The following is a 69877-nucleotide window of genomic DNA, read 5'->3' on the forward strand; positions in this document are numbered from 1 at the left end:
AAAGCTTTCCTGGGGGCACTGCTGCCTCTGCTGCCCAGCAGATCTTGCTGATGTGTGCAGACTCATTCTGCCACCACAGCTTCCTCACAACTTCAGAATTTGCTCTCTCCTTATTTTTTTTTTTTTCCACTGTCAACCGGCCAAATATTTCAAACATTTTTTCCTTGAACAAATGTGTCCTTGTGGGGAAAAGTCCATTAGTAACAGAGTAGTTGCATCTTGTCAGGACCAGACTTTAATGGCTGTTTGAATTTTAACTACTATTTGCTAACTATTTCTGTTCAAGCCCACTAAGACCATCATAAAAGCCATTAAACCCCAAGTAAGTGGCCCCAGTGTAGCTGCAGGCTATAACACCGAGTCTGATCTGAATTTATCCATGCAAAGCAAAGCCTGTGACCCTCACAGAGGTTTTGGAGCTGGAAACTTTTCTGTTTTCCAGCAAGGATTGCCTAGAAGAATACAAGAACTCCTCTTTGCCCCAGGGAAGGCTGAGCAGGGTCTGCAGGTAACACGACACACTGGAATCCATTTTGCTGTTTCCAGGATGAATGAAGACACTGTCAAATATCTGGCAAAGAATTTCTCAACTAGGTGGGACAATGCAAGGCAGTGTTTGGATGAGTGGAAACCTTCCCTGTGCAGAGGGACAGAAAATACAAAGCTGAACGCTGGGAAGGGTGAGCAGGGCAGGTGAGGCAGCTCAAAATCAGCATTTTTTCATTATTTTCTCCTCATTCTGGAAGTTTCTGCCCAGGGAATGGAGGGAAGGGTCAGGAATGGAGGTGGTCAGCCATGGCCAGGCAAAAAACTCACCTACAAAAGGCCTCCTGAGCATCTTCCTGGATCAAAGGAGATGGATTTTGTGCCTCACCTCCCCAAAAATGAGAATACAGACCCTCCTTCAGCACAGCTTTACCCTCCTCTGTCCTGAGGATTACAGAGGGAATATAACCCAAGCCCTGGAGAGATTTATCCTCCACATCCTTATTTTCTGCTAATGTGTGGGGAGAAAAATCAACACTGTCAGCATTTGCACTTCCACAACAAACCCAAGCCATTTAGGGTGGTTAGAACTAATAAATCAAAGAAAAAAAGGCAAGTTAAAGGTATGACTCTTAACTGGAAGAATTTTTATCTTTAAATAGGTGTGAGGTAACAAATGAAGTAACGCAGTAGGTGCAGGAAAGGAGAAAGGTAGAACAAAGGTTAACATAATCCACATTTCCTGGTTGTTTACTTGTGGCCCAATCAAAGTCTATTGGAGGAAAGAGAAAGCCTCAGTGGGCTCTGGAATAGGCTGCTAAGACATTTGCACATCCTAAATGATCTCTGGATGGAACCAGAGCCTGGGGTGGAGAATGGAGAATTAAAAATAAGCAGTGGGAGCAGAGCACAGAGCTCACCAAGCCATTTTCCATGCAGAGCCCTTCACTCCCAAAAACAGCAACAGCAGAAAGCCCCAAACCAACCCCAGCCTCACGAGGGATGCTCAAAACAATGCCTGGCAAGGAAGGCAAGCTCTGCTCGGTGCTCCAAATGCCAGCAAAGTCCCCAGCTGGAGACACGAATCCAAAAATGCTCCCTGTGTGGATGGAGCACTGCAGGGAAGAGGGAGAGATGGATTTCCCTGGAGAGCAAAGGTGCTGCACAGGAATGTTTCACCTTGCTGGAGCAGTGAGTGCTGCTGGGGCTGCAGAGCAGAGCTGGCAGAGCAGAGCTGGGCTGTGCTGGGGCAGAGCTGGAGGTGCCCAGGAGAAATGGTATTGAGCTGGAAAAATGGGTTTTCTTGGGCTTCACGAAGAAAAACCCCAAAGATGAGATTCTCGCTGTAACATTCTGCTCAGTATCAGGAAATCACATCACACACTTGGTTAATCATGGAATCAGGGAATGGTTTGGGTTGGAAGGGAACTTTGGGATCATCCTGTTCCACCCCAGCCATGGCAGGGACACCTTCTACCATCCCAGGCTGCTCCAAGCCCTGTCCAGCCTGGCCTTGGACACTTCCAGGGATCCAGGGGCAGCACAGCTCCTCTGGGCTCCCTGTGGCTGTTGTCACTCAGGCCCAGGAACACCCTGGGAGCAGCAAATCCCAGCTGGCCAGCTGGGATTTCACAGAATCATCCTGCAGTGCCTCACTTACGAGGCTAATTTGTTTCTAAATATGTTCTTTTTTTTAAAATTTTTTTTATTAGAATCAGCTCAAGGGTTTGCCTGGTCTGGGAGCTGTTTAATGGGGATTAGCTTGAAGTGCAAATGTGTTTTCCATTTGTCTGAGAAAGGCACAAAAGGGAGCAGAGCCCTGCAGATTATTGAGAGCTTTGGGTGGTTCTGGGAGGCCAAAGGCCAAGTGACTCCAGCTTGCAGTGGAGTGTAATAATCCCCTGGAAAAGCACGGCCTGGGCTGGCTCATTGTGCAATTATGGGATGGAAACGGCAGAGTGTGTCTGACCTGGGGATTGTTGGTTAATTCAGCCCCAGCAGCAGCAGCAGCCGCCTCTGGAGCTCCCATGGGATGCTCTGCACTCCCACCCTCTGCTCCTTTGGGAGGCAATGCCCTTCACTCCCCCTGCTCCCCCAAAAAGGGTTTAATTCCAGCAAACCATGGAGTTGATTCCCTGATTCCTCATCACTCATTACTCGTCACTCACTTCACCCACCTCAGGGTGTTTAAGCAGTTCATTAGAGCCACAGAGAATTTCCATTTCAGGGCTCAAGGAGGTTACACTGCACAGAGCTTTTCTACTCCATCATGTCTGCGATGTGTGGGAAATTGAAATCCTGGTATTTATTAAATGATGTGCCAGCAGAGGAACTCACTGCCTTGTTCCATCTTATTTGATTTACTCCCTTCCACGTGGCTGCTAAACCAAACCTTTTCCTCGCCTGCAGGGCGCTGATCCCTGCTGCTGCTGAGGCACAGGAAGGATGCTGAGCAGCCCAGGGGCTCTGCCTGCAGACATTCCTGATGTCACGAAGACTCTGAGCAAGACGGAGATGAGTTTTTCCGGAGAACTTTCCCACCACGACTGAGTAACACCTCAGCATCCTGAACAATTTGGATCTGCTGGGGATGCAGCATCCCTGCAGCCCTCAGTCATCCCTTGGATGAGTTGGACAGCTAACCTGCTTTATCCACAGCATGAGGGATACAATCACATTATTCCCATTGTTCCTTCCCTCCCTCCCAGCTTTCTGCTGGCTGCATTTCTCGGGACAGCTTCGAGTGCTGCTGGTGACCTTGTGAAAAACACTGTCTTCATTATTAAAAGCAGCTCAGAAATCCCCCTGGGCACAATGAAACGCCTCACCTGCAATTCCTCGAATACTTTCCACTGCTGTTAATTCCTCTAGGTGGACGAGGCCTGCTCACTAAATAGATATCATCTGGAGGGAGCTGGACAGGACATTTTGGCACCAAATCACCTGGATATAGAACACCTAGAAGTGTTATTTGTGGGTTTATCAACACCCCGAGTGATTTCCTGGGATAGCTCCTCTGGAGGGAGCAAACCCAGCTTGGGGCAGGAAACAGAACTTCCCCAAAATTCACTGGTGTTGGAGGTCAAGCTCAACTCGGCTCGTTGCAGAGACAGATGTTGAATTCACGGGAAGAGTTGTGTTTTGGGAAAGCTGAAGAGGTTTTGGGATCTGTGGGTTTGGCCTAGCTCAGTGTTTAATCAAAAACTACATCCCTGGGCTCCCTCAGACCTCTGGGAAATGTGCACAAAATTCGATGTACGGGAGCTGCTCCATTTATTCCCACAATACAGGTGGATAATCTCCTCCAGTTCATGAGAAAACTGTTTTCCCCACACCCATTTCAGTTTTTACAGCCCTGTAGGTGTGTTTTGCTTCGATAAGGAGAACAGTTGGATTGGGATTGTGGAGACATGCTGAATTCCCAGGAAAAATGAAAATCAGGACTTTTCTGGTTTGTCAGTCATGTTCTCCACTAAAGCAGCAGTTGCTATAAATGATATGTTATAAATGTATAAATGTTATAAATGTGCTCTTCAGGCAATATTTTGTGTCACTTTTAATGGCTTTTATTAGAAATGGGATGTCAAAGTGATGTTAAATTGTGTATAAAGTGATGTTAAATGCGATGTAAAGTGATGTTGAATTTAAAAAACAGCTTCTCCAAGAAATTCTTGCAGGTTCATTCATGGCAATGGTTTGTAGTTTTGTATCCTCTTGAAGGTCTGAAAAATCCCAATGTACCCTTTTTGTGAAGCATGTGGTTACCAAGCCTGGCCTGGGGATAAACTGTGTCAGATATCCCTGAAAAATGTGGTTTTCTGTGGTCTCACCTACTGGAGTTTTCTCCTGGGAAAGGTGCCTGAACTCCTTGCACAGAACCAGGAATTTCCTAAGGAAAAAAACACCAAAAGAGGACTTGAAAGAAAAAAAGGAATTTGTCAAGCAGTGGCAGCCTGGCCACAGAGAAGTAGCTGAACTGTGCTATTTACTTGTTTAATAAAAATAAACCCTTTAGATAACAGCCAATGTACAAGATCTCGTTACTGAAAAATCTGATTATGGTGCTGTGTTGTGCCAACAGCATTTATGGGTACTTAGAAAAATGAATTTGGCTACTAAATGTTGCCTCTTCACGGCAGGTAAATATAATTTGCATTTTTATCTGTGGGTGAGCAGCAGGGCTGGCCACAGTCATGTGAAACCTGGAGCTCCAGGTCTCCTTTTCCAGCTCCCTAAGGGAAAGGAATTTACTAAAATAGAACATTGTCCACCCACTGGATATGCCAAAAATTAGGAAAAAAAATTAGAAAAATTAAAATGAAGCAGGTGAAAGGGAAAGGAAACATCTCAACAGCAGTTTGTAGAGGGGTGAGAGGATTTAGTATCCAGCAGGGAAAAATTTCTCCAACTATTTCTTGGGCTGCAAGAGAGAAATGAGGGAGGTGACATCTCTTCCAACATTTCAGATTTTACCCAAAGCATCAGAGCTGCAGAGCAAGGGGAGCTCTTGGTGGGATCAGAGCTGCTTTTGCCTTCACAACAGCTGAGGGATGAATAATTCCCTCATTTTTCAGGAGAAAGAGTGAAATCTTCCCTGCAAGGTGAGGAATCCATCGAGACAAATCCCAACGGCACATTCCAGAGCTTCTCTCCTTATTGTGCTTGGCCTGAGCTTTCCTCCAGCCAGAGCTGCCATTGGGCCAGCCCAGGACACAGCCAGCCTGCCCTGGCTAATAAAACTTTTATTGTGTTGCCTTTCAAAATAACAATTCCTGTGCTGGCTCTTTGAAAGGCAGGAAGGCAGGAAAACACAGACCTACAGCTCGTTAGGGCGACTGGAAGAGCTGCAGAGAAGGATCTGATAATGCAGAACAGTTTGGCATTCCAGTGTCATCCCATTAATTGTTCTTTTTTTTTTTTTAATTATTATGTAATGAAGAACTATCACCCCGAAACAGAGTGTTTCCATAAGAAAGCACAAAGAGTAAATTGGAAATAAAAAATCATTAAGTCTTCTTATCTGTACAGTCATGCCAATTTTTTGTTGGTTTTTTTTTCCCAATGACCTTCTAAAATTCTTTTTCCTGTCAGATGTGCTGTCTTAAATCCCAGAAACGCAGCAGGATATTTGCAATGTCCCATGGAACAGTGGGACCTGCAGGACAGTGGTGCTGTGCATCAGGAGGATCTGACAATCCTAGAGATGTTGGGACAGTGAGGGATCATATTTTCCAAGCTTATCACTTCACTTAAAAATAACAAAAAGCTGCTAAAAAGCTGCTACATATTTTTTTTTCTTCTGATCTCCTCCCTTTCTCTCACAGCCTTGAAAACCTAAAGAGAAAACTGGTAGAACCTTTCTACAGTGATGGCAAAACCCCTCTTTCATATGAAAAATAAAGGGGGTGTGGACGTCCATTTAATTTTCTCTTTTTGCAGCCAGAGTGCCATTGAGTCCCCAGGTCACTCCCCAGCTCTGCTCCCAGGCACTGGGAGCTGGAAATTGCTGGAAGCAGCAGGGCAGAGCAGTGAGAGCATTCACATTTGTGAATGGAGCTGGGAGCAATGTCCTGGTTCCAGTCAATAATGGCCCCAGTGCTCCCCTGGATTGGGGTTATTTTAACACCAATAATAAAATTGTTGGGGTGGGAATGGGAGCATTCCTGGATTTTCACAACTCACAGCTGGAAAAATGAGGGAATTTATCCATCTGCTCTGCTTTCCAGTCACTTCTCGTGGCTTTTACTGTAACTGTGCTCAGGGAGGAGGAGGAAGGAGAAACATTGGCTGTGTTTGAGTGAAGGAGGAAAAGGAGAGGGGAAAAGAGATGTAAAGGATTGGAGTGTAATTCCAGTGCTGCAGGCAGGATTGGTAACCATGTAAGAGATCTCTCTGTCCCAGTGGCTTCCAGTTATAGCCTGGAATAAAGGAATAAAGGGATAAAGGGATAAAGGAATAGGTGACAGAACCACCATGGATTATCATGTACTGTTTGCCAGTGCAAGCAATATTTCTTCATCATTCCCAAGAAAAATCACTGCTGGTGCTTGGGGCAGAAAGCTGGGAGGATGAGCAATAATCTGTAGTAAATGTGAGGGATCAGAATTATGGAATATCCTGAGCTGGAAGAGATTCCCAAGGATCATCAAATCCAACTCCTGCGCAGGACAACTCCGAGAATCCCACTTTGTTCTTGAGAGGAATATAGTGAACTAGAAAAAATTAAAAATAAAAATGTAATGTGGGTTTGAGAAATTATGGATATAACTACAGCTATGCCATTAAGGACTATCAGTAGCAGTTTCCTGAAATCAGGATTTGGGTGTGAATAAAAAACTGTTCTTTGAAACTTCCCTGCTGGAGTGTGTTTTTCTTCATTTCTGTTTTAATCTTGAGTGAGAAAGAATCACATTGGGATCTGCAGGATGGCTGAACCTACAACAGAAAAAGTGTAGATAAAGAGTATAAACAGTATAAATAAAAGTATAAATATTTTCACTTCCACAAAAATATTGAATTATTTTAGGTGTGCATTTTACCTCTCTGCAGGCAGAGGGGCTGTTGTGTCATCTGCTCCAAGATGATCTAATTTTCATTTTAATTTTTGTGATTTTGATGTCATCTCCTGCACTGGAGCACTCCAGACTTGCCTTGGCTACGACTTAGGTAATTAAGCCCTATCAGGGTTATCAATATTTTAATTATTTTATTGTCCAAAGCAGAGATGCAGCCTTGCATTCCATGTGGGACTAGAATAAGGCTCAGCATGTTCCTCCAGAACCCCAAAAATTAAACAGCCACTGACTTGCTTGGAGCTTTGAACATTTTAGATGAGCAAAAATTGAGATGGAGAATGGAGCAAAAATTCCCTCCATGTGTCAGGAAGTCCAGCAAAGTGACACAAAGTGGTGGCTGCAGGAGAAAATGCTTGAAGGGTTTATTTAGGATTTCTGTAAGGTCTCAATGCCCCTTCCCTGTTCCAAAGCAAAGCCAGGATTGGTTTTCCACCAATCCAGCTGTGAATTTCAGCCGAATTCCCTCTGGGATTCTGCAGCTCTCAGGTTCTGCCTTACACAACACCAAACCCCAGTGCAGAGCAGTTTTTCATCCCTGAAATGGAAGTTAAATAAGGTTTGCCCGGAGTAGACAAAACAAGAAGATCCCTAGACTAACTGGAAACATCGAGATTTGAAAATTACCTGATAGGAAAAGGGAGGGGAGGTGGATCAAAGACGTCCCAGGGAATGAAAAATTCCTTCACAGAGCTTCCTGTTCTCTCTGTTTTGTTAACCAAGGTAGGATTAGGTTTCAGCTGCCAAAAGAAATAACATTTGTAGATTTTTTTTGGTCTGGGGAAGTGGGATAGAAAGATTTAAGACAGCTTTTTCCGAACTATTTGCTTTTTGTCAAGCAGTCAAGTCCAGTTATTGTTATTAATTTGTATTACAGAGCTACCAAACTGGGGCTGGATTTCCAGAGTATCTGGGGCTGTGCAAATACCCAGGCAGGGCCTGCTGCCACCTCACAGAGCAGACAAAAAAGGGCTTTTTGCCCTGAGTTGTGCAGCTCTGGGGAGTTGTGCTCCTCTCTCCTGGGTCAGAGCTGGTGCTGGAGAGCTGAGCTGGTGTTAAAGGAGTCAAAACTGCATTTTTTATCTACATACAAACCCACCTTGGGGTTAGATCTATTCCACCTTGGACCAGCTCATTCATCTCTTTAGTCCTTAAGCTGGTTTGGGTTTCTCTTCTCATTTCATATCTAAACTCCTGTTTGTGCAGGGATTGCATGGACAACACCCAGGAATCCAAATGGTTTAAATTCATCTTTAAGTTCATCAATTAATTAATTAATTAATTAATCCCCAAGAGCTTCAATAAACAGCTTGAACATGATTTGAAAAGGAAACAGCAGGAGGTAAATCACTTCTGGAAGGTCACAGCACTGCAGAGCTCCTGTGTAGGGATGAGGGTTTTTTCCTTCACCCTCACCTTTTTCCAGCTGTCTGCTCTGTGACTTCAGCAGAAAATGAAATTGCACTTCTTGTGTAGGCTGGAAGTCCTTTTCGTAACCTCCTGCTAAAGACCTTTTTTATGGGAAAAAATAACAAGAATAAATAAACCAGACTCTAAGGATAAACCTGACCCTGTTTATCCCAAAGTCCCCTATCAGTGGCTAACCCCAAACCCAATGCAGCTCCGTTGGAACGATGAAGGTAAATATTGGAATATACCATTGGAATATTGGTAAATATTTGCAGTTCCATTGGAATGATGAAGGGCTTTTATCACCTGGGAGAATTCCCAGCCCTTGGAACTCCCCCTGGATGAGCAGGGTGGCTCAGCTCCTGCCCTGCTGTCCCAGCTGAGGAGCAGGCTGGCTGTCCTTCCCCAGGATGCCCCAGCAGCCCCTCTGAATTTGCTCCCAATCCCCCAGTCAATGTTTAACTGGAGTCTTTGGCGTTTCCAGCTCGTGCCTTCCTTGATGATTAACCCAAGCCCTGTTTTTCTGAGCAGCTGCAGAGCTGCTGGCAGCGAGACACCAAGGAGCCTTCAGAGAACTTCCTGGTGGCAGCCTGAGTGAAGGTAAAGCTCCTTTTGTGTCCTTTCTGCTCCTGCAGGGGCAAAGCAGCTGCACAGTGCTGGTTCTGCTCTTCTGCTGGGGCAGAACAACCTGCAAACAGGCAGGGCTGTTTCATTGTGTCTTTGGGAATTAAATCTCTGGATCCATCCAGCTGATTTCACCCTAATTTGACCCAAGCTGAAGTGTCACATCTATTATCTATAGTTTAGGTCATTTATTATCCATAGTTTAACTGTTTATCCACAGTTAAAGAGTGTGCTCAGTGAATTTATTTTTTCCCTGCTACAGCTTTCCATTGCTTTTTTCTCCACATTGACAGCCTTGTCTGTGTAACTATTCTTTCCTCTCCTAATAATTTTATATTTTCATATTTTATGCTCAAGTCCATAAAGGTCTGTGTCTTTTTCTCCCTGTGGAGAGGCAGGGCTGCATCAGGGAAAAATCCATATTTACATCAGTCCTTTCACTGAGTTCACCCAATCCAGCTGAACCTTTTGCTTTGCATTCATCCAGCACCTTTGATTTTTTTCTCTCTGCTCTTGGGTTAAGTGAATTCTAGAAGAAAACTTCTTGGTGAGGCAGAACCATCAGCACAGAAAGGGACAGGGACACTCATCTCACATTTCTTCTGTGTCAATACGGTGGCAGTATTGGTTTTTAAATCATGAGTATTTCTTTTTAAATGACAAATATTTGCTTTCAAATAATGTTGTTTGTGTGTGCTATGTGGTGGCTCAGATCTGGTCTGCAGGGGGAAGGATTCCCTTGCTCAATCTTATTTTTTTCTCATTTGTTGTAATGTAAATTTACGTAGAAAATCATAGAACTGGACTTTAGCCAAAGCAGTGCATGGAAGGAAATTGGAATGGTGATTAAGAGTGAAATTTAAACAGGTACTTCAAGACATTCAAAAGGAACTGTTCATTGTGTTGTGTAATTACATATTACACTGTTTAAGGGATCAGAGATGATAATGTCTGATAATATGGATATTATAATGGATATTTATGGATTATAAATAATAATAATGGATTATTATTATAGATATTATTATAGATAATAATGGATTATTCCAAAGCTTCCATCCCATCCAGCAAGCTTCAGTCACTTTATTCCCTCACTGAAAAACCCTGGAATGAATGGGAGTATTGGTGGTATAAATTAGTATTTACAGGAATATTGTCAGCACAGGTCCAAGTGACCCTGAAAATGTAAATCACAACAGAAAAAGTAAATGAAGAGTTGCCTGATTTCAGGAAATGGAGACCTTGGCTATGAACTGAGTGGGAAGTCAGCTGGGAAGCTTTGAACTCATTTCCACAATGGCCAAATTCAGATGCTGCAATTTACCCAAAGATTGGGAGATAAACAAGCAAAGAAAACAGAACAAACCACAAACCTGAGCTCTGAAAGAATGGGGGAATTGGCAAGGTGACAAAGAGCCTTGTCTCTGTTCAGAGGTGACCTGGGTCAGCAGAGGACGAATTTGTCATTTTTATCAGGAGTTTAATGTTTGTTAAGAGATTTCTCCATTTCCTGAGCGTTTTTTCCCCCACTCTGGCAATTCTACAAAGCATCTTTTGGACTTTAAACAGATTTGCCTGGCTTGTTCTGAGTGCCACAAAATGCAAACACAGACGATGGCATCAAAAGGGGAAGGAGAGCTTTGAAGATCAGGAACTTGTCAGGGAGCCAGGGAGCCAACGGAGCAGGGAGAACTGGAATTCCCAGGAGAGGACACTCTGCCTGCTGGGCAAAGCCAACACAGGCAGGAACTGGAGACAAGTTCATGGATTTCTCCTGGATCATCCCTTGGGCCAATCCAGCTGCCTCAACTCAGCTTCAGAGCTGAGGGGGTTAAGGAAAAAAGGGGGAAAGGAGCTTCCCAGAGGGATCTTCTGAGAAAAAGGTGGGGAAGGAGGTGGCTGGAGTCTATTTAGCCTGTGTTAAAAGCAGACAATCCAGAAGTTTAAAAGCAGAAGTTAGCTCCTAGTGCCTGAGCAAGCTCCTGGTTTTGCTGGTGTGAGAGCCAGCAATGGAATTCCCACTCCAACAGGACCTGCAACCTTGGAGTGGTTTTGGGTCATTGATTGGTTGGGGTTTAGTTGGGTTTTTGGGGTTTTTTGGGATTCCAGCCCCAAAACCATTCTGCTGGCACTAAAGGATGGGATACATTGGATTTCACCTTATTCTGCTCCAGAGACACAGGAAGAGAAAGCAGAAAAACCTCATTTTCCAGCACCACTGCCCCATCCAGGCTCAGTGCCATTATCCTGACAATAAATAGCTCAGATTTTCTCGGGGGAAAAAGGGGCAAAATAGAAATTCTTTCAATGCCTCACTCCAGCTTCTTATTCCCCACAAACTCCACAGCCCAGGACTCCTTTGTGTCCCAGAGATCAAGTGCTAAAAGGCACAGATAATAACACAACTATATCCCATGATATGATGAGCGCTTCTTTTCCGGCATCTAATGATGTTAAAATAAATGGAATTATGTTGCTTTTCCTTTTTTTTTTTAAGTCAGTAAATTCCCAAAGAGGATTTGCCCCATTTCTACAATGTGCTTAAGGACTTAGAGTGCACGATCAAATGCAGATTTATTAGGGGCATGAGGGCTGGCATGAGGCAGCCTCTGCTCCAAGCTGCTCAGGGCCTTTTTGTTCTGCTCCAGGAGGGTTTTTTCCCATCTTATTCATGGTTCCTGAGGTCAGATGTGGCCTTGAATTTTGCAGAGGGGTTTTTTGATTGCCCAGAAAAAGTGATAAACGATTCACAACAAACAGCAAGGAAAGCTGGACCTAGAAAAGGTGGATTGGTGAAAATGTCACAGCAGCATCACTAGTGGGAAGTTTTTCCTTCTTTTTGTTGAGGATATTCCCACTGAGTTCAGGGGAATTTGGATGAAATCCCAGCTCTGTGTCTCCAACTCTCCCCCTCTGCTGGCAGTGCTGTCCCTGCCGTGCAGCTCCCAAAAAATCCCTGCAGGAATCCCAGAGCTGGGAACACTCCTCGCTGGATCCAGGGGTGAAGCACTCCAGGGAACTCTGGGGTGGTGAAAAGCAGGAAAAATTAAAACTTGGGGAAGGATTGTGCAGTCTGAGCTGCGTCTGTTGGATTTTACAGCCTGGCTGATAACACCTGGGGAAGGAGACAGGGAATGTTGGAATATTCAGGAAGGGCACCTGAGGCTTTTACAACACTTCCTTTGATAACCCAAATTAGATCCCACCGCTAAGCCAACAAAGCATTTCATTGTTCTTATATTTTGAATCACAAAATAAATAAAATACGAGCTACTGATGCAGATTAGATTATTTCACATCCTTCTGAAAGCCACTGAATATCCAACACTGGTCTGTCACTGAAATATCATGTAGAGATCTTAAAAAATTAAGATTTTTAAAGTGCAGGGAGATGGGATGGTTGCAGCTGGAATGTTGAGCTGGTTGTGCACATGATGTGAGAGAGCTTTGTCTGTCCAGAACATTCTCCTGCTCCTGTTTCTCAGCCCTTCTTGTTGAAGGGTTTTTTAAAATTCTTAATCTGCTCTGCACAATTCTCTGCTTTGTTCAGCACAAAGACTTGAAAGTTGCCAAAAGTAAATGACAAACTATTGGAGGAGGAGAAATCCAGTCCTTTAGGTAAGATTTTCCACCAGTGTTTAGAAGTTCCCTCTCTCCATGGGATGAGATATAATGTCCATTCCAACCCAAACCATTCCATGATTATATGAAACAGTCTCAGCCAAAAATTGGATTACTAATGTTCAAGAGATGTGCCTTGGACAAATTAATTCTAACCTTCGTTAACCCAAATGGTAATTGTATTAAACTACCAGATTCAATCCACAGCTTGTGTGGCTGCTAGGTTTTCTTGTGATATAATTCTACGAGCAGAAGTATTTTCTGAGAAGAGGTGAAAGCACAACCAATATTTTACTGGAAATAGTTTCCAGGTAATCTTTTCTGCTAACTCAAAGAAAAACAAAAGCACCTTTTCTCTGTATTCTTTCAGTGCTGAAGAAAGGGCTTAGCAAGAGCATTCAGAGGAAGGATTTGCCAGTCGGGGCTTTGGGCAGAATTTCAAAACTCAGACACTTCCACCTTGTCTTTTGTTCGTGGCTCGAATTCCCCAAATCCTCTTAGGTTAATTTGTTTTCCAGCACAAACCCATATGAAACCTAAACCGCGAGAGGAGCATTTTCTTTTCATTTGGCTCTCCCATTGAGCACAACCCGCTCCGGACTGTCAGGTTTTGCTTCCAGCGCTGCCGGAGCTGCAGCAGTGCGGGAGCTGCCGTGGTGCTGAAGGGATAGCGCCGGACAGAGTGTGTCCTGAGTGTGTCCTGTGTGTGTCCTGAGTGTGTCCTTTGTGTGTCCTGTGTGTGTCCTGAGTGTGTCCTTTGTGTGTCCCGAGTGTGTCCTGTGTCCGTCCTGTGTCTGTCCCGTGTCTGTCCTGCATCTGTCCCGTGTTTGTCGTCTGTCTGTCCCATGTCTGTCCCTGTCTGTCCCGTGTCTGTCCCCTGTCTGTCCCGTGTCTGTCCTGCATCTGTCCCGTGTCTGTCCCGTGTCAGTCCCGTGTCTGTCCCTGTCTGTCCCGTGTCTGTCCAATGTCCTACCCACCCCCCACCCGTGCCCTCCCGACCCCAGCCCGTGCCTGCTCCGTGTCTTTCCCAGTAATTTCCCAAAAAGGCAAGCAGCTCCCAAGCACTCCAACTGCACTTCCCGGTAGAAAAGTTGTTCAAAACAATGTTCAGCCCCAAAGCTGGTTTTGCTATGGAGTTACAGAGGTTGGAATAAACCTTTGAGCTCTTTGAGCCCAAGCGTTCACCTGACATGGCCAAGTGCACTGCTCCGTGTCCCCAGTTGTCACATCCACAGGGCTTTTAAATCCCTCGGGGACGGGCAGCTGTGCCAGGGATGGGCAGCCCTTTCTGGGAAGAAATTCCCCGAATATCCGACCTGAACCTCTGCTGGCACAACCTGAGGCTGTTTCCCCTTGTCCTGTCATCGCCCTGTCAGGGAGTTGTGCAGAGCCACAAGTTCCCCTGATCCCCTTTTCTCCAGGCTGAGCTCCTTTCCCAGCTCCTGGGGCTCCAAACCCTTCCCACGGCTCTTCTCTGGGGTCACTCCAGCCCCCCAATGCCCACGGACAATGTCCACTATTCTCCATGAAACTCAATTTCTCCCTCGTGAAAAACCTAAAATTTGAAATACCAGCAGTGCTTAACGCCCCCAATACTGAACTCTTGTGCTGCTTTACCAGCACAGGGCAGAGAATTTGTCTCCAGCCTGAATTACCTCAGCTTAATGAGGTAGGACACACATTAGTCCTGCTGCTAAACTGCTGCAGGGCTGCGTTGGCTGTTGTTGAACAGCTGCTGGATTCTGCCCGAGAGGAAAATCTATTTATGGGTTGTGTTTGGGGTCGTAAAGTTTGCAACCGCGCCGGGGGAACAGCAGAGCCACGGAGCCGCTGTGAATTATTAAGAATGTTCAGTCACACAGAACAAGAATCGTAAAGCAGGGGTCAGGTGCTGGCTGTCCCCGGGCTGTGCGGGGACACGGAGCACTGGTCACCCCCAGGGCAAGGGCTGAGAGCCCATTAGCAATTGCCCTCTGGCCGGTGGAACTGGCTGCATCCAGACAGCTCAGAAATGATGTGACCCCACTGGAGAGGCTGCAAAAGGAGGTTCTGGGGGAGATCGGCAAGGAATGCAGAGCCTGGAATTACAAATGTTGGTGAAAATTCAGAGTTTTTCTTCCTCACTTCTGAAAAAAACCCCCAACTTTCTCATTCTTTGCAACACCAAGGGGTCAGCTCTGAGGTTGGGCTATTTCTATTTATCAAGCATCCCACCTGAATCCCCCTGCCGAGGGCTGAATATTTAGGATTTCCATGACAACCTCTTTCTGAGCCCCTCTTACGGCCAGACTGACGCGTGTCAACTGATCCGGGGCTGCTGAGGGTGGCGGCTGCATTTATTCAAGCAATCACATTCTCTTTTCCCAAGGCTAATGCCCATGAATACGGAGTCAGCCCGGTGAATTGCCAGGGATTCCATCCCCATGAACATGTATAATGTTCCAGCCCTGGAGAGCAGCATTTAACTGATGAGTGGGATTATATTTACACAGCAATTATAACAAAGCCAAGGCTGGCTTTCTGGGAAAGGCTATTTGCTGGAATATCCTCGCTGCCTGGTTGTCCAGGAAAGCTGGGCGAGCCAAAAAAATGAGACCAGGGTGCACTCAGCTCTTCTCAGAGTCTGCAAATAGCCCGCGAAGCCAACTCAGGAGCCACGCTGGGGTTGCCTTGGCTACAGGCATTAATTTACTCCGTTCTAACCGGGATGCTGATTGTTTCCCCGCTCAGGAATTAATAGTCAGTCCCTGCTATCCTCAGATGGCTGCTCGGGGCTGATGGAAAATGGATGAGGGCTCATTGTAAATCCCACCTGAGTCAATGGGCATCTCTGTCCCCGTTCCCTTCAGAGCTGGAATTAGCCAGCCCTGCTTCTGTGCCCTGAAATATGGATGTTTTGTCCTCAAGGCACCCCTGCAAGGCAAGGTAAAGCCGCTGGCTCAGGTCACAGGTGGAGAGCTGGGGCTGGAGATGTGACCTCAGAATCACCCAGAAGTTCTGAGCCTCGCTGTGCCTTCAGCCTGGATTTCTTTCCATGGAGAGAGGGATGTGGAGAGGGGAAAGGAGAGTGCCTGGGTTGTATCCAGCATGGAGCTGGAGCTGGAAATTGGGACACAGCTCCACACCTTGTATTTCTGTGTGCTCAGAGAGACATGCAGATGTGTTCAGGTGCCTTTTCATGGGGACTGGGTGGAACTGAGGAATGGAATGAAGTTCTGCTGATGGCTCTGGAAACAAGAGGGTGGTGAGGAACTCAAACCATCTCTGATCTTTGGCAAGGCAAGGAGAAAGGTGCAGGAGATGTCCAGGGAATTGATGACCTTGAGGGGAAGGAAAGCTGTGGTCAGAAGCCAAACCCAAATGCCACACTCATCCTTCTTCATGGACAGACAGGGAGAACCTGGAATCCTTCCATTCCCAAATTGGCAGAAGTGATTATCCTCCTCATGAACTCTAACAACAGACAGTGAGATTAGGTCCATTTTAGCTACTAGAGGAGGAAAATATCCCTGCATGGATCATCCAAGGATATCCTGTGCTAGACACAGGGAATCAGCCTGGGTGTCTTGAGCCTTTTACCACAAAACCAGTTTTTTTTTTCCTCTTAGCTCAAGCTAAGTCCTGACATGGAAATATTCTTGTTAGTTGACATTAGAATTAACTTGTTGACATCATTAGCAGAGCACATAATGGATAGCTGGGCTGCTCTGATATTTATCTTTAGGTCAACAGCTCTCGAGACTCCAGAGGCAAATTAGAAAAAAAGCATAGACTCTTTATTAGTAGAACCTAATTTAACTGTATTTAAACCTCATTAAGGAGTTCAAAAAAAAAAAAAAAAAGGACCTTTCTTAATGCACTCTTGCTTTATAAAGTATGGAATAAGAACATTAGATTGGTTTGATCCTGGTTCTTATTAGGCACCACAGTAGATGAGAATGCACAAATTCCCTCCTTGAGTTAGGACTCTTGGATGTCAAATCAAAGACCAGGTGCTCCACAACCCATTTCCTTTCCTCGGTGTTTTATGTTTCCTAGCCCTGTAATTCTCCCCAGGAAACCAGCAGAAATCCTAATTTCTTACCCCCCTCCCTGCCCGAAGTAACAGCTCTGGTGATTTAAACAATCAAGCACATGTTCTTACACTGTCTGCACCTCCTGCTCGCCAGAAATGGGGATGTGGTCAGGAAAACCATGGAGGAAAGGAAAGGAAATGACATTAACCTTTTCCATCTGATAAATAAGGGCTCCATTCAGCTGCAGTAATCCACATCCTTCCCTGGAGATCCAGTTAATGCAATACCTAAGGGCTCAGTTCGTTTCAAATTATTTCCACGCTGGCCAGCTGATTTCTTGGTGAATTATTCAGTCGCTGTGCAGCAGCACATGGAAAAGGACTGGAGCCCTCTTGTCATTCCCAACACTCTGAACAACCTCCCACATGTGCCAGAGGCTCTGTGACACCCATGTGGCTTTCCTGTGCCCCCTGACAGGGATTTTGGTGCTGATTTTCATGGGATCACCACTCTGGAAGCACTGAAGGTCCCACACCTTGTTCCTTGTGCTGCTCTTCTCTGCAGGGACTTTCCCCCTCCTCTGTTGAACATTCAGCACCTGTGGTTTATATGGAATAAAAACAGAGTTTGGACTTGGAATGGGTGGGAATTCAGAGCAGCAGCCTCAGCCAGGCTGCAAACAGGGTTCTGCTGGGGTTTGAGGGGGTGGATGTGGATCAGTGGCCACTGCAGGGTGGATTGAGTGATCCACACTGCCAGAGGATGAAAGCTGGGAATTGAAATGTGAAGGTTTTCCCCGTTTTTTCCCTTTGCAATGCACAGATGGCTGCAGTTGAATCTGCTCAGCTGGACCTGCCCAAGGAACCTGTGGGGACAAGGGATGTTTGCAGGCGTTGAGGGAGAGCTTTTCAGGGCAGGAACACACAAACACACTTGGAAATCAATGGGAAACACCAGTCTGACATGGAAAAATGAAATTTATCTCAGTTGTGCTGACCCACGACCAACTGAAAGCCATGGGAACCTCATCACTGGGATCAAGGCAATTTGGGATTAAGCTCCTACCCTGTGAGACATGTTCCTTCCACTTTGTTTTTTTCCTCCAGGGAGTGTAACTACCAGAACATAACAACCCAAAGTTGGGAGCGATTTTGCAACCTCTGTGATGCCATAACGAGCTCTGCTCCCAGGGTTCAGTATGAGGCTGTCTTGAAACTTGCTGGTTAAACAGGAAAAACGAGAAACCTGACCTCACCGGAGTGCTTAATTGGAGTGCATTTATTGACTGGTTTGAAGCTCTTACAGCAACTGTGTTTGCTGAGAGCTGAGGGCTCTTGGCTAAAAATTCACCCTCAGCCCCTGGGGTGGACACAGGACTGTCACATGTCACAGGGCTGGACTGGGATGGGCAGGAGGTGCAGCTGGAGACTGGAGATTTCTCTCTCCTTGGGATGCTGCTCAGCTTCTCTCCCTCTCCAGGACTCCCATATGGAGTCAAAATGCCAGAGGTAAAGCAAGAGCACCATGCTGAGCATGTTTTTGGGGATTTTTTGTGCCAGGGCAGGTCACCTGAATCAATAGAGAGAATAAACTCCTTGCCTAAAAGATCTTAAAGGTTCTGCAAGCTGCAAATCTTTGGAAGGATCTGGATCTCCAGCCTCTCAATGCCGAGGAGGGAGGACCGAGAAAACTCTTCCAAATTGTCACTGAAACAGAGGGAAAAACAAAAATAAAAACTCTTCCAAACCAGTGCCAAAGGAAGCTGCAGCTGGATCTCTGCTGGCAAATCCACCTTTGATCCAGCAGCGCTGACACTGAGTGCTCCTCAACTCCCATCCCCATCCATCTGCACTGGAAATTGAGACAGAACACGTCTGTGACCCTGCTGTGACCTGACCAGCAGCTCCTCACTTCCCTCCCAGGCAGTGGTGCCTCCAGCCATGATCCATTAGCAATCTGCCCGGTTTTGTCTGCATTCAGGCAGTTCCACTGCAGGAAAGGTTGCTGAGCTTTCCCTGTTATCTCCCTGCCGATCTCAAGCGGGGAGCTGGGCGCAATTGAGAACAGTTGCCTGATAAGAGAGGCAGGGAGCAAATGTTGGGCAGGAGGCAGGAGAAATGGGGATGAGTGCTGGAATGGATGGAATGATGGATGTGAACCTCCCCTGGTGCAGGAGATAAAGCTGAGCTTGCGAGGAGTGGAACTAGACATTTTTGGATGTGATGTCATACCGACTGTGTGATCCCTGCTGGTTTCACCTCTGATCTAGCTCACTCTGATGTTAAATTCAGCTGGCTGGGGGCTTTTTACCAACAATTTTGGAACCCTTTTGGCCTTGCAGAGCTGCTGCTGCTGCTGCTGAGCACACAGAGCCACAGCAGCACCAGGGATGCAGGTAAAGGAATCCTCTGGAGCCTCACTGTCCCAGCCCAGCTGCAAAGCTGACCTGGAGGAGATGAGGCTCTGTTCGAGGAGTCTGGGAGGCAAATTTATGCAGATGAGAGTCATTAGTCCACCGTGTGTTTGTTTCTCTGCTCGACTGAAGCAGAGGCAGCCACTCTGCAGAGAGCAGACCCTGGAATTGCAGATCTATGCCCAAACTGCCAACTTGAAAAACTTTGGAGAATAAAGGAGACTCAGCTGTCGATTCTTTCGGAGATTACAGGGGAGTGGGAGGGTGGAAGTTCTTTCATCGCTGCCACCAAGCTCTTGGCTGCTCTTTCCTGGCATTTCTTAGCAGCCACTTGTACCCTGAGTCACCAGGAGCAAAACTCCACGGCCAGGAGGGGAGAGAGTCCAGCAGGACTGAACTAGGAGCAGGCAGAGTTCGTTTGACACAGCCCTGATCTACAGAATTTATTGATAAGCCCAGGGTACAATCAGTGTCTGCATCCTGTGTGTGACACTCTAAATGCTGAGTTAAATCTCCTTTTAGCAGAGCATCCCCAGGGATGGGTTTTGTCCACCTGAGCCACAACCCCTGGAACCTGGCTGGTTTTGTGCACCTGAGCCAGGCCTGTGGAAGAGGAAGATTTTTACCCTGATCTCATTTTGTGGTCATTGTGAGCTGCTAAAAACCTCCCCCAGCTCTCTGGGACTCTGTCACCTCCCAGGTGACAGTGACAGAAACTCTCTGTGCAGCCAGTTCAGAGCACAAAGTAAAACAGGAGTTTAAAATAACCTGCTGGGAGGGCAGGTTAGCAGCACCTCAGAGTTCTGGGGGGAAAAATGAGCTCTTCAGACATCTGTTGGTGACATTTATTACCCAGAGTGGTGGTGGGATGCAAGGATAAAATCCAAGGCCCAAAGATATTTGTGCTGCCTGCAAAAAGCCCTTCCCACGTTTGCAAAAGGCCTCTTGTCAAGGCTTTTTGCCTCGATCAGTTATCAGGAAAATGAGAAAGGTTTGGGGTAAAATCGGTTTCTGGTGTAAATCCTTTGGTTGCTTCACACTTATTGCAAAGCAGACCTTGAGCCTTTGGGAGAAAAACAATTGGAAAACTGCTGGGCTTCCCAGAGCAGCATTTTTCTCACCAGTCTGAATGTGCTGAAAGGACAGGATTTTCTGTGAACTTTTTCCCAAACAGTCTTGCTTTTTTTTTTTCTTTCTTTTTTTTTTTTTTTCTCCCTCCCTTCTCTTGGAGAGGGGGAGGAGTTGTGTCTAAAAAAACAAACCCAACCTGTCGTTCTCAGCTCTGCCAACCTGTCAGTCCAGCCATGCAAGAAGAGAGGGAGAGAGACAGAGGGAAAGAAAGGAGGGAGTGAAGCAGAGATCCTTTCAAACCTCAGCAGGACATTAAGGTAAAGCCCATTTCTCACTTCCTTAATTACTTTCCTCCCTGTGTTTGTAGACATAAACAGAAATTCTGTTGCCTTAGAGAGCTTTAAACTCACTAAACAACCTGGGTGGGAATAAAGTGCTTATCCGGCTCAGCTGGAGGGGAGTTTTGCATGTAACCTGGCAGCTCCTGGGCTGTTTGGGAACACAGCTCGTGTGTCTGGAATTCACAGGGTTCGTGTTCATTTGAATATTGAAAAGAGGCAGAGCTCTGCTCGAGTCCCTGTTCGGGGAGGGTGTCAAGCTGGGTGATTGCAGGCCTGCAGCCCAGCTCTGATTCCTGCAGAGAACTTGTCAGAGGAGGGAAATCCTCCCAGAGCTGCCAATTCCAGGGCTCTTTCACCTCCTCCTGGAGGGCTTGGCACCAGCCACCGGTGGGGATGGGATGGGAGAGCACCCAGACCCACCTTGGCAGCTCCTGTGCCCCTTCCTGGCCACTGCTGGTGGAGTTCAGCAGCCTCTGGCTCCCAGAGGAGCAGCAGAGTTGCCCTCAGGAGCTCTGGACTGGGAGGGCAGAGCAGCACAGGCTGCTCGCAGCTCATCCCGAGGAAATTGAGGGTTTCAGACTGTGGGAAAGGGTGGCTGGAATGAGTCAGAGGGATCACTGTGCCCCAGAGCCTGCCCTGGGAGCCTGATTAGGGGTTTGGGGATGACTGGATGAGTGTGGGCCAAGGATGAAGGCCTGAGGAGCAGGAATGGACACAACTTTGATAGTTTGGTGTCTGCATGAGCTCCTGTGTGACCCTGAGCCTGTGCAAGGAGCCTGCTGAGACATTCCAACCCCTCCCATGCCATGAAAACCCACAAAAAAAGGTGAGACAGGGAGAATCCTGCTCATCCCCCTCAGGAATGCCTCTATTTCTGTATTTGCAAACCCTGAGCAAACATTTTTAGCTGTCCTGGAGACTCTGTGATACCTTTCTGAGCAGGCTGAGCATCTGGGAAGATCATACAGCAGGCAAAGTGGGGGAGAGGCTTTACTGTCCTTCTTTTTCCTTTTTCCTTTTTCCTTTTTCCTTTTTCCTTTTTCCTTTTTCCTTTTTCCTTTTTCCTTCTCCTCCTTTTCCTTTTCCTTTTCCTTTTCCTTTTCCTTTTCCTTTTCCTTTTCCTTTTCCTTTTCCTTTTCCTTTTCCTTTCCCTTTCCCTTTCCCTTTCCCTTTCCCTTTCCCTTTCCCATCTCTTTGGGGTTTTCCCTCCTGCAGCTCACCTGTCTGCTCAAACTCACCTGGCACACAGAACAAGCTGAGATGGCACAGAAAGACAATTTCAGTTGCCCCTGAAATGCCTGGAATGCCTTAGCCAGGGCTTTGCTTACACAATCCTGGCTTCTGCATCTCCCCTGTTGCCAAACCTCCCCAAATCCTTGCTCCTGAGCTGTGGATCAAAGCTCTTTCCCGTGGCATTCCACCCCAACCCTGGGAATCCAGAGGGATCCAGGCTCTGAGGGGTGCTCTGTCCAGAGGAAAACCTTGCAAAGTCCTGCTGTTACCTCATTTTCCTTTCTCCTGGGATTGTGTTCCCCTGGGAGCCCTGAGTCATTCCCCGTGGGGATGGTGATACTGAGTGTGACTATAAACGTTTAATTAAAACAAACACAACCTTCTTTTAGAGTGTTTTCTGGAGTATTGTTGGGAGCTTTCTTGCTACAGCCAGAATGGAGAGGGAAGTGCTTTTTTCAAGCGAATGTAGGAGGTGAAGAGGAAGTGAATATTTAAGTTTTGGTGGGGATAAACTTTCTTACTCCTGGTTACTGTAACAGAAATTAGTCACTGAAGGAAGAAAAGGAGAAAAATTAACTTTTGTGATCTGCAAAGACTTTACTAATTAACCTCACGGCATTTTTGCATATTTTTGCTTCTTCTCTCTTCTCTTTTTTCTCTCTTCTCTCTTCTCTCTTCTCTCTTCTCTTTTTTCTCTCTTCTCTCTCCTCTCTCCTCTCTCCTCTCCTCTCCTCTCCTCTCCTCTCCTCTCCTCTCCTCTCCTCTCCTCTCCTCTCCTCTCCTCTCCTCTCCATTCTCTAAATTGCTGCTCTGGAAAAGGTGTGAATGCAGTGAGATAAGGAGGTCGGTGCTGCTAAATCAGCAGAGCTGGGGCACTTGATCTGTTACTGACAAAACCAGGATTATTGCAGCACTTGCTGATGGATGGTTTGGCAGCACTTGGCAAATGCCAGCAGATCAATCAGAGTTAACCAGCAGCAAACTCACTAAATTCAGGCAAAATCCATATTTTAGATGGGCTTCATTGGTGTGGCAACACCTCCGTGCTGGAAATGTGGGAAATCCTTGCCAAGTCCTCCCCAGGATCTCTGCAGCTGTCGCTGGGGAGGCAGGAAGGGCAGGGATGGATGGATCTGTCACTTGTTTGGGGAACTGCCTCTAAAGAGAGAAAACTTCTGCAAAGTTTTACCAGAAAGGTTGAGATCTGAGCCTCCCCTGTGCCAGCAGAGGTTCTGAGCAGCTGCTGGGAAGGGCAGCTGGAAAACACTTCACCCTCAGAAGGTTTCTGCCTTTCAGCAGGACACTGCTCCCTCACCTCAGTGTCCTCTGGCGTGGCTGAAGCTCTGGAGATGGGCTGATGCTCTGCCCTTCTCTCCCCCATTAGTCACCTTGCTTGCCCAACGTTCTCACCCCGAGCTTTTGGTGCAACAGAACATCCCTTTCCAGGAATCCGTTGTGCAATTAAACTGCGAGAAACACAAACGAGCCAAGCAAACAAACACCACCTCACATTTCTGTTTGCTCTTCAGCCGGGCTGAGGGCTTGATGTGATTGTTCATCTTTTATTTTTCTGTTGTAAAAGAGGACTTGTCCATCCTGTCTGGCAGGAGGCAAAGCTGGGACTCCAGAAGTCTCTGCGCTGCATTTCGTGAGGAACTGTTCATTTCTTGTGTTTTCCAGTCATGATTCCATCATTGGTTCCTCTTTTCGAAGGAGCTGAATTCCTGTTCTGAGAGTGCAGAGAGGGGAGGATAATCTTCAGATACTCAAATGTTCTTTTGGAGTGGAGAATTGGCAGAGTGGAGACAGTTTCACTCCTTAATTTCTTGTGGAGAGGTTCAGCAGAGGAACCACTGAATTTTGGGGTTCTCTTTGCTGCCATGGTAAAGGAGAGGAGGTCAACACTTTCCTGAGAAGATCTAAGAACTGACATTTGATAAAAATCAGCAGTCTGGCAAACAAACTGAAAAAAAAAGGCAATTTTGGTGCACAACCATTTGTTCAGACAAGTTTTCCTCAAGGGAAGCCCAAGACAGGAGCTCACAGTGTGAAAAACTCACCTGGATAAAAGAGTCAAACCAGCTGGAAATTTTCCATGTGTAAATAGAGGCATCTCCATTCCTGAGAGAACTTCACAAAGCATCTCCAGTTCCTTTTAAAATGTTCTCTCTCATTTGGTGTCAGATTGGCAGCAAATCCTGTGCACATCAGGGCTCTGGTTTGGAGTGGCACAGCCAACATCACCTGGCTCTGCTTATTCCTGGCTTTACAAACCTGATTTTTGGTGGCCAAGGGGCCCTTTTTGCTCTCCAGGAAATGCAGCAGCCCTGGGAGAAATTGCAATTTTCTACCTGGCTTCGTCCCACTCCCAGATAGATTGGGACAGCTCTGAACCACGGAGATGATATTCACTTAATAAAAACAAAGGCCATAAAATGCAGGCCACTTTCCACCAGAAATCTCAACGGGGAAATTCAGCTATTTCCATTTCCACTCACAAGCCTTCACCAGCTGTTTGACTATTCATGAAAATCCTTTTCGTTTTCCACAACTGAGTGAGGACTCTTTCCAGGAGCAGCCTGTGGTGAGATTTCCAGTGCACTCTTGCTTTGGGTAGACTAGGAATATTAATCTTTTCACGGTATTTTGTCACCACAACCAGTTATTCCACAAAGAAATGAAGCAATTGGTGCCTCATGCAAAAAAAAAAAACCCAAAAATCCAAAAACAAACCAACAACTCCAGCGAGTTTCTGTTATTCAGGCCTCAGCCAGGTTTGATTTGGACTTTTCAGTGGGAATAAGTAATTAGTGCTTTTCTTTATCTCCACCAGTCTGTTCAAGTGGAGTTCAGTGACTGGGGAGGCAGTTTTGGATGGAGGTGGAGTTGCCCTGGCAACAATCAGCAGTGAAATCAGAACCTTTTGAGCAGCCAGGGGAATGTGGTTCCACTTGGATGGCGATGGGGCAGAGCATTTTAATGGCTAAAATGTAATCCAGTACAATGGGATTTATTGCCACTGTGACATCAGATTGACACTATTCCTGCGAATTCTTTAGCTGGTGACAGAGCCTGGCTGAAATCTGTGCAGTGGAAAAACTTGGGAGAGGCCATTAATCATTTTGTTTTCCAAACCAGCCACAGCCTGTGGGTCCCAGGGGCTCAGGAGGAATATCTTCCAAGCGAGTGAAATCCAAGCTCCCTGCACAGAGCTGTTCTGGACACCAGGAATGGTTCTGAGAACCAAAGGCTCCTTCCTGCAGGGTGCTGAGGCTCCAAACCTGCTGGAGAACTTCCTCACTTGCTGGGTTTTGCACCACCGAAATAATTCCCAGTGATTTCCAGGATGGAGTTTCAGGCTCTTAATCCTGATTGCATTTGCTGACAGACAAGACCTTGCAGGAGCAAATCCTAAAGCAACAGTGGAAGAAAAGATTCCCTGTTCAGTGTGGAGGGGCAATATTTCATCCCTCTGCTCTGGACATTTTTCCAGCTCCTGCAATAAGGATCCTTTTATTCTGGGAGATCCCAGAGTTCTGACTGAATTAATGCACTGCCCAGGATCAGGACAGGAGAATGTGCTGCCTGCAGCTTTAGGGAAATGTGGGTTAAGGTGCCAAAATCTGTACCCTGACAGGAAAGCACAGAGAGCTTGGCAGCCTTTGGGATGTCCCTAGGACCTCTGTCACACATAGAAACCCAGAGCCACCTCCTTTGGTGACATCAGCAATGGCCCTTGGCACTCATTACAAGTCGGTGGCCCTTGAACCTTTTACCAGTTTTCCTTTCCAATCAATGGAGGTAATTCCCATTCACTCTTTAATACAAAAAGCAGGTTTTTTTCTCAATCACGAGGCTGGTGCCCTGCACATCCTTCCATTGTTGATGGGAGGTTTGTACAACAATAATCCCCAGGCTGGTGAGTTGTTCCTCTCCTTGGGAGCAGCCCTGGAGAACAATCGAGCCAGACAATGACACAACCTGTTTCTTGTCTTCCTCGGTGGGAAATGGAGCTTTGTCCACAAACAGCCAGGGGTGAGGAGTGACCTCAAATCCCAGTTTTCCATGGCACAGCAAAGAGATCCTCGAGGCTGATTGGAAAAACACCCCACGGGCAAATTGAGGGCAGAATATCAGAATTATGAGGACATCACTCCATCCCTGCAGCATTCCATGGGCTGGAGGTTCATCCTCACTGCTTCCCAGGCTATTATTGCTCTCAGATGGTTGTCCCTTTGTCACAGCACCCCTGTCACCCTGCCAGCACCTCCCAGGTTGCTTTTTCCTTCTCCTTAATCTGCACTCCCTTTTCCTTGCAGTCGCTCCCAAATTAACACACCCAAGTGATGGTTTTGGGTTTTTTTCTGTGGGAAACACCACTGGATGTTTTTCACAGACTTGGTTTCCCCAAGATCCTCTCATGCCGAGGTGAGCAGAGCTTAGCAGCAAACAGAATGTTCCTGGGGAGGAATGTCACCAGCCTGAGCTCGTGATTTGGGGATTGTCAGGCCTTGGGAGTGATTTGGGGTTTTGTTAATCACCCTCGGATTTGTGTGACTTTGGAAGGACTCTGGCTCTGGGCAGGAGTGATGCTCTAACTCAGATTTACTCAGTGAAAACAGCAGGAAAAACGACCCGGGAAAAATACAGGATACAATATAGGATAAATCTCCCACCAAGGCTGCATATATCATTCTAAATTTAATTTAATTTTGATGGCTGATAGTTTATCCAACTCTCAAACAGTTTGGAGTGGATCAGGGGACAGTGGCTGTGGATTTCAAACCAGAGGGTGAAATTCTCTTTAACCATGCTCTTGTCTCTAGTGACAACACCCCTGTAAATTAATGTGTAATAAATGAGAGAGATATTTCTGTCACAGATCCACAGCACCTGTGAGGCCAAACAGAAAAGTTGTGTCTCCAAACAACCTTTGCAAATTGCTTTGGCAGTAAAACCAACCCCACTGCAGTTTAGATATCTTTTCTGCCGTCGTTGCTGTGGAGTGTTGACATTTGCCATGTAGCAGGTTTTTATTTGAGGGATTTCTGTTAACATGGCTCTGATAAGATCTGCTTGCTCCTTCGCACTGTTTGCCTGGAGAAGTGGAAGAGGAAAAGCACGGCTGGATGAGCAGCTGAAACAGCTTGGAATGGGCTGAATTCCCACGGAGCAGCTCCTTCACTCAGCAGTGCTGGGGGGGAATATTCCTCACAAAGGGCAACCACAGAGTCCCAAATCCCAGCCCCTGAGGGAGACAAATCAGCCTCTGTGCAAATCACAGGGAGGCAAAAATCCTATTTAAAGCAATCCCTACATTTAATTTTTTTATTATTAAAGGCAACTTCTGAATGTACACATCTTTTTAAATTTAAATTTCCATTTTATTTTTAAATAAGTGCTGCCATTTTTGGAAGCAGATTGATATTCTGGACAAAAAAAAATGATGGATGGAGGGATGGATGGATGGATGGATGGATGGATGGATGGAGAGATGGATGGAGAGATGGATGGATGGATGGATGGAGGGATGGATTGATGGATGGATTGATGGATGGATGGATGGACCAAAGTCCAGCCATCTGCTCCACAAGGTGTTGAAAGTCAGCTCTGAGAAAATCACCCCAAACTTCCTACAGAACTCCGTGGAGTTAAGTAATATGGAAACTCATAACTCTGCCAAAGTCTGTGAACCAAAAAAAAATTTAAAAAAAAACGAGTGAAGGTTGAACAAAGCCCTGGTTTCTTAGAAAGGACTGCTGGAATTCCAGCATCCAAGCCAATCCCGAGGTGGATGCTGCCTGTGGTGATACTGAGAAACCCAACAGCCAGCTGGGCTGCAGAGAGGAGATCAAACAGAGCCCTGGGGGGTTTGGATCAACCCTGGGAGCTCGGAGAGCCTTTGACACATTTCACAGGCTGCTGAGCAGAGTGGTGACATCCCCAGCCCAGCAAATGCACTTTGGTTTGGATGAGAGGATGGAAATTTGGGATGCTCTGTAGGATTCTGGGCTCTGGCTGGGCAGCTCCAGCTGCAGGATATCCTTGAGCAGAAGAGAGAAAAATCAGATTTAGGTGGAAAATCCTATCAGAGGTGGATTTGTGCTCTAGCTGTGCTGACAAATGAAAGGAGAGTCGCACAAAGCGGCTCAGAAAAGCAAATAGTGGTTCCTGACCTCGGTGGTGATGGATAAATTCACTTCCTGAAATGCAGGATTTGACTGCCTGCCTTGTCTGAATGCCACTCACAGTTTTGTGGTGCTTTTCCTAAAGAAAAAACAGCACTGACACATTGTTGGACTTGACACTAAGCTCTATCTCAACCTCTCTTTACTTTAGGAGTTTAGAATTCTGAGTCAGCAGTTTTTTGGTGGTATTTCCCCCAAAAATTAGATCATCATGGATGTGATTTATTTTATTTATGTGAGGGGGTTTTTTTTTGTTTGTTTTTTGTTGGTTGGTTTGGTTATTTTTTTTTACTTCTCCTTCCCATTTCCTCAAAGAAACAATGCAAAATGATATTTTCACTGTTAGACTTGGTGCTGGTTTTGAAGACATAAAGGCTTTGGTGACTTAACCGGTTTTTGGGATATTGAATTAGGTGGGATGAGGCAGCTTCTGAGTGTTATAGTGGAATTCCTGCCGAGCTCAGTAGCCAAAATCTGTGACCAGTGGTAGCTTGACAGTGTTCCTGTCTCCCCTGCCTGTTGATAAGTGGCGTCAAGCTGCATCTCAGGGAACTTCCTACAAGGATTGGGGAAGAAAAATAATAAATCAGAGATCCTCAGGCTTCCTACTCACATTTCCCCTCCTGATCTGTCATGCAGAGCTCACTCATGTCAGCTCAGCAGTCAGATTTGCTCTGTTCCTTATGTAAAATACAATAGTAAAGCATTTGCTCCAAACTCCATGGACACCAGGGCAGGGTTCCATGGGGAGCTGCAGCCTTTGGGATTGGCAGGATTGGGATTTACACAGGGAATCTCAGAGCTTCTCTGACTTCTTGGTGAGATCCACATCCCCTTCCCTTCTCCCAGGACTGGGAAAATCCTGGGAAAATTGCAGGACTGGGAGCCCTGAGCCCTATGGGAACGCCAGAGCTCTGCACACTCCTCATTCACCTGGAATATCGGGAAATCCCTGGCTAGGTGAGTGACCCCAAGCTGAGCTGTCCCAGAGCCCTTTCCAGCTCCCTGGTGGAGCAAACAGGAAGGAGAGGAGCTGTTTGCTCAGGAAGCTCACAGGCTGACGTAAAGGAAGCTGTCCTGGGGCTGGAGAACCCTTTAGGAATATCAGCTCCTGCCCGCCCCCAGATCCCCCCATTAATTAAATTAATAACCTGCTGTGCTCTGGGAAGGGACAGGACAGCAAATACCGGAGCTGAGGGTGGTGGCTCTGTGAAACGAGTGCTCAGCACTCTCTGATCTCACTCTGTCATTGTTCCTGAGCTGCCACTCTCCTACTGCTGAATGCATTCATTAATTAATTACCTCATGGCTATTCAGAGCTGCCACAAACTGTTCTGTTCCTGGCCGACCAGGGCTGGGGGAAAAGTTCCTCGAGGAACTCTGCCAGGGCTCTGGATGGATTCTGGGGGAATCCATGAGGTGCAGTGTGGGGTGAACCTGCAGAAGGATGGGAATGAAGCTTCACTGGGTGTCAGAGCAACACCAGTGTGCCAGGGGAGGAGGAAACTGGTTAGAAAATATATTTTTTCAGCTGTTCAATCTCTGCATGGCTGCTCCATCCCTGGCAGTGTCCAAGGCCGGGTTGGACAGGGCTTGGAGCAGCCTGGGACAGTGAAAGGTGTCCCTGCCATGGCTGGGGTGGAACAGGATGATCCCTAAGGTCCCTTCCAACCCAAACCATCCCACGATTTTCAGCTCTAGGATGTGTACCAGTTTTAACAACTGAGACTACAGGAGCTTGAGCAGGAATAGACACTCTTTGGTGCTATCAGCTCAATATTAACATGCAAAGAAATGTCTCTCAGCTGATGGGAAGAGAAGCAGGAGGAAGAATTTCCAGGCAGGTGGAGGAATTTCCAGGCAGGAGGAGGAGATGCCCTGAGGGCATCCTGCTGCCCCATTCCAGTGTGGGATACACAGCAGGGTCACCTCTAGGTGCTGCTGGTCACTCTGTGTCCCTGCTGGGCCATTCCAGTTCAGCCCCAGTCTAGGTGCAGCTGTACTGGGGCAGCCTGGAGCCCCCTGCACCCCCAGCCCAGTGGCATTGCTGTCCCCTGTCCCTGCCAGCTCTGGTCCCCTCTGTGCTGCAGCTGAGGGTTACCAGAGGAAGAGACTCCCAGAGGCATCAGTTTTAGGTTTCCCCCTGCCAGAGTGTCTGGGACAAAGCCTGGCAGCAAAGGCCCAAATCAAGAGCTTCCAGTTGCCAGCACTTTCCATTTCTCCTGGTATTTCAGTGTTTCCACTGCTGGCTCCTGGCTGAAGCCATGCAGTGCATACAGCGCAAATAAATTAAAACAGACATTTGCAGCTTTCTACGGATTTTGGGGATTGCTCTGAGTGAAATTGCTCTTTGAACCTGTCCTGTGGCTCTGAAATGGGCAACCAGCCTTCACCAAGGGGCAGCTTCCAGCCTGTCTTGTCTGGCTTCAAGGGGCCAAATTTCTTAGTTTTTATTTTTATTTTTTTTATTGGTTTTGCTAAATGCAGATGTGGTTTTGCTTAGATGAATGAAATGTCAATATAAGTGTGGCTGTGGGTTGTTCCAGTGGGGATCACAGCACCACTGAGTGACTGGAAAACCTCTGCAAAGCTCTGCTGCTCTTTGGTGTCTTTGCCTGTCCTTTAAAATGCTCAAGAACCACTTTGATGTTGGTACAGGTCTTGTAGGGAAGCATCAAATAAGTCTAAGGAATAAATAACCTTTTGCTCTGAGTTTGGTGGATTAAAAGCAGAGCATGGTTTGGGTTGGAAGGAACCTGAAAGATCATCCAGTTCCAACACCAATGGTTTCTTTTATTTCTGTATTTGCAAAGTTTTCTTCTGCCCTTGAAAGGGATTTGTGCACAAAACGCTGGAGGGGGAAGGTGTCACCTGCCAGGTGATGTCTGCAGTCTGCTGCAGTCCTTGCTGCACTCACTCCTCTCAGCTGAAGGAACAAAATTCTTGCTTTTAAGGGGAAGTTGAGCCATTTGAAAGCTTCACTCTGGTGGCATCAAAGATGTCACTGTGGATGTGAGAGGTCTGGGGTTGAAGGTCCCTTTGGGACGTGCTCCAGCTGGAAAGGCTGCACCTCTGGGATGCTCCTGCTCTGCTGTGGGAACTCCTCCCCTGCATCCCTGCTGCCCCAGCTCTGGCTCTGGGTTTGGTTCAGGGGAGTTTTTTATTCCCTATCCCCTTGTAGAGATGCCCTTCAGTGGGGATCTGAGCTGACAAACGTGAAATATGAGGTTTAGGTGGGATATTGGGAAGGAATTCCTCCCTGGCAGAGCTTCCCAGAGAAGCTGTGCTGCCCCTGGATCCCTGGAAGTGTCCAAGGCCAGGCTGGACAGGGCTTGGAGCAGCCTGGGACAGTGGAAGGACAGATGAGAAGCAGAAAAATTGGCTGTGAGTATCAGGAAAAGTCCCTTTGCTAAAAAACGAGTGAAAGGAAGAAAGTAAAGAAAGAAGGAAGAGCCTTAATGCTGTCCTGCAATGGATTTATTTAGGTTTTGTGGGTGGTGGATTTTTTTAAATTTTTTTTCAAAGGAACAAGTATTGGAGCCAATTGCAAAGCAGCTCCGAAGGTTCTGACTTGTCACATTTCTGGTCTCTGAGCTGAAACTCTTCCAGGGTTACACAACAATGACTAAAACTGGAAACCTTTCAGATCTTTTCCAGAATGAAGCAGGAAACTGAGGTGATTGCTAAAGCAACCCTGGAGGGAGAGAGACACAGAGACACCACTCCATGTGTGGGGTGAGAGTGAACACCCAACTCAGTTTGGAGGTTTGGGGGTTGTTTTCTTGTCGATTTAATCTCAGAGCAGAATTATCCCGGAGCCCAGATCTTCACATTGTTTTGCTTAATGCTTTACAAACAGGCTGTTGACTGAAGTTGTCACCGAACAAAAATTCACCCCTATTGTTTACATAATGGGAACACAGAGTCATAAAAGGGGTGTAGCAGCGATTTGTTAGGTACTAGGTTACGGTGCAAGAGGGATTAGCCTCACAAAACACTGAGCCCCGAACGACAAATATCGGGATTAAATTGACAATTACATCCAGTGAAAGTCTTTTAAGTGTTGTGAGCGAGCTGACAATCAGGAGTTCAAGCTGTTCTGGTACAGCTGCTCTGCTCAAGAGGAACTCCATAAAAACACAAATATGATAAGGAAAACTGCTCCTGCTGGTGTTTGTTTTGTGGCAGCTCTTCGCTGGGCTGGGTGTTGGGTTTGTTCCTGTTTCTGTGTTGGGTTTGTTCCTTTATGACCTTTGAAATAGTGGGATTTCCTCCCCTATTTGTTTGGGGTGAAATTGTTGAAGAATAGCAGTTTGGGGGTTCAGTGTGGAGCCTCTGAACACAGTTCTGTATCTCCCTGAGATCCAACACAGTCAAATCCTGGCCTTGGCTGAAATAATTAAGAATTATTCTAGTTTCTGAACTCTGAGTCTGATACATTTATTCTTTAGAACAACTTTCTGCCGTTTGACCTAAAGAAATCTTTGAGATTTCTCTGTTTCTGTCTTCCTGCCACCCTGCCTGGCTTCACTGCTCCATTTTTATCTCTGATGGACTTTAATTTGGAGGGGAAAATTCATTTCTAAGAGCGGTGAGCAAAAGCACTGCAGATTTCAGCAGGGCTGCAGTGCTGGGGAGGCTCTCGATGTGCACAAACATGCCCAGAAATCAAGGACAAAACCCACAGAAAGTAAAAGCAAGGCAGAAAAGGGGGAGGGTTGATGTGTCAGTGCTAGAGGAAGGTGAAAACGCTTCCTGGCAACATCTGAGAGTCATTTGCAGCAACAGATCCTTGAGCTTTAGTGAGTAGAGAATGGTTTTTAAATCCTCCCCCACCCCGTTTGTTAATCTTTACCAGGTAACAGGAACTCTCGTGGAATTGTGTGGCTTTCTGAGGGATGTCTCCAATATTTCCAGGTTGGAAAATCAGATTTTTTGCAATGACTCTGGGGTTGAAGTTCATCAGTCCGGTTGGGAGTATTTGGGAATAATTTGGTGATAATCAGGGTGTTCTGCAGGAGTCAGAGTGGCTCAGCAGAGGGAGGGAGGAACATCTGGATTTCCCAAGCTCCCTGTCCTCCTCTGGAGCAGGGAAATCCCGTGTTTGTCCCACGATGTCCCCAGGAATGAGGGACACATCTAATCCTGGCTTTAAAAACTCCAGGAGCACTGAAAGGTGGGGGTTTGGACCTAAATGTTTCCAGCAACATCGGTGTTGAGGAGCTATAAATGATGATGCATGATTATTAATTATTCTGGTTATTATTGCACTCGGGAGACTTGGAGAGGTAGCCTTGAAAAGTTCAGGTTTGGCTTATCTTTAAGCACACCTAAAGTACTGAACAGCACTTTTTGATGCTCTGGAGTGGCTGAGGAGGAGATTTCAGGAGATTTTAGGTCAGCTGGGGCAATCCTCACTGTGCAATTTGGGGTTTTAGGTCATCTGGGGCAATCCTGACTGTGCAATCCCAAATGCTTCTGAGAAATCCAATATTTAACATGACAAAGAAAGCTCAGCTCAGGCCCTGGGAGCAATCCTTGTCCTGCACTGGTTCTTTCTTCCTCCATCCATCTCCAGGGCTGCATTATTTGGTTTTGGTTTGGGGATGTTCTGCATCTCATTCCCTTTCTCATTGCAGACATATTCTGGATTGTTTTGGAAAATCCCACCTGTCCCATGGCTTCTTCAGAACTCATCTCAGACACCCACAGGAGTATTTGTATAATTCCAACCTGTGCCTGGGTTTAGTCAGAGTTCCTAAAGCAAGACAAAATTGTCTCCTGGCTGTGACAGATGACCAGAAAATCAGAGTGGCCTTTAACCCATTGCTGTGTCACAATCCAAGCTTCTTCCCACCAAAATCCAAAGGTGGTGCCAGCAAAACATCATTTTGGAAACGTGAAGATTAGATTTTCTGATGTCACAGAGAGCAGAGGTTAGAGCTGCCCCTCGTTTGGAAGCCCCACAAATGTTTTTATTTAAGATTATATTGGCTCCTGATTGCAATTCCCTTCCTTTTCACACCTCACGTTATGAGGCCCTTCAAATAAAAAACCAAAAAAACCAAAAAAAACCAAAAAAACCCCAACCCTCCACCGTTTCCAGTTTTTGTTTGTTGTTAAATGTGATTTTGAAAATGTTGGGTCAAGCGGCTTCAGTCGACCAGGCTGCCGTGTTTGTTTAAAACTCCGAGTGAAGCAAGTCATATGAATGTTTCCAAAGACCCAATTCCAAGAAGATATTTTTGGAAACATTAATGTTGTGTTTTTTAATGAAGGCCACATTCTGAGGCTACGACACCATATGTCACATTCATTTCTGGACTGGAAAATTAAAAAAAAAAAAAAAAAAGAAAAAAAGGGGAAAAAAAAAAAAAAAGAGAAAAAAAGAAATGGAAACTATGTTTGGCTTTTAAGTGTTTTTGGATGAATGTCTGTGCATGCTTGTCATTGTTCCTTGGATGAGAGGAGAGTTCTTGGGCTGTTAATCCAGTCCATCCAATATATTTTACACTCCATGCCTGACTCTCCTCTGCCTGGAAGGGTCTGCAGTCATTTCTGCTCAGGCAAAGGGAGTGAAGACCTGAGGGGAAAAAATTCCACTAGGAAAGTTGTTTTTTCTGAAATTCGTTTTTTTTTTAAATTCGTTTTCCATGGATTTGTTGGCTCCATTGAAAACCTGCATCCGAGCTATGAAACCAGCTGAAAAATGGGAAAAGTGCTTGTCATTTTTCCATCAAAGACTTGTAATTTCTGGAAGAATAATGACTGGTTTCCTACAAAAATATTAGGTTTTTTTTTTTTCCTTTAGGAATATAAGTTAGAAGCATGAAATTGGCAAAAAAAGGAATTGTTCTGCTGTGTCTCCATCACTTCTGACTGGTTTGCTAATGTTTGGGATGTCACAGAATGAGCTGGAGACCTGCAGGAAAAGAATTTACCTTTTTAAATGCTGCATCCTACAAATAATCTTTATTTTTGTATTAGATTCCAGGTGACAAAATCTCAGTTTCTAACATAATTCTTATTTTTCATCACTGAATATGGCCAAACACTTCCCCTGCTCAGTTCTTCTCAGAGGAATCCCCTGATCCACATCACTTCCTAAATCTGTGCAATTCACACCCTCCATGTTGGTTTCAAACTCATTAATCAAAATTTAAATATTTTTGGCAGCCGGATATTTTTCTGTTTGCTTTAAGGAAGGATTTCAGAGGCTTTCCAGCACCTCAGAGAGGTTTCTTGTTTTATTTGAAATGTAAATAATTTTCTCCAAATTGAACAAATGTGTCTCAGTAGCACCAGCCCAGTCAGGTTCAGTTCCATAAGCAGGTTTTTCTGGGCAATTCTGAATCATAAGTAATGATGAATTTGATACATTTTTGGTTTAAAAATGTACATTTTTTGGTTTAAACACATCAGCACTGAGCTTGCTTGCCCATGTGACTGAAGTTTTACCTCTGAATAAGGGAGTTTTCCCAGTTTTTCTTTTTCTAATGGAGGAAAACAAGAAAAATTGCAAAAAACAATTATTGACCTCCAATATTTGGCCAAAATTAAATGGTTTATGCCATTTGTGACTGCTCAGGGCAGCTCATCCTGATTTTAATGTTCCTTCATGGGATCATTAAAAGAATTACTCGTAGTGGGGTCGCCACAAAGGTTTTGATTTCTCTTTTTATCTCTATACACAATTTTAGGGTTGATTAGGGAATTCGTAACTGGTTGAATTTTTAGCTGCCTCATCTTTCCAGGCCTGGTTTTGGGTGAAGTTGTGCAATGGATGTCACAACCTGTAGAGATCCAATAATTCCATACTATGGCCACAGAGCGAATGCGTTCAGATTTGGAAATTAAAATAAAAATGTATTTTCTCTTTCATTTCCTAGATTTCCAATGAACTAAGGAAACAACCCCTGGGACCTTCTGCAAGCTTAGGCAGAGATGAGGAAGGTGGATGACCACAGCGGCTGCTACAGACCTGTAAATATCCAGGGGAATAAGGTCAGCTACCGGGACAGCCCGGAAAAGGAGGTGAAAAGGCTGCAGAAGAGGTTCCTCCACAAGGATGGCAGCTGCAACGTCTACTTCAAGCACATCTTCGGCGAGTGGGAGAGCTACGTGGTGGACATCTTCACCACGCTGGTGGACATCCAGTGGCGCCACATGTTCGTGATTTTCTCGCTGTCCTACGTGCTCTCCTGGCTGCTCTTCGGGCTGGCGTTCTGGCTGATCGCCGTCCAGCACGGGGATCTGTTCAACGACGAGGACGTCACGCCCTGCGTGGCCAACGTGCACAGCTTCACGGGAGCCTTCCTGTTCTCCCTGGAGACGCAAACCACCATCGGCTACGGCTACCGCTGCGTGACCGAGGAGTGCTCGCTGGCCATCCTCATGGTGATCCTGCAGTCGGTGCTCAGCTGCATCATCGACACCTTCATCATCGGCGCCGCTTTGGCCAAGATGGCCACGGCGAGGAAGAGAGCCCAGACCATCCGTTTCAGCTACTACGCCGTGGTGGGGCTGAGGGACGATAAGTTCTGCCTGATGTGGCGCATCGGGGACTTCCGGCCCAACCACATGGTGGAGGGGTCGGTGAGGGCGCAGCTGCTGCGCTACAAGGAGGACAAGGAGGGCAGGATGACCATGGAGTACAGGGACCTCAAGCTGCTCAACGACCAGATCATCCTGGTCACCCCGGTCACCGTTGTCCACGAGATCGACAGCGAGAGCCCCTTGTACAGCCTGGACCGCAAAGCTCTGGCCAAGGACAACTTTGAGATCTTGGTGACGTTCGTCTACACGGGTGACTCCACGGGGACTTCCCACCAGTCACGGAGCTCCTACGTCCCCAGAGAGATCCTGTGGGGCCACAGGTTTAACGACGTCCTGCACGTCAAGAAGAAGTACTACAAGGTGGATTGCTTGCAGTTTGAGGAGACCACGGAGGTCTATGCTCCTCACTGCAGCGCCATGCAGCTGGAGAGGAAGGAGCAGGAGTGGAATTGTGCCGAGAAAAAGCGGGAAAAAGGAGCAGAGAAATCAGCACTGGAAATCAAACCTAACCAGAAATCCTTCAGTGCGGTTGCCCTTGTCACCAGCTGTGAGGAGCCAGAAGAGGCAGTGACAGCTTCCAGCCAGCCTCCTGGAGAGGCTTCCTACAGGAAAGCAGCTGTGACCCTGAGCAGGCTCTCCATAGAGTCCCAAATCTAACTTTTCCTGCCGTTAAAACCCTTCACAGCAAGTTCTCCCCTCGTAGCTCCTCGAATCCAGACAACGAACTGCTGGGCTGCCAGGAGCAGCTCTGCACTGGTTTGTACTGGTTGCTGTGGGCACCAGTGACAGCTCAGCTTCCACTTGGGATGACCAGAGAGCTTCTGCACCTCAGCAAACCCTGTGTGAACTTCCTCACCCCGCAGGGACCAGGGTTGGCCGTGGCCAGAGACAGAGAATGACCTCAGCAGGGAGTGCAAAGCAGCTCAGGGGGTTGGAAAGTCCATTCCCAATCCCTTCCAGGAGGCTCTGAAGCTCCATCATCCCAACAAACCATTCCTCAGATGCAGTTCAGATGGGGGAATAACTGACCTCAGTGCTCCTGGGTGGCTTTGGACCTATTTACACCAATCCACAGTGGGATCCCGGAGAGATTTCATTCCCTAGCCATGAGCCATTCCCTGAGCTCTGCTCCCTCAGCAGCTGGATGGATGCAGGAGGTAAAAAAAAACCAAAAAGACCTCCAGTTTTAAATCAGCAAAATCAGGTTGAGCCTGAAGGAGAAGATCATGTTTGGAGCGAGCCGTGCAATATTTTACATCAAATCCTCTTTCATTTCATTTATTTCACTTTTCTTTTTAGTGTGTTGTGCCTCTTTGCAAAGACAAAGATCAACCTGGAGAACAAACAGGGCCGTTCTGTCAAAATGAAAGATGTCTGTGTAAAAAATGATCCTTCACAGAGAAATCCAGCAACTTCTGTCGGCTCAAACAGGGTAAAAAAAGGAAAATGTTGATGCTCTGAAGGTGTCTGTGACGTGCAAGTTCCATGCTCTGCACATCTCTGTAATTACTCCGTGAGCAATGCCTCATCATGCTTTTGCCCCTGATGATTGCAGTTAATTTGCCTTTGCGTTTAATTATCCTGCAAACGTGAAATAATTATGTCTGAGTTTGTGGCACTGATCTCACCTGACCTTAGCAGCGAAGAAATTCAATGTTTGCCTGCTCTCTGTGGTTCCTGGAGCTCCTCTGTCTCCACAGGGGAGCTCATCCCACCTTCCTCAGGTTTTTGGGGAGCTGAAGGCGGCAGGATGAGTTTATCCTGGAAATGCTCATCCCTCTCCATGTGCTGCTGAAGGAGATGAAACGACTGCCGTGGAAATGCTGGCTAACTTTAGGCTGCTAAAATTAGGTCTGACGAGTCACTCGCATCATTCTGACTAATTAATTGGGGTTTTATGAGCTCATCACGTTTAATGAAGAAAAAATAGCCTGCTAAGTGGTTTTTTCCCTGCAATTTACTCCGTGTAGTAGTAGCATTGTTGGGTTATTTTAATGTATTTCTCTTTTGCTAGCACTTGTCTTTGGATAAATGGGATCCCTTTAGGTAAAACTGAAGCCTGGAGGGGTGTTAGTTAATCCAAAACTCATTAATTAGACCATTTTATGTGCTGATTCATCAACAGCAACCACTTACAAGTGCAGTAAAAACCATCTTCTTGTATCCTGGATTTAAACACTGGCAGACATGGGGGAAATAGTCTAGAAAAAAAATGGGAAGGAATGTAGGAAAATGTAGGAAAAAGTAGAAGGGTCTCAGTGCTTCTGTGGTGTTGGAAAAAGCACCATTCGGGTTGAATAAAATAGAATATCACCTTCCAGACATGGGAATTAACCCTTCACACCCCTCAGATCCTGGCTGGGACACTTTTCTTCAGTGCTGGGCATCCCTTTTTTGGGAAAGGTATGGTGCAATTGGAAGGGAATTGGCTTTTTTCCCATCTGCTATTTTAATTCCTTAATCCCAGTATAACAATGTATATTAAAGCATCATTATGCATTTCTTTTTTTTTCTTCTCCTTTTTTTAATGAATAAAGACATCAAAATAAAGAACATTCCTCTTCCACACACCTCGTGACAGTACATTGGGTTTCTCTTCCCTTCAGCTCCAAGTTTGAAGCTTCCATGTCCAGTTTCTCTGGGCAAGCTATGCCAAAGTTCCCAGCAGCCCAAAAGGAAAAACCTGGATGCATTTTGGGCTATTCAGTGATTAAACAGCAGGACATTCCTGCTTTTCCAGAACCTTGCACATCCCCTCGGGGCTTCCAAAAGCCAATTCCTGGGGCTGAGGATCAGCAGCTCCTTCCCAGCCACCACCAGGCAGGAACTGGGATTTCTGTGTGAAAGTTGCTCACCCTGTTCCCGACTTTTCCACAAAATTTACCAGTTGAAGCAAAGTTCTAACAACAAAGAGAAAACACAAACCACCCTGCACTGGCCTCCTGACTCATGGTTAGAACTTCATCCTGGTTATTTTCCCTTGGAAAGCAACACTGCTGTTCTGGGTCAAGATTAATTTCTGTCAAAGGGGATGTAAGGAGAGATTATTGTATCATTTATTTTTCCAGCCTCGCTCACCACCATTCATTAGGGCAGCTGGCATCTCCTTCCCCTTTATCAAGTGTCATTTAGTGCATAGTTTTTGTGAAGTTGGGTTTCAGATGTGGGACGTGGTGTGATCCCCTTGTTTGTGCCTTGTTTCTTACACTGTGCAGGAGGTCTGAGCTCACTGCAGGAAACAACAGGTACCTTTCAGGGCAGCAGAAGTGTCGTGTGGGAGGAAAAAAAAATTGCTTGTGAGCTTTTTTTATCTGTTAAATCTTTGCTGGGGACCTGCAAACAGAAAGAGTTGGTGTCTGTGGTGGGCAGGAGAGGCCCAAAGCAGGGAAAAGGAAGAAGCATCTGACAGCAGAGTCACTTGCAGGCAGACAAGAGGAAGTGACAGAAATGGAACCAGGCTGAAAGGAGAAGTTGCAGTTTTCATCTGGGGCTGAAAAATGTGGGTTGGTGTTTTCATGGGGCTTAAAAACCTCAACACAGGAGATGTTTCCAGAGTGTAAAGGTTTTGTGGGGTCAGCGTGGTGGCTGAGGAGGTGCTGGGGATGAACCTTGAGCAAAGGCAGTGTGGAGTTGGGCAGTTCTGTCTGGGGCTCCTGCTGCTCCCTAGAAAGCCAGGAGGGTTTGGATCTGTGATTTTGGAACCTCTCAGTTGATGTTTTCTTCAGGTGAAAGAGCACAAAGTTACCCTGGACTGTCAGAATGCACAAGGATTTCCCACCCAGGTTTGCCATGGAATCATGGAACAGTTTGGGATGGAAGCACAAAGCTCCCCCAGTTCCACCAAAAAAATATCTGTGTGCCAAGGGCAGGGACACCTTCCAGAGACCTGGCCTTGGACACTCCAGGGATGGGCAGCCAAAGCTCACAGGGAATTTCTCCCAAATATCTGATCTAAACCTCCTCTCATCCAGCTTAAAACCCTTTCCACTTTTCCTATTGCTGTCTCGTCGCATAACAAGCCCCTCTCCCATTTTTTTTTCACCATCCCCCTTTAAGGTCTGGACTGATTCCATTCCTGTTCCCAATCCTGATCCCCATCCCTCTCCCGATCCCATTCCCTGTCCCAATCCCATTCCCATTCCCTATCCCATTCCTATCCCTATCCCTATCCCCATCCCGATCCCAATCCCATTCTCTATCCCGATCCCATTCCCTATCCCGTTCCCATTCCCATTCCCATTCCCATTCCCATTCCCATTCCTATCCCAATCCCATTCCCATTCCCATTCCCATTCCCATTCCTATCCCATTCCTATCCCATTCCCATTCCCATTCCCATTCCCATTCCCATTCCCATTCCCATTCCCATTCCCATTCCTATCCCAACCCCATTCCTATCCCAATCCCATTCCCATTCCCATTCCCATTCCCATTCCCATTCCCGATCCCGCCGCGGGCCCTCGGTCGCCACCTGGCGGCAGCGCGCGGAGCTGCGGCGGGCTCAGTGTCACCCGAGGCTCTGCGGCGACAGCGACACAGGACCTGGCCAGGCTCAGCCCGCAGCCCTCCCCGGGCTCCAACCCCCTCGGGAGCCTCTCTGCAGCGCTGCTCAGCCAGCACCACCCCGGTCTGACCCCTCCTTCGGGAAGTGTCACCCCAAATACTCGGGGTTACAACCACACAACCTGTTGCCAGAGATTTCCCAGTGTTCCCAGTATTTCCCGACCATCCCCAGCACGTTTGGGTTCAGCTCTCAGCTTCTGCACCGTAAATGAAGGCAGAGCACGTTTTGTTATAAAATCGATGAGGTGTTTGCTGGTTTATTTGATATCATTCCATTTATATATAGCAGCAGAAGCTGGAGGGAGGGAGGGAGGGAGGGAGGGAGGGAGGTGGCCCAATTTGCCAGCTTAGGTAAATATAGCCGGGCAAACCTGGCTGCACTCCACCGGGAACCTTTCAAACAGGGCAACGAGCTATTTGTGGCCCGAGGGACAGGCTTGGGGACATATCAGTGACACAGAGCCGCCTGTTTGTTTGGGCCAGGCAGCGTGTGTGCGTGTAGAGAGGCAGTGCTAACGTTCATTATGTAAAACTCCGCACAGAGAGGCTCCAAAATAGAAATGCCTTAATAATTATCTCATCTCCAGTGCCATGTCCACTTCTGAATGCACATTTTCCATCGAGCGGCTCCGTGCGTTCTCTCACGCACGGGAGGAGCTCCAGTGCAACATCTGCCGAGCCATCCCTATCATCCTCCTCCTTCACATCCTCTAGGAAGCTCCACAAGTGTCAGGCAGCTGCTCTGCCGCGACTACCGGGCAGTGTTTGCTCCTCGTGCTTCCCCATCTTTGATCACAGGGTGTCTCCCAGCCTCGCCTGACAGGGGAGGGACTATTTTTGGTGTGCTCGTCACGATCCCCACTCGGCCCAGGTGCCAAGAGGAGCTGGTGGCCTCCGTGTGACCGAGGTGCAGAGCAGCAGAGGGGAGGAGGATGGCCCAGAGTCTCCCCAGCCTCGTTGCTCAGCACTTGAAATTTCTGGGTTGGGTGTCCCCTGCGTGAATTTTGGCTGATAAATGCCTTGCTGGGTTAGCCATGCCCTGAGTGGGGCAGGAAAAATAGGAATTATGCACTGGGGGGGAGGAAGGTGGGAATCAGAAAGAGCCCAGGGAGTGTCTGGCAAGCAAACCTTCGCTGCCCGCCCAGGGCAAGGGCTTTACTCATGGGAAGTCAATGTGACCCCACCAGTTCCACGGGAGGCTTTCAGAATGACCTGGGTGGTCACTCCAGAGTGTGGAGTGGGAAGTGAAATTTGGGAAGTGTTTTATTGCAGTTCCTGCGATTGCTCACTGCACTGATCAAACTCCTCTGCAGTGGTCACTTTTTCCACAGGCAACCCCTCTGCTGGGAGGTCTTTCTTGTCTCTCCTCCCATTTTATCTTTCTTTTTGGGGAAGTCCCGTGTGAGGCAGTCAGATGTGGCTCTTTACAATCACAGCCAGCAGCAGCCACGAGGCTTTTCCCAACACCCTCCTGGGAGTGGAGGAGTCCCAAACCCATGGAATTCCTCTGGTGTGGACCAGAGAGGTGGGAGGATGGTTTGGAAAATCTCTAGCGATAGAAATCCTCAGGATTTGGGGTGAGAAGCCCTAGCAGGGAAGTGTCACACCTGGATATGTCCCACGGGTGGATGTGGGACTGGAACAGCTCCTCAGGTTCATAGAAGGGGATATTCCCTGCCAATTCCAGCTCCAGTTTCACCCCTCTGAAATATCTGCACTCTCCCCAGCTGTGTTTGGCGCAGGGTAATTACTGCAGTGCTAATTTTACCTGCGATGATGAAAGCCCTGGAACAGCCTCTCCATGCACAGGGAGATCCACGCCCTGCCCAGCCTCCTGCAGCCCTTCTGAGCAAAGGAAATCATGGTTTGACTCGTGGATTTGCTCCCTGGGGAGGTTTCCCCTTCCCAGAGCTGTCTGAAGCACCACTGAGGGGTGAGAATAGTGAGGTCAAGGATGCTTTGTGCTGGAAAAGCAAAGCGTTGAGGGCTGAAGTGTTGCCTCGCCGTAAATTACCTTATGCAGATAAAATTACTCACCCAGATCTGCTTCTTCTCTTTGCAAGCCACTTCCAGACACCAAACAGCACAAAGATGCTTGGAAGCCTTTCATTTCTTTCTGGGCCTTCCAAAAAGACTCAAAGTCAATTGGCATTTCAGATGAAGATTCAGAACAGACACTTCTTCAGCTTGAAAAAATTACAGTGGAGTAGGGTCAGAGGCAAAGCAATTCGCCAGGGCTGGGGGAGTGTGAATAATGCACAGCAAAGAGCTCTGGGCAGCCTCCACTTGTGCTTTGCAGTGTCAGATGCTGCACTCTGCACCCATCCTGCCTTCCCTGGGCTGCTGGGCATCAGCAGCACGGCTGGGGATGAAGGGAAGCTGAGCTGCTGGGGGATCTGTGACTCCTGCAAAGCTGGAGGGTTGATCTGTGGGTTTGTGTCGTTTTAACAAAAAGAGGCAGGGTTGACTGGCATTTCTGGCACTTGGTGCTGAGCTCTGGAGTCACCAGTCAGGGCAGAGGGACAAAGGCAGCTCGTTGTTCCCTGCTCTGGGCTGTTCTGCACAGGTTTTCTGATGTCACCTTTGCTGGCAGAGAGCACAGGCACCTTCCAGTACTGTCACCCTGCTCATTCTCTTTCTCTCTTTGTGTCCCCCGTTGCCTCTGACTGTCCCTACATGTGATCTCTGCCCTTTGTCACATCAAGACAGGCACAGCCTGGCTGCTGCTGTCCCCTCTGCCTGCTGCAGGTGACCTCAGGAGGCATTTGGCCCCAAAATGTGCTGGGATTCAAATGAAATATCTATCCAAGCACAGCTCTGAATGAAGGGTTTCTGCTCCCAGTCCTCTGAGGAGGGATGAGAACTTCCTGGATCAGCTTTGGCTTCCTTGGAGCCCCAAACCCGTGGTGTGACTCTGGATTTCTGCCCCAAATCTGGGTGCCAGCCCAGCCTGCAGGCAGGGGAGGCACCCAGGACACCCTGCAGCTCCCACCCCACTGTGGGGAGCAATCCCAGCCCTGTGGAGCCACAGGAACAACCCTGGGAGCTGTGATGCCACCACAGCACCACGGTGGCACCAAGTCCCTCAGTCACCACACCAGCTGTGACATTTGCCAGCTCTCCACGCTGATTGCTCAACATCTGATGGGAAAAAGCACAACCTTTCCCCCTGCAGCCCCTGTCACAAGGTTGTTTAATAGGGTTTGGGCATCAGCTCAAATCACACCAGAGCATCCAAGCCAACTCCTGAAGAATTAGGGAGATTACAGAGGAACTCATGGCTCACTCTGAGGTGCAGCTTTTCCCAGCACAGAGCAGGGCAGAGCCTCCTCCTGCCACCATCCTTCCCCTCCTGGCATGGGGCTCAGGCTGAGGGAGCACAGGACATTCAGTTTGGCCCCAAGTCCAGCGCAGGATGCCCAGGGCTGGGTGGGGAATCCTTCCCTGTGCGTAAATGACAGGCAGAGCTGGGCCTGGAGGCACAGAATGGCATCAGAAAAGCAAATAAGCAGCTCGAGATCGTGATAGCAGGGGGAAAGGAAGCTGTGGCGTTTACTTGCTGAGGATAATTTCCCCTCTGATGACGGGTTTTTCGAGTGGCAGGGGTGTTTTAGCGGGTGGGCCTTGGAGGCCTGCTCCAAGTAATCAGCCTGAAACAATCTCAGGAAGTTGGAGGCTCAGCTTTGAGCTTGGTTTGGTTGTACTCATCGGTTCAGTTTTAGTTTGGAGGGGAATTCTGAGAGGTGCCAGCTGACTCCATTTGTGCTCCTCCTTCCCAGGGACCTCTCCCTGTGCCCTGGACAGGATCTCCTGGCCTTCCTGAGCAGGGAAAAGCAGGCAAAGGGGGAAAAAAAGATGCTGTGATGGCTCTGGAAGACTTCAATCCTCTCCCAAAAAATTGGGACTGCTCCCCACCACCCCCAGCATCTCCAGGACCATCCCTGGTGCACCTGCAGGTGGAGAAATTCAATCACTGTTGGTCTGAAGAATCCAAAACCCACCCAGTCCCAGCTCAGGGAGAGTCTCCTCCACTGCCATGGGGATGGAAGTTCCCAGTGGATGTAAAAAACCCCAGCTTGCTTGTTTTCTGCTGTGGTTTTCCTTCCACAATGGCCAGTGATCTAACTCGCTGTTTTTAGCACAGTTTATTTGCTTTCCAGGAGAGAAAATAAACTCTGATATTGTCATTTATGCTGTGGCCACAGACTCCAGGCGGATTGGGAGGTTCTGGTACAAAGTGATAGAAAACACTGAGGACATTTGATCTCAGCTAATCTACTGGAAGAAAAAGTGTGAGAAAGAGAGGAGAACAGTCATTTGCGTGGTGTTAGCAGAAATCAGATGCTTTCAGGTTTATAAAGGCAGTTTTCACTGGAGTGGATGCCCTGCTAGGTAACAAATGGCAGTGCTAATTACAGTGACAATAACTGCAGAGGTGCAGCAGGAACAGGGCAGTGCAGGGAAACCTCGCAGGGCTCAGCAGAGCTGCCTGGGTCACTGCTGGGTGCTGCTGTAGGGAGCACATTCCCTCTGCAACCACAAATCCCACACCATCTCCCTGCCAGGCACCACCAAACCTCACCTGGCAGAGTGCAACTGCCCAGTTCTGCCCCCTTAGGTGCCCCAGCTGGGAATACAAACAGCTCAGGGGCAGAAATGCAGAAAAGGCAGCTGATTTGCAACCGTTTTGCTCAGAAAAGACAAAAACTTTCCAGCTCTTGCTGTTGCAGCTGAGCTCTTGTTCTTTCTTGCCACTCCCTTTCCCATTGGAAGCTTTCCACGTCTCTGCCCGTGGTGGCACATTTAGGGCTCTGATTTATCCCTGCCCTGGTGCAGTTGGAGAAAAAGGGCCAAACCCTTTGCCCTGAGCCTGCTGGGCTCTGAGGTGGGAGCTGGAAGTTTGTGGGAGCACCACGAGGGCTTGGGGGCAAGCAGGTGACTTGGATGGCTGAACAATCCCAATTTTCATCACATTTTCTCCTGAAAGAGAAGAAGAATTGGGATTGGAAAAGATGAGAAGTGTCCAAGTGGAAGTGTCCAAGGCCAGGCTGGACAGGGCTTGGAGAAACCTGGGATAGTGGAAGTTGTCCCTGACCATGGCAGGGGTGGAACCAGATGAGCTTAAGGTCCCTTCCAACACAGATTCTGGGGTTTTATGGCTCTGATCCTATGACTGCCCCCAGCAGGGAACCATTAAAAACCTGATGGACACCACTGCCTTGAGAGCCTCCTGCCCACAGACAAGATCCAGAACCAGGAGAGTCTTCAAACCAGAGAAACACCAAGATTTTCTAACCCTGTTCTGTTCAGCTGAGCAGAAATCCATCCTGATTTTGGAAAACCTGGCACTGAACAGCTGGAGCCCTTAGGGAGGGAATGAAAGTGCAATCCCACACTTTTGTGTGTGTAAACTGCTGGCTCTTAACCCTTTTTTCCTTCCAGGAATTGTCAAGGTCCCCATGGCAGCTCCATGAGCATGTTCTCACCACTCTGGCGAGTTTTATTAACCATTGACTCCTTTTCCCTTGGGACACCCAAAGAATGGGAGCTGTGGGAGATCATCAGATAACTTGGAGATTAATAGGAAAATATTACCTTTAGGAATATGTCATTGCTTGGTCACTTTGATCACTCACACTAATTCCTCCTCACTCACCTGAAAATTCCTCCTCATTAATATGAAAATATCTCCTCCACTGCTGTCTTTGAGCACAAAGTGCCCCAGCTGACTGATGGAAAAATATGAAATATTGGAATATAAGACAATGCCAGATGTCCTTTATATTTATTGAATTTCTTTAAGATTATCCCAAATCCTGGATTGTGAAAACTGAATGGTGCTGGAACTATCTGCTTGGAGAAAATAAGGAATGTTATTGTATAGCTGTATATTAAATATCAGATGAACATTTCCTAACCATTTGAAGGCCTTTGACCTGCACTGAGAGCCCAGAGCTCACTTTTTACCAAAATCACATTTTACTGGGTCTGAAAGTTTAGCTGGGAGCTCAGGATGCTTTAAATTAGGCTTCTTAACTCGGTGAGAATGGAGCCTCATGGAATACAGCGTTGGAAAGGAGTTTTCCTTGGCAGAATTTGTGGGCTGCTGTTGGATTGGGAGTTAGATACAACTCCTGCTAGCAGCGGATTGCTGTTTGGAATTCAGTATTTCAAGATTTCTTCACCTTGCTCCCCACATCCCCCTCCTGCAGCAGCGAGAACCGAAAAGATATTTATTTTTTCCCAAATTACAGTCACTGGCTGGTGATTTGCCTTTAGGATAAGCCTTACTGTGGCAGCCCTGAAATCTTAAGTGAAGATTTTTGGACACAAAAATATATGGTTAAGAAAACCAATGTGGATGGGGTGTGAGTTCCACTCTTCTCAGGTACCTAAAGCCTAAATTCAATTTCCTCTGTCGTATTTCATCCCCCCTATGGACAATCCCATTTTTATCCAACAGAGCTGCACATCTGCAGATCCCATTTGCTTGCAAATCCATTTATTTGCTCTCTCAAGTCTTATCAAACATGCAACCTTCTCTCCACGGAATTTTCATTCCACCACCATGGGTTCATTTTCCCTTGGAGATCCCAGCCTTAGACCTATAAAGATCCAGTTAAAGCCTAAACCCCAGGAGGGTGCTGGGAATGGGGAAACCACCTTTTCCTGAGGAATTTTTTCCAGTTGACTTCATGGCTAGGGAAGAAAGGCAAACTCATGCCAGTTTACATGCATGGAAATGGTGAGGCCAAAAAAATAAAGCAAAAAAAAAAAAAGCCCAATGTGTTATTTATGGCATTTCTTCTCATCTTGTGGAAAGCTTTGATTCCCCCAGCCCGTGTTTTCTTTGCAAGCACAATACAATTAAGCCATTTTCAGCTGGCAATAAAATCCTTGAGAACCAAAGCAGATTTGGCCACTTGAAGAGATGAGGACTAATGCAATCTGATAATTAGGTCCTTTCAGCGCCAAGGCAAAAAAAGCAATTTAATAACGTCTCCCATGGAGTGAGACAGGGGTTGAAGCCTCTGCTCCAGCTGCCAAGGCCCAGGACTGCAACACAACTCCCAAATTCCCTCCCAGGGGCATCTGCAGGCTGAGGGACAGGGTGGCTGTGGTGACAACAGGCCTGGGACAGGAAAAAGAGAGAAAAAATCCTGAATGTTCTTCCTTCCCAGAGCCCTTTTGGTACCATTTGATAGCATTTCTTCTGCACACAGAGGGTCTTGCCTTGGAAATTCTTCAGCCCACGACCATTTCACGTGGCCCTTCTAATATTTCAGCGAGAGATTTCTGACTGCATCAGATTAGAAAACCATTCGCAGAGGGAAGGGAAACAAACCCCTCGCTCGGCGTTGAGGGTTAAGTTTTCAGCTGTCTCACCCTCTTTGTCCTGGCTTGTTGCAACAGGAAAGGGTTTTTTAGAAGCTTTTCTTGTAACTTCAGCTTCCCTGTTTGGAGGTTTGGAAGGGCTCCTCTTGCTGGAGTCCACACAGGCGCCTCTGAGATGGTTTTCATTATCTGTGCAGTGGGTTCAGAATCGATATTTCATTCTGAGGAGAGCTTTCTGGGCACAGCTGCCCCGACTTTGAGCAAGCTGTGAAATGATGGTGATGGATCTGCTCTACTCTGCCTTGGTGTGAAATGCTGAATGGCTGAGTAAGCCTTACTCATACGGGCAGATAAATCTGTAGTAGGGCTGTAGTTTTTACCCGTCGTTTTGCGTGAGTAAAGGCTGAGTAAGAGTCTCCAAAGCCGGGCTGCAGCCTTGGAGATATTGCACAGGGAATTGCTGCACCCACCCCGCAGCAGAGCATCTCTTAGCAGGAGTGGATCACAGCTCTTTATTTCACTGACACACAGATGGGCAAATACTTCTTCAAGGTGGCTCAAATTGTTGCTTTTAGCAGTTCATAGGAAATACACAAACAGAGAAATGGGGGATATTTTTTTTCTCTGATTTAGGTACACGAACTGTGCCTGTGTCTTTCAGATCCCGTGGATTTAATTATCTTTATCTCCCTAAACGGATAAACTAATTGCAGCCATTCCCCTCATAGATTTTGCCTCCCAGATCCATCATTCATAACTTTCAGGCTCCTCTTCCCCTTCCAAACGAACAGAACCACCCAAAGAACGACTCGCAAGCAGCGCGATTGCCCAACTTGCCCGATTGCTCAACAAACAGAAGCACTTGTCTCTCCTTCCCCCTCCCCAGCTGTAAATTCTGCACCTCCCGCAGCACCAGCCGGGCACTTGTGAGGCAGCTGCCCTCAAGCCTCGTGTTTGTTGCTGCAACAATGCGGCACTTCCTCGCTGGGGAACTCGGCAAAGTTCTGCCGGGCAGGGCAGCTGGTGGGACGGAGCAGCAGCGGCGTGGGGAGGATGTTTTTGGAGCCTCTGAGCCACGAGAAGGAGTTTGGGCAAAGCGTTTCCACCGAGGGTTTAAAGACAGCTCTTGGCAGAGTTGGCAACTTGGGGAACAAATGAGGAGGAGGAGGAGGAGAGTTTCAGCAATGAGCAGTGACTGCAGGCGCGGGCAGTGCTGTGGGAAGCACGGAATCACGTTTACAGCCCGCTCTGGACACTTTAAGGAGCTCTCTGGAGGGTGACCCGCTCGGAGCAGGCTGTCCCTCTGCAGCTCCAGGCTGACCCACCGTGATTCCCGCTGCCTTTCCCAGGAGCTGCCCAGCGCTCATTTTTGGGGGTTGCAGGGGCTGCTGCCGCAGTTTTGGGTGCAGCTCAAGGTGTTTGTGCCAATCTCTAAAGCCTGCTGTGCTCTGCCCCCCTGCACTCAGCAGCTCCTTATTTTTCCAGCACACCACGGGCTCCCCCGTGGATTTCAGCTGCTGGCATTTGGGAACTCAGCTCCCCGAGGGCACGGAGAGTGTCCTGCCGCAGACACCTGCCCTGGAGCCCGACAGCCCTGCACTGTCCATCAGAGCCGGGGCTTGGCAAACTTCAGGCTGTGCTTACAAGGCTGGTTTTGCTCCTGCAAGGCTCCCAGCCAGGCGTTTCATCCTCATTTGCTTTGTCTTAGGCCACGTCCACCGTAGGGAGGACAAGCTGTTAAAAGCCATTTGGATTTCTGCATATTTCAAGCCTGGCCAGCCTGCCCGAGCTGCCACAGGTGACTCAGGGAACAAAGCCGTGGATCCCACGCACTGCAGCCAGGCTCGTTCTTCTCTTGCTCCCAGCCTTGCTCCGAAAGATCTTAGCCCAGGAATCAAAGCTCTTGTTCTGGAAGAGATCTTTCACTCGAGTTAAAGAGAGGGATTTTCGGTTTAGGAGAGATGCTGTGTTGTGGCTTCCCGTGCCGGCTGGGCTCGGGGGTTTGGGATGGCATACCCTGCATCCTGCATTCCCTTCACTAAAATAAAGGACAAAAGGAACGAAACGATTCTGCCTCCGGTATTTTTTCGCACTGCCCGGCGTCTCGGACATCAGCCCGGGACAGGGGAACGGCAGCGAGCGGGCGCGCAGCTCCCGCACGGGACCATCCCAAATTGCCCGGCAAGTCCCGCAAAAGCCTTTGCCGCAGCCGCGGGAGGCTGAGGGGATGCCCCGGCAGGTGCTGGGTGCCCGCGGGAGCAACAGGAGCGTCCCGGGGCTGGGGAACCAAACCTCCCCGCAGAACCCATGGAGCGCGGCTGTCCCCGCTCTGCGCCGCGGCTTCTCCCGGGAGTCTCCGCACCGGGAACCCGCGGGCCTGGCGCCTTCTCCTGGCCCAGCTGCACCGGGGAACCCGCCGCCTTCTCCCGGGACGCTTTACACCGGGGACCCGGCGTCTCCTCCGGGAGACCCTCCGCTCCGGGGACCGGGAACCCAGCGGCTTCTCCCGAGCCGCTCCCGGCAGCGCGAAGCTCGGCTCGGTGCGCCCCTCCGGAGCATCCCCGCTCCTTTCCCAGCCCCTCTAGAGCATCCCCGCTCCGTCCTCCCCTCCGGAGCATCCCCGCTTCTTTCCCGGTCCCTCCAGAACATCCCCGCTCCGTTTTGTTCGCCCCTCCGGAGCATCCCTGCTTCTTTCCCGGTCCCTCCAGAGCATCTCCGCTCTCCCCTCCGGAGCATCCCGGCTCCGTTCCCGGTCTCTCCGGAGCATCCCCGCTCCGTCCTGCTCTCCCCTCCGGAGCATCCCCGCTCCGCTCCAGCCCCGCCGCTCCCGGTCCCTCTCCCGGTCCCACCGCGGCCCCGCCCCCTGACCACGCCCCGCTCCGCCATTGGCCGGTTCCGCGGGCGGGGGCGTGTCCGGCGGGGCCGTATTAACGTGCCATGGCCGCCCGCAAAAAGGGGCCGCGGGCGGGCGGGAGCGCAGTGCGAGCGGAGCGGGCGGCGGGCACCGCGCACCGGCCTCGGCCACGGATCTTACCCCCTTCTCCGCACCGGCACCTCCCTCGCGGCCGCCGCAGGTAAGGATCGCCTCCTTCCTCCGCCTGCTTCCCCGTTCCGCGAGGAGCGGAGGCGATGCGCTGTCGCGACACCCCCGCGATAGAGCCGCGCTTCGTGCCGCTGCCCCCGGCTCGGAGAGGGGGAACTCCTGCCTTTCTCACGGAGCTATTCTCAGCGCCTAAAATAACTCGATAGGTATGGCTGGAGCGCCCGAGCATCTGCTTCCAGCATCTGTTTATGCTCATAACTTTCCATGCACCAGCTGCTCCCCCTTTCCACCCCCCGGGATATTTTATCCTGGGGAAGGGCTGGAAGTTCGCATGACAACTCCGCGTCGCACAGAGCGCACCGCACCGCTCCATCCCTTTGCTTTCTTGTCGCCTGTTGTCCCCTGCACGAGAGAGAAGGCAGAAGCAGCGACTCTCGGCGTTCGGACGCGTGGGTTTGAGCGCCCGGGATGGTTTGGAGGGGTGTGGAATGAACCTGTAGCTCCATTCATCGGCACGGTGGAAACGGGAGGGTTTTTGTTTTTTTTTTTATTTTTGCTCATCCTGCCGAAAAAAATGGGAAGCGGGGAAAAAACCGCATCTGGGAAGGCAGTGAAGAGCTATATTGTTTCAGCTTAGCTCGTGACAGTGAAAGGAAAAAATACTGATAAGCGAGGGCAGATGGATTTGGGGGGTCAGTGAGCGGGCGGGGGCCGCTGGGGACCCGCAGGTGTCGCCGGTGACCCGCAGGTGCCACTGGCCGGGGCTGGCCGGACCCGCAGCTCTGTCCCCGGCGCTCCCCGCCCCGCAGGCTGCCCGCACTTGTCTCCCTGTCTCAGCCTTACCTCTACACTTGTTTGCTTTTCCATCCTCGCAGCCGGCGCACCGCGTACACCCCCTGGTGATGGCTGTTCGCTCGTAGTTATTTTGTCATCAGCCACAAATACCCCGAGCCCGTCTCCTTGGCAGGACAGCAGATGCGAGCGCCACTTGTCCTTCCCTTTCTCCTATTTCTTCGCACCCATTTCCCCGCATCATGTGCTCTTTTTTTTTTAATGTTTTTCCCCCCCGCTGCCTGTCCCTGAAGGTCAGATCCTTCTCCTGAAGGCAGCTCGCCACTCCGTGTAACTTGAGTCGTGCCCGGAGCAGCGGAGGAGCCCTGGGGAACGACTTTTAAGGAGAAAGGTTACAGGGGTGGCCGTGCCCGGCAGCGAGGGAGCAGGAATGTGGGAACAGGCTTGGCCGGGGCGAGAGCTGCTTTGTTCTGCTTTCCGAGGGCAGCAGGGAAGGCTCTTGGCTGAGGCGGTGCTGGTGCTCTCTTGGCAACATGTGCCCGGCTCGCTGCGCAGGGCTCGGTGGCGTCAGCCGGGGAATAACAGCTCCTCGCTGCTCCTCTCCACGCCTCCCCTGCTCCTTCTGCGCTCCAGAGTTATCCCTCAGTCTTTAACCTTCTGCACGGATTGCTTCCCTGCTGTGCCTCGCGATGGAACGTCTGCAGGGGATGCTGAGGGTTTGGGCTCCTCGTCGTGGCATTTCCCCCAGTGCTGGCTCAGAAACGCTGCAGATGCAGCACAGCCCTGTTCTCCAAGCATGCCCTCTCAGCAGGGCAAACCATCCCATTATCCCATTATCCCGTTATCCCATCCATCCCATGTCCGTGCCAGAGCTGGTAATTCCAAGCTGCCTTGCTTGTATTCCCTTCCGGGAGGAAAGGTAACCTGGATTAATAATCATAACACCACACCTGGTGATGACTGAATTTACAGCTCTGCGTGTGCCTGGCTGCACTGTACTGGGCCCAGTTAGACACACACTGGGCTGGCTTGGCTCCTTTTGTCCAGTGAGGGTTGCAGGGATGATCTCAACCCAGCCTGGGATTTTTGGTGCCACCAGCAGCTGATGCTGGGCTGAGGTGGGGGACAGTTCCGCCTTTGAGCAGCAAGTGGATAAGCAAAGTAAGAAGTAGCATTAGGTTCTCCTGCTGGTTTGTTCCTGGGAATTTTGGGGAAAAAATCCCGGGAACTTCCATGGAAGTGGTTGTGAAGGTCAGGGTGAACATGGAGCAGGTGGTGGGGCAGCCAGTGGATGCACTGGGCATTTCACAGGACCTGCTGGTCTTTTTTCCATCCCATCCTGCTTCCCACTCCAAGCACTCACAGGAAAAGAGGCAGTTTGTGCTGGAAAAGGAATGAGAGAGCTCTGTGCTCAGGTTTTGGGGTCCTTAGAGCCAAAGGGGTGCAGCTCCCACAGCACAGCACCAGCAAGGAGGGATCTGGGTGAGAAACAGGAGGTAAGAGGTGCTCCGTCCTTCAGGGGAGGAATATGACAAATTCGGGTCCCAAACTTCTAAATGCAGCCACAGGAAGCTGGCATTAGGATTTCAGGGATTTGTGGAATTCAAACAAATGTCCTAAGGTCGAGACTTCTGTGGGAGAAGCTGCATATTCAGACACTTAAAACTTTACAGCTTATCTTTCACTCCACCGCAAGTTTTCCGCTAAAATCCAGGATACAATGCAGAGGAAAAACTCCAGAATAAACTCTTTCCTAGGCTGTGTTTCCACCAGCTTGGAACAAAACAGGCTTTGACTGTGGAAGTCAAACATGACTCTGATTATAGGATGTGGTTTATAAAAGTGATCGATTTGCAGTCCAGTGCAATGGCTTTTCAAGAAGTTTTTTTTTTAATGTGGGATGTATTAACAGTAATTTCACTTCCCCACTGTGTTCAGGCTTCTAATAAAAGAGGGCTTTGGCCAAAACAAATCATTTAAGTGAGCGCTAAAAGAATTCTTTTGTATTTTTGAGCACAGTATCCTGATGGGAATGAGAAACCCTCTGAATAAAAAGGTGAAAGGGGGGAAAATTGGATCCTTACACAGGATAGGCATGATAATTGTAAAAATAAGTGCCCAGAAGAAGTTTGAGGGCAAATCCAGCAGAAGTGTTCAGTGCTGAGAGCTGCACTCCAACGGGCATTACAGAACCCACCAAAAGCTGCCAAAATGTCTTGTCTGAGCTGAAGTCACAGATGAGTAATCTTGGCAAGGAGGCATCGAGACACATTCTTGCACAACAAACAGGAGCGAGGAGAAAAGAGGAGGTGAAAGCAAAGCCTGAGGAGATCCTGGAGGGAAAAGCAGCCTGCTGGTGTTGCTGTTTGTCACCTGCTCTTTTCCTAACAAGTGTTTGCCGAGCTCAAGCCTTTGTGCTGTGGTTGAAGGATGTGGGAGGGCTGAGGAGTTGATAAAATCAAAGTTTTTGGAGCATCTCAGCAGGGCTTCAGGGGCTGCTGCTGTTGGGAAAGGAGATAACATCTCCAGCTGTTGTCAGATTCCAGGCAGGGGAAGAGCAGAGGTCCTGCTGGGCAGGGACTGTGCAGTTTTGCTGGCTTTTGGACAAACTCGGAGGAGTTTTGATAACATTAATTTAGGAAGAGCACCGCGATTTAATCCCCTGCTACTGTAAATGGTTCTGGAGCCTCCTGTGCCGTGCCAAAGTGACAGCAGACATTCCTCTCCACTCGGGCTGAGCTTTTTTCCCTCCGTGGGCCATGTGTGCATGGAGCAGTTGCTTTAATGCATCCCTTCTCCTCTGCAGCATTTCAAGTCCATTTCCTGATATGCAGTACATGACTTCATGGATGACGCACTCGATAAAAGCTAGACCTGGGCCTAAGCCAGACCTCCCTGAAACAAGTTTTTGGTGGCTTCTCCCCTCAGGAAGGAGCTTTTGTAGCCTTTCTGCTGAGTGTTAATTGGTGACGTTTGACACCCATGGGACACTCAGGACTGTCACCTGTTGGAGGTGGGAGCGATGGAGCCTCAGGAGGGGAAGGTACTCAGACTCACTCCTGAAGGTGTTAGGGACACACTCTGCTGGTTCTTTTGCTGGTTGCTTCAGCAGGAGCACATGAGGGGCTTTACAAGGTTTAATTTTTTTGTACAACTTACACCTAATGCAAGTGTAAAAAACCACAGACATCCTGAGGATCTGGGGTTAGAGGAGTTACTGCAGCCCTTATTCCTGCCATTTGCTGAGGAAACACAATTCCATCTTTTAGCTTAATTAAATAAATGTTGCACACTATAATTTAAAGGAATCACAGCTATTTGCACTTTCCAAGTTTGTTCCCTTTCTCTGCCTTCCCTTTTGCACACTCCCTGCTTTGTCATGGGTCAGACAATCCACAAGACACATTGTAACTCACTACAAACCACTTCAGCATTTATGTTTGAACAGAAGGATGTTGAAGGGAGTTATTTGTTTCAAAATAAAGCAGAAAGCCCTGTTGTAAACAGCAGAAATCCTTTGCATATTCACCTTTAAAGTGAATATTGCTCAGATTTGTGTGACACAATGTTTCCAGAGCTTTCCCTCGGGAACAGCGATCCCCTCATTGCAGTGTGACCCCTGTCCTTGCACAACTGAAAATGCCATTAAGAAAAAGGAAACTTCCTGCAGCTCCACAGGTGTCATTTTCCTAGATTTCTTGTCCTTTTCCTCCAGGACCTAACGTGCCATTTCTCTTTCTCTTGCAGACCATGCCCTCTCTATGACGGTCGCTTGCTGAGCTCACTCTGCATGCCACAAGACCGTCCTTGGTTGATCCAAGGGCTTCTGGGGACTCCGGCCTCTGCCCGGTTTTTCCGCGTGTGTGTGTTCCTGTAGAACTTTCAAAACTGTTTCTCCAAAGGGTTTTGCAGAAACTCAGACTGTTTTCTAAAGCAGAAGCACCTCAGTCCCCGGCAGTAGTGATGGGCAGCGTGCGAACCAACCGCTACAGCATCGTGTCTTCGGAGGAGGACGGCATGAAGCTGTCCACCATGGCCGTGGCCAACGGCTTCGGCAACGGCAAGGGCAAGGTTCACACCCGGCAGCAGTGCCGGAGCCGCTTCGTCAAGAAGGATGGACACTGCAACGTCCAGTTCATCAACGTGGGCGAGAAGGGGCAGCGCTACCTGGCCGACATCTTCACCACGTGCGTGGACATCCGCTGGAGGTGGATGCTCGTGATCTTCTGCCTGACGTTCATCCTCTCCTGGCTTTTTTTTGGCTGTGTGTTTTGGTTGATTGCGCTGTTGCACGGGGATCTGGAGGACCACGAGAACAGGCAGCCGTGCGTGTCTCAGGTGAGCAGCTTCACCGCAGCCTTCCTGTTCTCCATCGAGACGCAGACCACGATCGGCTACGGCTTCAGGTGCGTCACGGACGAGTGTCCCATCGCCGTGTTCATGGTGGTTTTCCAGTCCATAGTGGGCTGCATCATTGATGCCTTCATCATTGGCGCCGTCATGGCAAAGATGGCTAAGCCCAAAAAGAGGAACGAAACTCTGGTCTTCAGCCACAACGCCGTGGTGGCCATGAGGGACGGCAAGCTGTGCCTGATGTGGCGCGTTGGGAACCTGAGGAAAAGCCACTTGGTGGAGGCGCACGTGAGGGCGCAGCTGCTGAAATCCAGGATCACGTCGGAAGGGGAGTACATCCCCCTGGATCAGATCGACATCAACGTGGGCTTCGACAGCGGCATCGACCGCATCTTCCTGGTGTCCCCCATTACAATAGTGCACGAGATAGACGAGGACAGCCCTCTGTACGACCTGAGCAAGCAGGACATGGACAATGCCGACTTTGAGATCGTGGTCATCCTGGAGGGCATGGTGGAGGCCACGGCCATGACCACGCAGTGCCGCAGCTCATACCTGGCCAACGAGATCCTCTGGGGCCACCGCTACGAGCCCGTGCTCTTCGAAGAGAAAAACTACTACAAAGTGGACTACTCGCGGTTCCACAAAACGTACGAAGTGCCCAACACACCCATCTGCAGTGCCAGGGACTTGGCGGAGAAGAAATACATTCTCTCCAACGCCAACTCCTTTTGCTACGAGAACGAGGTGGCCCTGAGCAGCAAGGAGGAGGACGAGATCGACACGGGGGTGCCCGAGAGCATGAGCACGGACACCCACCCCGACATGGACCACCACAACCAGGCGGGAGTGCCGCTGGAGCCGCGGCCGCTGCGGCGGGAGTCGGAAATATGACTCTGCGCCTGTGCCGCGTGGTCGGAAGGCAAAATCCCCGCCGTGTCCATCGGGCAAAGGCTCGCTGACGTGACAAGTTGGCCCAGAACGGTTTGCAGACAACGGTACTGTGGAAGAGAGGCGTGGAGGCGGCAGAGCTGAGGAACCCAGGCTGGTTTTAGGGCTGTCCTCAGAGGAGGGACGACAGGAGATGAACTCTAAACACAAAGCACTAAACATGTCTAAGTATGAACAGAAGGCACATATGTTGTAGAATAAATTATGTATATATTTTTTTACAAAACTTGAACTTGCAGGCAAGCTTTGGTTGGGTTATTATTTTTTTTTTTTTTCAACTTTTTCCAGAATGCTTCTCTCTAGGGAACAAGAATGTTTTTAATGGCATAACAAAGGCAAGAATCTGCCTTATTATTATTATTATAATTATTTTTTAAAAAGCTGCTGCTAACTACATGAACACAAATGGTTATTTTTGTTGCAGTGTAGTTTTTATTTTCTCTTGTGTAATTTAAAAAAAAGAAAAAAAAGTCAGTGTTGAACTTTTTGGGTTGAAAAGCTCACAATCAGTTCAGAAAAGCCAATGTTGCCAGAAAGTTTAAACTCCTTTTGAGGCCAGTAGTTGATAGCTAGAATCAATTTCTCTCTTTCCAATTACATAAGGGGCATTATGTAATATCAGGCCAATCAGTAGCCTCCAGCAAAATTATGATTTTTTTGGGGGGAGAATTTAATTCTCTGTCTAAAGGAAAAATGAGACAAAATATACTTATACATAGGAAAAAGTACTAAGTTCAAACTACCTAAGTGGATACCAAAGAAAATGCACAGTTTTGCACAGTGGAGTTTATTTAAAAAAAAAAAAAAAGGAAAAAAAAAAAGGAACAGGCTGCTTTAAACAAAAAAAAAAAAAAAAGAAATCAAACCTCAGACACTTTTTTGGTTTTGACTTTTTTTTTTTCTTTTCTTTTTAAGACCTTTATTTTGCACCTTATTCAAAAGGCTTAAGACTAGGATCTAAAGTCAGCTGGGCCTCCTCCTCTTTCACGGGGAAATAAATTCCCTCTTTTCTTGTAGGGACAAAGCTCAGCACGGTCTGTGTGTCCTCCCTGGCCTGACTGAGCTCCTCAGCTCCCAGCTGAGCTCTTCTGAAACTGTGCCATGGACAGGCTGTGGAGCTGCTGGCTGATGCCAGAGGCTGCTGGAATTCGGTCATGGATGCAGAGAAATCCCCGGGAAGGAAGAGGTTTTTGAGGAGGAAGGAAGAGGAGGAAAGGGCCTTGGCAGCACAGCACTTGGGAGCGAGGAGGGATGGCAGCACTTTGTGCAAAATGCTTCTCTTCAGCAGGGCAGGGGTGTCAGGAGGGTGGGATTCCATCCCGTGGACAGAGGGGTTCTCTGGGGAGGATGAGGCTGCAAAGGGAGTTCATCCCCTGCCCTCCTCCCCCTGGCAAACCCCACTGGGTGCTCAGCAGGTGACACTTGTCACCAGGCAGATTTGGGTCACCTTCAGCCCATCTCTGGTGGCGTTCTGGCTCCTTCACCCAGAAGGCTTGAAATCCTCTGTGCCTCTAAGCTGGAGGAGCCAGCGAAGCTGTGCTTGGCCTCTGCTCCCAGGGCGCTGGGGATGGCGATCCCGGGTGGCTCCTGCAGGATTGGATCACTGTATGCCATTAAAAAACAGCTTGTTCTAGCTCTGCTCATGGAGAGCTCTGAAGGCCTCTGGCCCCCCAGCCCTGCCTGGAAGAAATGCCTGCAATGAAATGGTTCTGATGAGATGCTTATCGACGGCTGGGTGGGTTGGAAACTGTGGAAATTCCGTGTAAAAGCAGATTTGGCTCCTGGAGAGGGCAGATGATGGAGTGCAAGCGCTGAGGCTGTTGCTGGGGTGGGAGGATGGAAAAGGAAGGGAAGGGTGGACATTTCAACTGGTTTGGGTGCAGTTTCTGGGTCAGCAGTGGTGGAGACAACGGAGTGCTGCTAGTGCTGCTAAGGGTGATGTTCCTGCAAAAGGACAGAAACGAAACCAAAGAGCATTCAGTGACACAGAGGGGGCATGGAAACACCGTGGGGAAGGGAGGCTGAGCTGGAGAAAGGTGCACAGTGCTCCCACTAAATGATACTTGAGATATTTGAGGGAGGGGTGAGAGACAGGGGGATGGAAAATGCAGGATTTGTCTCATTTCTGTAACACTTTAAAAGGTTTCTTTAATCCAGAGAGGAGGGGGAAAAAAAAATCCCCTCCCCTTTAACATTTCTGGTGCAGAGGTTTTGGGTTTGGTTTTTTTGTTTTGTTTTGGGGTTTTTTTTTGCTTTTTTTTTCTCGTTTGTTTGTTTTGTTTTGTTTTTCAAGTCTGTTTTTCAGAAATATTTTTAAAACTGTACATTTTATAAAGTTTATCAAGTATTTTCGTATTTAAAGCCAAATGTAAATAGAAGTCTGTAAAGAAGGACAAGGAGAGGACAACGAAAAGGCCACAAAAAAAAATAAATAAAAGTATCAATTCAGCTCGGCAGTCTCGGCTCGCTAGGACTAGATGCTACCGGTTAGCATGATTTTTAGCAAATTACTTGCAAGCCTTATAGGATTCCTAATGCTCTGAACTTCTCTTTATTTATTTTTTAAAGCATGGACTTTCCATTTGACAACACGTTCTAGTTGCTGGTGGTTTCTGCAGAGCTGGGTGTGTCGAGGGAGGAATGTCCAGGTGTAATCCATTGCTCTCCGCTTGTCCTTTCTGGCACAGCCCTTTGTCTTTACCGAGGGAATCCCAAATTTCAGCTTCACCCTCTGGCTCTGGGAAGCTGCTGGGAAGAGCCCAGGGATGCAAAGCCAATTTTTGCCATTTTTGGGTTTCTCAGCAGCAGCGAATTGGAGGAGTCATTTCAAAAAATGTTATTTTTTTGAGGCAGTGACTGACAGCATTCCTCCAGTTCCCGCTGATCGTGGGCCGAGCTGATGCTGAATTTAAACTTTAAACTTCTCCTGTAAACTCCTTTAAACTGATGGAGACTGCTGACTCCACCAGGCCTTGGTTCAGCCCCTTCATCCAGGACAAACGGGTTCACCCACCTCGCACAGGAGCTCTGATCCTGTCTTTTGCTTAGGGGCTGGGGGGGAATATGTTATTTCTGCCCTTCCCTGAAAATACTTGAACGAGACACATTGTCTACCCCATAATTCTGTGTACAGTGACAGGAGCAGAGCAGGTGGGGATGTTTCCCTCCCTCCGTCTCTTCCCTGCGAGTTGTCCTGGGTTAAGCGGCCAGGGTGGGAATCCTGACTCATTAGCTGGGTTTAATTAGCCTCTCCCAGCCGTGAAACACTTGTGTGTTAGTTGAAACTCTCGGAAAAGACAAAGGGTTCAGATATTTAATTTTGCTCTTAGGTTTTTTTGGTTTTTTTTTTCTCCACGATGGATTACAAGGTAAAAACTGAGAAGTACTGTAATGTCTTTAATTCTGGCTGCTCACCACCATTGTGAAGTAGAAGGTGCTGCATAGCTGCCACCCCCACAGCCCACCAGAAGCTGATTTTGTAAGGACTTTTTTTGGCCTGCAGCTCTTGTAAGACGAACAATCTCGGCATCCGACAGTTGTCCATGACTATTTTCCTGTTTGCAGCCTTTTTGTATCAAAGTCTTCCTAATGTACTGCACAAATTGTGGATTGTACAGATTTTTATATATTATGTCTTATTTTATTATTTCTAAATAAATAATTAAAAAAAAAAAAAGAAAATGTGAGGATGAGCTCGGTGTGTGCAGGCAGTGTGTAAATGAGGGGGGAGATGGGTCTGGAGGGGAATATTGAGCATTGTCTGAAACACTCGAGGAAGAGACAGCTCACTGTGTCCCTCACAAAAAGCAGGAGGAAAGGTGATCCTGGAGTTATTTCCCAGGGGAGAAGTCTGAGGCTGCTTGGACCAGAGGAAAATCTGCCCCAGGTAAATCCTGGATTTTCCTTAAGGTCACACCTGGGACAGCAGAGTTCTGGGTTATTCCTTACCTAAAATGGAAAAAAAGCTCCAAGGCTGCATAAAGCAGGGAAGGGGGAAATGAAAGCACTCAGAGCATCAGCAAGTGCATTGGAAGATTTGGGAAGGGATTAAAAAACTAAGCAGGAAACTCATCTTGAAATCCCTGTGTTTGGTGTCTGCCTGGAACAGCTCCTTACTGAAATGTTCCTCAGCTCAGCTCAGCCCCAGCCAGGCTGCTGTCATCTCCACCCACCCCTGAGCCTGGGGTCTGTGGGACACACGGGCAAGTGCAGCCCTGAGGGGTGAGGAAGAACCAAAAAATCTGAATTTGTCTGGGCTGGGAAGCTCCTTGCCCTGCTCTGTGGCCTCCAGGGCAGCTCTTGAGGCTGCACAGTGGTGACTCAGCTGATCCAACGCTGATCCAACGGGAATGAAAGGAGGGGAACACTGCAAGGCAGGTTTGACCCCTGTGCTGATTCCCCAACCTCTTGATCAGCCCATCATGCCATTAAACCCCCTCGGATGGAGCCCTGACCCCAGCGAGCAGTGCTGCGCTTATAAATGCAAATTTCTGTTTCGAACCGAATGGTTTCTCACAAAGCTCATCATCATGATTACAGGGCTGCGTTCAGAGACACAGATCAGCTGCCACAGCCTGCCTCTGCCGAGCCTCCCTGGTGCTGAAAGGCACTGCGGGGACAGGGCTGGGGACACTGTGCTGCTCTGCCTGGCTCTGTCCCTTCCCTAAATCATCAGCACCCTCTCCTGTCAGTGCCTCTCCCTCCTTTGCTCGGGCTGGGTGGACTCAGCACCAATAAAACAGCTGTTTAAGCTGATTTTGGTGGCCAGCAAGGCAAGAACTGAATTCCTCTCCCTCTCTGCGTCCAGCCAGCCTGCAGGAAACTCCAGATGTGCTGCCTGAATCCAGGCAGGGGAAATAAAATGCCACAAAGTCGTGGAGAGGCAGCAGGACACAGCCAGGGATGCTGCTGGAGGCTCCTGCACAGGAAGGTGTTTTAGGGAGCTGCATGAAGAAACTTCTCTCTCCTTTCCCAGTTCTCTCGACCAAGACAGAAAAGGAAAGCAATGAAAATTATAGAAAGGTCAGGAATATAAAAATGAAATGCAAATAGTGAATATTTTTTTTTCTCCTCCCAAACTTTTCAGTTAAGTACAGCCTGTTATTCAGCACTGAGGTTTTCAGCCTGAGTGTGCAAATTCAGGGTACCACAGAAAATGCAGACTAGAGTTCTGGGTGGGAAGGAGTTACAAACACACCTGTTCCAGCAATTTATACATTATATATTATCCTTTTAAAATACAAATGCTGCCCTCACCTTCCCCTTCCTCACTGGCTTGGATTTCAACTCACGACAGATTTTATTAAAAAAAAAATCTCCCTTGAGACTTCCACAAATGATATCTTCATTAAATTGTGAATGGCAACAATTCAATACTGAACCCCTCTGGCTGGGAAGCTGTGCAGAAGGGGATGATGAGCTGTGCCAGGATCCCAGGGTGGGTTGGAAGATCAGAGGGTTGGATCATCTCCTCCTCCCAACAATTATAGATTTCAGGATAACTCAGGAACCAAGCTCTAAACTAAGTTTTACGTCTCACATGAGCAAACCTGGCCTTATTCTGATTCTCCTTTGTAACCAGCAGCAGGAGGGAGGTAAATGAGGTAAATCCTGCTCCCTGCTGCTGCAGGAGGCATGTTGGCTCCTCGGGAAGGGACAGGAAACTGTAGGCTCTTGCTTCCCAGGATTGGTATTTACCTAACTTCTCGCAAAGATATCCTGCAAAATTTTGCCAAAACATCCTGCTGTGCATGAGGTTCATTTGATATGCAAATGATCTCATTAATTATGATGCTTTACAAGGCATGCAAGGTGCCTCCTGGCCATGCCTGGGATTCCAAATAGAGAACTCACCAAAGCAGAGCACTCTGAGGTCACCACCTCAGCAATCTGGTTATTGAGCCTGGAGAAAGACCTGGCTGCTGGTGTTGCCCAGGGCTAATAAACTCCGAGATCCTGCTCGCCCTGAACTCATTACTGGAGTTTAATTGATGTGTAATTGGCTGCCCACAGCCAAGGATGGGTTTCTAGAGCTGAGCAGCACGGGATCTTCATGGTAGGGCTGCATCTCCCCCCGGGGCACAGAGATCACCCAAGAACTCTGCTTTTGCTCTGTTTTTGAAGTCTTTTAAAGTTCTTCAACGGGGCAGTGGCTGTTGCAGCCGGGAGGGATGAATGTCACCTTGGAGGAGTTCCATGTTTACCCCTGGATTTCTGTGGGATCCTTCTCATGTGCACACGGAGTGCAAGACAGCCCGGAAAACCTTGGATTTTTTTTAATTTCCCTTTTATTTTTTTTCCTGTTTCCCATGTTGATACTTGCACCGACTTCACTTCTGCTGGAAAGGTAGCAGCACATCAAAAGTTGTTATTTCTCTCTGTTTACACCTAAGGCAAGAGAGCTTTGGTTGCTGCAGGTGACTCAGGATTCCTCTGTGATGGAAACAGAGGGAATTCCATCCTCCCTTCTGCAGGAGATTTTGGCAAGAGATGTCTGTCCTCTAACAAAATCCCCACAGCGAATTGAAGGAAGAGAAGAAAAGCTTTAAAGGAAAAAATAAAGTGAATAGAAGCATGGAATAGCTCAAATGCCTTTCAAAAATGCCCATTTGAAGCAGGTTTGGGGGATTGCAGTGGCACAGCTGGAGAAGGGGAGCAAATAATCCCATGGGAAAAGGCAGAATGTCCCCACTTGTTTCCTGGCAGAGGCTGTGCTGGTGCAGAGTGAGGCTCCTGGGGTCCCTTGTCCCCTCTGTCTCTGGCCAGTCCCAGCTCTGGTCCCAGGTGGGAATTAAGCTTTGGGGGTGGCAGTGGGAGACACAGGCTGAGGATCCCCCATGGCTCTTCACACCCTGGGAATGGTCACTCCTGCCAGCAAGGAGGCCAAAGGATTAACAGCAATTAGGGAAGCTCTGACTTATCCTAATTAGAGCCAGCACTGGAGCTCTATTTGAGCACTTATCTCACATTCTCCAAGGCTTTCTCCCATTGGTCTGTGCAGTTCATTTCTGCCCTTCTCATCCCCTCTCTCCTCCCTGTGACACCAGGCTGTGACCCCAGGATGCTGGTGGCTTTGCCATTCCCCTTCAGAGCTGCCCCATTTCCATGTCACTGCGGCATGTTGGCATTTGCAATATTTCTAGCTCATTAAGTGTAGAGCTGCAATCCTGCTGCCATCCCTCCCTGGGTGTCTAACGAGCCAGCAGTGCCCTTGGCGTTGGATCCGACAGATTCTCTGTTGAATTAACCCCAGGTATGCACTGACTAAACATCTTCAGCACCTCTGAGCAAACAGACCGTGTGAGATCCGTGGATTTGTGCAGATCAGAGCCACAAGTATCAGCCCAGCTCTGCCAGGAATCCCTGGACCTCAGCGTGTTGTGACAGCTCTGGCCGAGGCAAAGCTGGAGATTTCTGCGTGGATAACGAGAGTTTTCATCCTGAGCGCCTTCGCCAGGGTGTGCCACCCTGCTGCTCCCAGCTGGGCTCCCAGATGGAGGGGAAACTCCTGGGAGAGTGCAGGGAAAGGGAATGGGAGCAGCATTTGTGCGTCTTGTGCCTCCTTTCTGCAGGAATAGTGTGGTGCCACCCTGCCAGTGACAATGCCACTGCTACAGAAAGGATTCAGCAGTCCTGTTGTGCTCTGGGTTTTCACACTTGGGTGTTTTGCTATATGTGGAACTCATTTGCATCTCATTTGTTTGAGATGTCATTAATTAGGCAGTGCTTGAAAGCCTCACACACTCCCAATCTTGCAGGGTCCCTGGCAGTGTCCAAGGCCAGGTTGGACAGGGCTTGGAGCAACCTGGGACAGTGGAAGGTGTCCCTGCCATGGCAGTGAGTGGCACTGGATGGGCTCTAAGCTCCCTTCCAACCCAAACCAGTCTGTGACTATTTCCAGCAGTGCTGTGAGAACCCACGGGTCACCCAGAAAAGAGCCCTGCACTTTGTGTTAGATTTGTGCCAAAAAATAGCCAAATTCCCACTCCAACCCCTGCCTGCCCCCAGCATGAGCCACGCTCAGCCCGTCCCAGCAGGGCAGATTTTGTCCCAGATAGGAGATGACCACATTCCTTCCTTGAAGTTTGTCTCCTCCACATATCAAAAAACACGAACAAATTGGCATAATAAATGCCCTGGGGAGCAGAGCAAGCTGCTTTTCTTTTTCTTGGCTGGCTCAGCTCACGCTGGAGTTGTGGGACTTTTCATCTCCTCACTCGGAGGAGCAGAGTAAAAGTAGGATGATGAATTGTGGAAAAAGAACTCGCTGGCTTTCCTCAGAACCTCTCCTCCTGCCGCAGCTCCTCCTCCCGCTGTACTCCTTCCAGCACCCCAGAATTCCCTGCCTCCCTGCATGTTATGGCACCTTGGGGATGTGTTAGTCACGAGAATGGAGCTACTGGTGCTGTGCAGGCATATTTGAGCTCTGGCTCTGGCAGGAGAGCTCTGACACAGCCCGGCACGGCTGGGGAGCTTTGGCTGGCTGGTGCCTCCTGAGATTCCAGACCGCTCCAAAAAATAAAGGGAAAAGTCCAGTTGTGATTTCCTCAGGTATGCTGGAGGTGCTTCTGTCGTTCTCTGGTGGTGGTGAGGGCTTTGGGGTGTGTGGTGAGGGTGGGATGGAGGCAGAAATGGTGACTCCAATGGGAATTTTGTGCTGCAATGTCCACCTCCAGTTCTGTGCTTTCTCTCCTCAGCAGCATCACCAGAGCCTGGGAGGACTTTGTTTCTCACTCCTGAGGGTTCTTCTCTGCCCTGGGAAAATTCACATTCATCTCCTGAGGCTGGGAATCCTCCAGGCTGCTGGAATCAGCTCCCCTGATTCCTGGCCATTTGCTCCTGGGGGCTCCTGTCAGGCTCTTTTGATCTCAAACGGGGTGATCTGGAGAAATCACAGCAAGTATTCCCAAAAACTGAGGTCAAACCCAACTCTGACTGTTTGCTTTTACATAGAAATGTAGAATTCCTGGGTTATCCCAGCAGGGTTAGTGCAGCCCTGGTTTGGAAAACTTTTCCTGGGAATTTTAGGCCCAGTCTGAGGTAACCAGCAATGACTGTCAAATATTATCTGATATTATTATGCAACATTTTCTACCTGGCTTTTTATCCAGCAGTGCATCGTCCATCAGCACAAGGTCAGGAAGATTTAAAATCCCAAAGGATTTGAAGTTACAATACTCAGGTTTACAGGTATATTCACACCCTAATGTTTTTCATATAACCATATGCATACTATAAATATTAGGGGGGAAAAAAGGGATAAAAAATTATGTGAAGGAAAACTTTTCCAGCCAGTCCATGTTGAATATTCCCACACTGAAGAGGCTGTGGCACAGAGAACAACCTTTTAAATATTTCTCTCCCTCAGCCAGAGATCTGGGGGGCAAAAATACATTAAAACAGCAAAGTGCAGTGGTTAGAAAAGGTTTTGTTGAATGAAATGTTGGGTTTTTTTTGTTTTTCCCCTTAGGGAACAATAAGAAAATTTCTCCTTCAGAGCATATCTCCCTCTGAAACAAGCTCCAGGAGTGGTCACAACCTGCCATAAAAACGCCATGTGCAAGAGAATATATTTAATATTGGGCAAGCAGAATAGAACGATACGATCTGTTTGGGGTTTGAAGGTAAATGTTTAGACTCTTTTTCCCTTTGAAATAATCTGTGAGAGATGCTGGTTGGCTTAGTGGGAAATGAAATCACGGAGGATTTATGCCATTAATGACAGGCTATGATGTCAAAGCCATTTGGCTCGTGGCCATAACCTTTTGTGTGGCTCTGGTTGACTCTTATAAATAAACAGGCCTGCTCGGCTGCTGCCTGGAGAGGAGTCCCCTGCACTTGGGAGCTCTGAAATATTGAAAATATTGAGTTAAAAACCGAGGGGAAGGAGCTTTCTCCCCTCTGTGTCTCTGGGTTCTGCAGCAAGGCCTGGTTGGTGTTTAAATCAACACCAGATCACTGCAACAACACCAAAACCAACCCGACTTTCTGAAACTCTGCTGGGTTCTGGGGGTTTGCAATGAATCAAAAACCTGGCCTCGTGGGCAGTAGTGTCCATCAGCACGAGTTTTGCTCCTCCTGCCCCATTTCTGGTGTAAAAAAGCAGATTGGGTTGGGTTTTGGGGTCACAGCAGTGGCACTCAGCCTAGCACAGGTGGGAGTGGGGCCAGGAGAGAGGAGAACCCAGGCTGGCAGATCCCTGCAAATCCCACTGCAGAGGGACAGGTGACCCCAAACAGCAGCACCCCAGAGGGACAGGTGACCCCAAACAGCAGCACCCCAGTGGTCAGTGGTGCTCAGAGCTCTGTGTCCTGCAGGGCTTTGGTTCCCAAACCTGCTGGTGATTCCAGCAGATCCCATAGATCATCAATCCAGCACTAATGCAGGGGTTTGGGTGAGGAGCTGGCAGGGCTGTGCAGCTCCCAGGGCCACAGGGCTTGCCAGGAAGGTGGCTCAGGATTGCTGGAACAGCTCTGCACAGAGCCAGGCATGAACAGCCTGAAGGGTTCTGTGCCAGAGCTCAGCACAGCCACTGCCACCAGGGCTTCAAACATTTTCTCTTCTCCCCTTTTCTTCCACTGAATAAAGAAAGGAAAACATCAAGAAGGCAGAAAATGGGGGTTTTATGGCTTTTGCTTTTTGGGTTTTTTTTGGTTTTTTTTGTTTCTGTGCATCCTCAGGAGGACCCAAAAGTCCGTCCCTCCCACCTGCAGGCTGAAATCCTCCCCAGGGAAACCTGGTTTGACAAAATCACGGAGTGATGGAATGTTTTGGGTTGGAAGGGACCTTAAATCTCACATCCCCCTGCTCTGGGATCTGCTTTTGCCCTTTTCTCTCTCCCCTGGTACCTGTTTTCCCATTCCTTTCCCATCTCTGGCCGCAGAGAGTTGGACTTTGAGCCTTTAATGTCATGGAGTGACTTTGGCACAACTCCCAGGCTGTCTGGGGCTCCGAGGGCTCCAAACCAAGAGCCTGGAGCAGGAATGGGTCAGGAGCACACTGCCCTGCCAGGTGCCCCAGTTATAAACTGCTCTTAATTAGCTCATGCCCCTAATTAGCACCAATGTGCAAAACGCAGCAGGGTATTGAACAGAAAACATCTCGATTTGGGCATATTTATACCCTGTGAATATTATTTCTCTTTAATTTCCATTCCCTGCAGCAGAAACAGCTTCTCCCCCAGGACTGGAGTCTCCTGGGCAGGAGTGCAGTGTAGAATAAGAAAAGAACTTTAACCCATGCTGTAAACCAGATATTAATATTTAATAAAGCCCCAGCCTCCTTTCAACACAAATAAAACATTGCTCCTCTCCAAGCTGAAATATGCTTAAATGGAGCAAAGATTTCTATTTTTCCAAAACAAACAGCCTTCAAGTGAGGTCCTTCTGCAATTATTTTAGAGATCTTTTTGTGGATTGGATGGGGGCCCAAAAATAATGTTGCAGACTGTAAGCTCTGACAGTACCAATAATTACAGTGCTGCAATTCAGCTTAAACACCCCACTTTGCTCTGGGGATCAGGACTCCCTTTTTCTCCTTGATGTTTAGAGCATTTTAATGTATTCTGGTTGAACATTTATACCTCAATCACCAGCTCCTCTGGAAAACACATCCTTGTATTTTCAGGGCTGGAAAAGGACAGAGGGAGTTTGTTTCTCCCTATTAAAGTGATCACAAATGTCTCGACTAATGAAGAGGGAGGGGGGAAAGAAAGGGAATAAAGGGAACAAAGTGATGATCAGAGAGAAGCCAGAGCTCTCTGCTGCACCTTTGGTTTCAGTTCAGTGCTGCTCCAGAAGAAATGAGGATGCAATATTGCTCATTTGATTCACTCCTTGATTAATTTTTGGGGATGTTCTGAGGCTCATGTCATCAGAGACATCCTGGGACAGGAGGGACGAGGCGTTTGTGAATGGAACGTGGTATTATTTCCACTGCTTTGTGCCACAGATTGGGAGGGGAAGATAAATGCCCTGGGAGCTGAGATAATCCTGGTGGAACAATCCCGTAATATCTGCTGAAAGCTGCGTGCAGGGCTGGATTGGGAATTTCCAAACGGGAACATTTCCAGTGTGTTCAGCTTCTCGCCTCTGATCTAAATTCCCTTAATTCTACCCTTGAAGTTTCTTGTCCTTTACACTTAAGAAGGCAGAACTGCTTAATATTTGTGCTTGGGAAAGGAGACAAGACCTTTAAGTCTCAAAATGTGCTTTTTTCCCCCTTTTTTTTGCCTTCAGAAAGATGTAACTGCACACAAACCCCTCTAAACAATTCTCCTCGGCTGCCTGAAGAGTCCCTCGGCTGAATTGT

General features: G+C 48.2%; 2 protein-coding genes and 2 long non-coding RNA genes across 7 annotated transcripts in view; 3 read left to right on the forward strand and 1 right to left on the reverse strand.

The window, feature by feature from the left end:
• The first annotated feature begins 20390 nt into the window (after window positions 1–20390).
• KCNJ16 (potassium inwardly rectifying channel subfamily J member 16) lies at window positions 20391–39099 on the forward strand. Its single transcript, XM_085077382.1, has 2 exons — window positions 20391–20530; window positions 35865–39099. The coding sequence occupies exon 2, from the start codon at window positions 35920–35922 to the stop codon at window positions 37186–37188; it is 1269 nt and encodes a 422-aa protein (XP_084933508.1). The 5' UTR covers window positions 20391–20530; window positions 35865–35919; the 3' UTR covers window positions 37189–39099.
• Window positions 39100–45224: 6125 nt separating this feature from the next.
• Window positions 45225–52912, reverse strand: LOC146429381 (uncharacterized). Of its 2 annotated transcripts, XR_014855547.1 has the most exons (3): window positions 51464–52897; window positions 46391–50467; window positions 45225–46074 (listed from the first exon to the last, which is right to left on the reverse strand). It is a non-coding gene; the product is annotated as an uncharacterized LOC146429381 (long non-coding RNA). The 2 variants fall into 2 exon arrangements; XR_014855548.1 differs by lacking the exon at window positions 46391–50467 and having other exon boundaries at window positions 51464–52912.
• KCNJ2 (potassium inwardly rectifying channel subfamily J member 2) lies at window positions 51361–61249 on the forward strand. Its single transcript, XM_085077381.1, has 2 exons — window positions 51361–51503; window positions 56012–61249. The coding sequence occupies exon 2, from the start codon at window positions 56228–56230 to the stop codon at window positions 57509–57511; it is 1284 nt and encodes a 427-aa protein (XP_084933507.1). The 5' UTR covers window positions 51361–51503; window positions 56012–56227; the 3' UTR covers window positions 57512–61249.
• A 4679-nt stretch (window positions 61250–65928) lies between these two features.
• LOC146429383 (uncharacterized) overlaps window positions 65929–69877 on the forward strand; it is a 5643-nt gene continuing 1694 nt past the window's right edge. Inside the window, exons 1-4 of one of the 3 annotated variants that reach the window (XR_014855549.1) lie at window positions 65929–66118; window positions 66679–66757; window positions 67038–67191; window positions 69805–69877. The exon at window positions 69805–69877 is cut by the window's right edge and continues 611 nt beyond it. This is a non-coding gene — a long non-coding RNA (uncharacterized LOC146429383). The remainder of the gene's footprint in view (window positions 66119–66678; window positions 66758–67037; window positions 67192–69804) is intronic. The other 2 variants (XR_014855550.1, XR_014855551.1) reach the window with 2 other exon arrangements.

The sequence above is a fragment of the Lichenostomus cassidix genome, chromosome 18, assembly GCF_008360975.1.
Source record: "Lichenostomus cassidix isolate B80296 chromosome 18, HeHo_3.0, whole genome shotgun sequence".
NCBI classification, from domain to species: Eukaryota; Metazoa; Chordata; class Aves; order Passeriformes; family Meliphagidae; genus Lichenostomus; species Lichenostomus cassidix.

Bases quoted from the DNA above. Each gene is read 5' to 3' on its own strand.
- KCNJ2 (XM_085077381.1), top strand. From the start codon at position 56,228: ATGGGCAGCGTGCGAACCAACCGCTACAGCATCGTGTCTTCGGAGGAG.
- KCNJ16 (XM_085077382.1), top strand. From the start codon at position 35,920: ATGAGGAAGGTGGATGACCACAGCGGCTGCTACAGACCTGTAAATATC.